Source organism: Gadus morhua, chromosome 6 (assembly GCF_902167405.1).
Source record: "Gadus morhua chromosome 6, gadMor3.0, whole genome shotgun sequence".
Taxonomy (NCBI): Eukaryota; Metazoa; Chordata; class Actinopteri; order Gadiformes; family Gadidae; genus Gadus; species Gadus morhua.
Window position 1 is genome coordinate 12,271,758 of NC_044053.1, and position 69,821 is coordinate 12,341,578.

Here is a 69,821-nt window from a genome sequence, read left to right on the forward strand (position 1 = left end):
TCAGTGAGGACCTCAGAAGCATTTGCCTTCATCCAAAAATATTGTTTAAGCGTACTTATAATCATAATGTAAAAATGTATCAACTCAATAAATAAGTATTAATTAATAAATGAATATACTGGAACATTCATGACGGCATAATAAACCAACAAGTAAACATCTCATAAAGCTTTAATAAATCAAACAATGTCAATAGGGGTTTGCTCACACCTGACAGAACAAACACAAGCTACCAAACCAATAATAATACACAATGCATCACCATGACTGAGGAGCTGTGTCTGATTGCTCAGTGCACCCTAACTTCCTCTGCTCTTCTGCTGCCCCCTCTTCCATTAGAGGCTGCGGTCAGCTGGGCCCCAGGAAGCCTGTGTGGGTCAACGGGGCTTTTCCGTGAGCAGACGTCCGCCTGGTTAACTGAGTGCAGTGTAGGTCTTTCTGCTTCATGTATCACTTATGTGTTTGATCACATATCGTTCACGCTGCCCCAGCCTGCTAGGCAACGGGCCGGGTTGTGTGTTTTGTGTGTATGGTGTTTGTGAGTGAGAAAATTATTAAATCGAATGGTTGTTATCTGTGTTATGGATGAGAGGCCCATGGGAGAAATCGCCTCAGCGTTCTGTCTTTTTTTAGTTAACTTATCTTTCATCACTTGTGATTTATCAATTGCTCATGGATGGCATGTGTGGCCATTAAATTAGATGTTAATACCGGTAGTGTGTCTGTATAAAATGATTCTTTCCTTTTGAGTTCAAAGTTTATTACTCCTTCAATTTAAAGTAAACTATCTATGCAACTTTTGTCTGTAAAACATACATCTAGAAACACAAGTTCTACTCAGGGACAAAAATCCATCAGTCTTATATGGAAACTTGCTCTATAAATATATCACCATGAGCCGTGCCATCCCACACACACACACACACACACACACACACACACACACACACACACACACACACACACACACACACACACACACACACACACACACACACACACACACACACACAGCAACAACGTCATCCATCCAAACAGTGGCTGGTGCTATAGCAACCATGCCATCCCAGTACAGATGGCCGGCCCTGATCATGTTTATTCTACTCAAATGTAATGCACTTAAGTCCCAATGCCTACCCATGCCTTCAAGATGATGCAACTGCAATCATGTGTAAGTGAGTTTGCCTAAGAATTTGATTGGTGGACGATTCTGTGATGGTAAAAATAAATGGTGCCAAGTGATTGTGTGTGTTATTTTTCACATGCATAGCCAGGTCTTTCAAGTCTGCTGAAGTTGGCTTGTGCATGTGAGGAGTAATATATATTTTTTGGAAGGCCTCTCTATCAATGTCATAAGCGAGCCAAATAAAGTATTACAGTTTTTCTCCATCGTTTACACACGTTTTCTGAAACTATAGCTCAATTTCTCAAAACTCTAAACACAAACCTGAGACGAGTTAATCATTTTGTCAAAACTTTACAAATTCTTCAGTAAACACAGCAACCAAATGAATATCTCTTAGAGATATATAATCTATAATATATTATATAATAGAGAGCATCAATTAAACACTGGTGTGATCAATTCAAAACACTTCCATCAGTATACTATTTACATATGTTTTGGCTTTATGAGGCCATGTTACATATTCCAATGTATAAAATTGTTTAGAAATAGCTTTCTTTTTTAAAGTTGCAATTAGGTGGTACATATAGTATAAAGACTGTTGCCATATTGTGATACAATACTGTGAATAATCATATAAATATTGCATTGGCACAATCGTATCAGAAAAGATACAATGCATATTTTACAGTACAGTAATTGCACTGAAGTAAAATGACAGGACAACACAAACACGACAGTAAGAAAATGTTTAGACTGTCTTTCGGGTATGCAATGATGAAATCGATACGATACGATACGATACGATGTGTTTTTATTCATATCGTACAATCTAGTTGTACAAATTGACATTTCATTTGAAATTAAGATATGAAATAGGAGAAAACCCAAAAAAGCTGCAAGGAGCTGCTTGTCGGCGGGGAAACCTGAGACAGGACAAGACATAGGTTAGACGGGAAACATGGACAAAAAATACATAAATAAAAAATACAGTACACAAACCCAAGGTATCGCCGCAGTATCCAAATGGATAGTGCCACGTCACCTCCCCCCCACCCCCCACCCCCCACCCCCCAAACCACAGTAGAGAAAGTACTAGAATTGCGTTATTTAGATATATTAAAAAGGTGTGATACGTGATCTTTAGACATATTTAGACAGGAATTGTTTTTTAAGCTTTGTCTTAAAGAGCTTGAACGATTTAGACATCTTTACATCTTTTTCCAGCTTATTCCATAACTGGAATCCCATTCTTATCTACTATTTGATCAATGGTGTAGGTTTCACAGCTTATGTGTTCACCCACGTCGGAGAGACTCTCATCATCTCTAGCTAGATCTTCAAAGCCCATAGCTCTGATTATGGGGTAATCCCAACAAACCCAACAAAAGTAAACAATAGTTTACTTTTCAAGCTTGCAATAACTTGTGCAGAAACTACGCCCACACAAATACAAATAACAACATAGCACACACTCATACCCCCACACTCAGATAATACATGCAGACACATGGATGTGGTACACAAGCACGTACAAAAGGTCATGAAAATCAGAACTCCTTCAAATAACTCTAGAGTGGTAAAGAGTGTCTTAAAGTTGTTTTCAAGAACTGTCAGTTAACCCTTTAAGATCAGGGGCAAGAACCCCCATGGTACTCTGTTTCTCAGGTGTTTTCTGGTAATTCTCATGCTGGGTGTCTTTAGCTTTCAGACTGTTTACTCCTGGTGGGCTGTTGGTCGTCCCCACTGTTGCACCTGCTCCAGTTGAGACTTGGAGGCCTTGTTGTTGACCTTTCCTCTGTTGAGAAGCCTCCTGGTTCTTAACATCCACTATGTCAGCAACAACTGTGTCAGCCCTCTTCTTTGCTGGTGAGCTAATGCTTGATTCAGAACTTAATGATCTGCTATCTCTTGATCTCTTTACCTGTAAGGCTTTTTCTGATTTGAGATAGAATCGAAATGAGGATATATCAACTTTGGTTGTACTTCCAAACGAGTTGGATCGTTGTCAGTTTGGCCTGGTGTCCCTCACAGTTTTGTTCCGTCTTCCCTCGTTTAGGGAATTACAAGTACAAAAAGGTAACAAAGCAAATATATTTATTTTTACTGTAATACAGTAAAATGTTCAGCTGAACTAGGCCAACAAAGAATAAAAAAAAGAATATAAATGAGGTGAAACAGATCTACATGTAAATCAGTATGTATCCCACCTCCAATCCTGATCAGGCCAAAGGACCATATCTACAACACAGTAGAGCTCACCAGGTCCTCTTTTATGCTCTGACACATGATTGAAGTGTTTTGCCAGTTGAGTTTGAACAGGTGAGAAGTGAGTTAGACTTATTGGTAATTAGTTGTTGCGTTTTGATGGCCAGTATGATCCAGGAGAACCAAGTGTGATAAATGATGAGATTTGGGCTTAGAGTTTAGCAACAATGTGAAAACAGTGGAACTCTGCTTAGAGTTTAGCAGTCTGGGGTCTTGTAGTTGATACATGAGCTTCAAGTTTTCAGAATTGTGTGTGCATAGTTCCATTTTTTGGGTTTATACAATCAAGGAAACTGTAAGAGTAGACAAACCATTGCTGTGATTCAGCTTACAATCCCAATAATCAGCATTGCAGTGATGGTGGTAATTCTCAGGCAATTCTTAGACTCAGTTTCCAATGAATAGCAATAATTCTTTTTTTTTATAACTATTTTTTCATGTCCAACACATATACCTGAACACACATGTATTACAAATGCAAAGGGGCGATTCACATTTGTTTGAGGCATCATGCAACAGGCTAGTACGATTTTTTCCAAAAATGTTATACATGGTATACATACCATAAGCATGTGAAAGGTTAGAGGTCAGGTTAAACTGGTTGGCTTGTTTGATGCCTCTATGTTTGAGACAAGGTTACATGTTTTTCATATTTTCCTGTTTGTCTGTCTCAATTTAACTCTTTTACTTTATACTTATTCTTACTATACAAGTGGTTGTCACGCTTGGATAGGTCTATAGTGCCACCTGACAGTATTTTAGTACTCACATGGGATTGAAAGATGAAGTTATTATCCTCCCTATAACAAATATGCATGATGCAATGAGTGGCAGCTTTTGAGTAGCCTATCACAGTGCTGCTACAGTGGACAGCTGTTTTGCCCAGTGAGTGGGCCCGGGGCTAGGGAGGCCGGGACATCACAGTGGATTATTGACCAATCACAAAAGCAAAACATTCTCATTTGTCCTCTCTGTACTTTATTTCATCTGCTTCACGTTTCAGCACAGTGAACTTCTGCTGACCTCGATCTGGATGTCAGCTGGATGTCAGCTGTCAGCTCTCGTTAAATCTCTTTAAATTGAGTCTGCCACCATTTCCATTTTCATTCCCCCCTTTTGTTTTTGTACGACTTCTTTCTATTTCAAGGTTCAATGGAGTTCATTACATAACAGTCATGTCCACACAAACACCACATATTGATAACATAGGCCCCTGATCTCTCCCTCTTCAGTCAGACATTGACAGAGTGTGTGTATGTGTCTGTCTGTCTGTCTGTGTATGGGCGCGTGCGTGCTTACATGCATGCGTGGGTGAGGGGGAGAGAGATAAGAGTTTAAAAAGTATAAAAATAGTACAAAATGTGTGCTTTGGTAAATAAACACTCATCATTTGACACGGTCAACAAACGGCCGTGTGACCCGTGAGTGTCTGTTGTCACGATAGGCGTCTGCCTTACATAACGTTCAGCTTTACATATATGGGTTCAAAAACAACCTTGTCAGCTGATGTTATGTGACCACTGTTGAATAACAGAACCAAAGGAGACCACTGATCTCACCCGACTCAGGCAGCGTATATTGTGAGAGACGGATGATGTTAACAAAAACTAACGGTGGAACGAATCAGCAAAGTCCCTTTGCTTTGATGTGTTGTTTATGTTTAAACTTGTCTGCGTACCCTATCTACCTTATTATGTAAAGGTCACAGGAGAAGCAAGGATCCACAATAATGAAAGATCACTTCACATTGTCAAAAAATCTAATTGAAAGTGATTTTATGTGTGTTTTTATATGTGACTGATGTGGTTGTTTTATATTATGTGACAGTCATGCTCTGACTCAGATACAATGTCAAGTTTTCGCTTCCTTTCCCAAGAGCCCCATCTATTGGCAAATACGTGATGTGCAATGAAAGTGCACATTCGTCGAATAAAACAAAACTAATACTCAACCAACTCCATCTACGATTAATTCAACGAGATGCTTCATAAATACGCTTTAATCTTGATTTATAGCCGTGTAGACAATCATACTGAATACACTGCTTACTTTATTCTAGAATAAACAAAGCACTTCACAAAATGCCCTTTTTTGCAAACAAAACTCAACTACCATCGACACAAAGTGCATTATGATATGATGAGGAGGTATGCTATAAAATAACACTGACTTTATTGTGAACATTCTGGATATTAATGAAATAAAATTTGTTTGGGGAATATCAACTTCACCATAACAAAAAAAACAAAAAAACAAACAAGAAACACCCACAACGTTTATACATACTCTGCGACTCCTTTTGATCAAGTCTCTGGCCTACGCCCTACCTGACCACCAACAGCTATTAAACATTCCTCGGGTCTTACTGGTCCACAGTACTCCCGGAGCAGAGTGCCTCCTGTGTCGACATCAGAGTACGATGTACCTGTTCTCGCCGCGACGCCCTATGACTGTGTGTAGCGGATGATCTCACTGAGGTCGTAGCCAGTGACCCCAAAGGCGTAGCCGTCGCCGTCACAGAACTTTGCGCCGCAAATCTGAGTGTCCGTCACACACTCATTGTACATATGGGAAATCTAGAACGAGATACAAACGCAGTGTTATTGAACCATGCCCTAAACTGTACACTGCTATACGTTGGCTTGTGTTCTCTAACCCTAACCCTGAGAACCACAATCAGGGGAGGAGGAATGTTACCTCCACGGTGTTGGACTCTGGCGTCATCGTCAGGTGCCACACTCTGACGAACGAATCTTCGGCTGCAGACAAAAGCTGAAGCACATGAACAGTGTTAAACGAATGTTAAGTTATTTTGTGATAAATAACATTCACAGTTACAGTGTCACGATGCCGGTCAAAAGTGGGAAATCAACTATTTGACCACTGAGGCCAGCCATGCTAAAACTTTCCGCACTCAAGGTATTGTAAGATGCTTAGAATAAAAGCATCCACTCGAGGGCAGTTAGGATTAGAGTTCGGTCTGTTGTGCTTACCAGCCCAGAGAAAGGGGCGATATCAAGCGAGTAGATCCAGCGAGCATGGGCGTTGACCTCTGCATGCAGGATCCCAGTCACAGCCTCGTACAGACGGATCTGACCGGTGCCGTAGCCCGCCACCACCGTGCCCTTCCACAGCTTGACTGAGGAGCAGCTCATGCTGGAGTGGACCGTAACCAAAGGAAGGGAGGGGACAGCCGGGGACAGAGGCCGACAGGGGAGTGGAAAATAAGAAGAGGTCAGGCATGGAAAGAAAAAATAGAGGACGAAGAGGGATATTTTACTGATGCAACTGATGCGATTATAACATAGACTAGTTGGGAATAAATAATAACGATGAAACTTAAACATAATAAGGGAAAATAAATATATATATATATATATATATATATATATATATACAAGAAAATAAACCTGTGATGAATAGTGTTGATAATAAATGGGACAGAAAGACACAATCTACAGACTCTAAAACCGAGCGGTGGTGAAACCGACTTACTCAAAGCCAGTGATCTTGTTGAGCAGCTGGAATTCCTCCCCAGACTTCCACACACAGAGCGTTCCAGTATCATCCGCACTGACCATGTCAGCAATGCACTCCTACATTTAAAAACAACAGAGTCATTGTGCAGGATAGCACAGTGGTAAGGGTACTAAATGATTTCATATTTTACAACATATCAAACAACATTCATATTGGATGGATACACATACAGTATATATATTTAGCATATTCAAAGGTAAATAAGAGGTTTTTTTTAGCTATGGTCTACCTGACTGCCAGAACACTCGGAAGCCATGTCTGTGATGGACTCCTTGTGTTCCTCCAACACCTCAGACAGGGTGATGTTCCCGCCTTTACTGGGGATGTCAAACACTAGGATCCCACCAGACGCTTCACCTGGATGGGGGATTTGAGACCCAGAAGGTAGAATGAGTAGGAAACATCATCCAAAGCTTTTCGACGTAAGGAAAGAAATAACACAGAAATGAGTACTCACCCACACATATGTAATTCTCTCGCACTGCTGCTATCCCTCTTGCAAACACTGCCTGAGCTGGGGCAGAAATAAGTAAATAATGATTTATAAAGCTAAAGCAGATTTGTAAAAATACAATGTTATAACATAAGCAAACTCTTGTTATAGGTAGCCAAATTAAAACAGACAGCTATTAGCACTAACTATTGAGTGTAATACAACATGACAATTATACAAACATGAAAAACAAGTTGGTTTTAATGATTTAACATCAATTGTTTGTCACTGAAACACTGGGCAAAATGTTAAAACTATTTGTATTTGTTTCATTTGAACACCTGTAGCGGTTTCCGGGGTATCCAGTGCATGCCAGTACACCATTATGGAGCCATCAGACTCATACATCTGAAACAACAACATGGAAAATGCCATTAGTTAGGGTTAGTGTACACACAGTCACACTCACACACAGACACACAGACACACAGAAGAGGAGAGAGAGAACCATAACAACCTGAATACCCTTCTGGGACGTGAGCACCAGTAGGTCACGAGAGGGAAGAACACACCAGGCTGCCTGTTAGAAACATGGATCATTGATGGTGGAAAACATTGGTTGCATGATTCTGGTAAAAAGTAAACAGAAGAGACACATATTTACACCATATGCAAAGCATACACACTGGGTCAGTGAAGACACGCACACACGTGCACCAATAAATTAACAAATTAAATAATGAATGCATGGATGACGGGCTGACCTGCATGATGAGAGAGTTGCTGGTGGCGACATTAGGCTCCTTGGACTGCAGCTGGCGGTGGGAGGTGTTCAGGCCGTCCCAGGACGCGCTTACTATGCTCACCGTGTTGGCATGCACCACCGTGAAGTAGGTGAGGCTCCGCGGGGCGATACGCAGCACGCTGAGGTTGTTGTAGAGCGCCGACGCGCTGTTCTTGATCTGTAAGCTCTTCTCTTTATGGTACATCTTGGAGAGCAGTTAGGTTGTTGATAAGGGGGTTTGGCGACCTGTTGTTCCTTTGATGAAGAACAATGATCTGGAGGACACAAAGTCAGACAGGCACAATTGGCTTCTTACTATGGGGATTTTATAAGGGATATTTTAATACATAAAAACACCACTTCTTGACCAAACGGTGAACAAGTTGAGGGTTGGGCAGTAAGCTAGTTAAAGTAAAATGTACAATTACAACTGCATGATGTATAAGGTAACGGAAGTTCTTAGATGATCGGATCTAACCGATATCTTAAGCAGAAGTTCACTGCACTATGGTCCAACCAATCGATAATGATCGGGTGTGTAAACCATGTTAGCTTACGATAGATAACCCGTTTAGGAAAAGCTGAGTATCTTCTTCGCGTCCTTTGCAGCCATAGACACAGATCTGCGTAACGCGTCACCAAACCACGTGTCACATCTACGTCGACTTGTTCAGTTGCTTGGCAACTCCACTAACAAAAGACCCACCGTGGATGAAAAGGGAAAAAATAACTCATAAAACATTTTAAAGCGCCTGGCATTCAGCGGGTAGGTATTTTCTTCTAACGTTTGCCACGATATCCACTTTTAAAAATTAGGTCCCGTTGCGTTAACTGTAGGCTACTGGTAATGTAATAACATGTGGTACTTTAGACCTCAGTGCAGTTAGTTTAGGTAACGTTAATGTGTAACTCGGGCCTATGTTTATCAAAGTATTTTTGGTGTGTTACTTATTAACAAAAAAAAGTCAAAATCAGCTTTGGAAGATCTCCCAAAGCTCTTGAAGAGAAGAAACGTTTTACATTACAGAAGGACACTGAATTTGCATTTTCATGTTTTATCAAACGTTGTTTCCCATTCTTAACGTCAAGCCTCTCTGAATTAAGATGTCGCGCTCTGCATCCAAGTCCCGCGCGGACACTCGGGGCCCTAAAGCCCCTGTCCAAGCGGCCTCTCCTCAGAGCAATGACCCCCCCGTGGAAGAAGACGTGGTCCCCGGTCACCTGACCCAGACACAGTGGGAGGACTTGCTGAAGCTGGAGGAGACGGGGGAAAACGTTGAGGAGATAGTGGAGGACCTCATGGGCAATGTCATGGAGAAATGTCTCAAGTCACACATTCACAAACAGGTGACCCGTGTACTTTAGTGCATTCTTCACATCCATACAGTGAATCATAAAAATGAATATTTCCTCATGTGACAACTTTGCCCCCAACTTGCCTCCATCGTAAAACGCTGCCTATCTTTCCCTTGTTTAGCTTGTGGCTTTCACCGTATGCTGGGCCAAAGACTTCCTAGTCGAGGCTATGGAACTGGCTCTCCTCTACCGTGACCCAGGAGACGGGCCGGAGGAGGCGTTCTCCACTGCTGAAGACTCACAGCCGGTGCCTTCACCTATAGACTCCTGGGCCCAAGGCTGTGTGCCTGTTGTATCCATCAGCAGTCCTCCTCCTCCTCCTCTTCCTCCTCACGCAACTCCTCACAAAGTATGCTCTGTCATTTCAAATGAAATGTACTGCAGCTTGGTTTATTACTGTCCCGTATCTGTGATACCAACATTTCCCATCTGCAATCAATAAAGAACATAATACTAGTATTTACTATTGTTAGAATCATATTATTAATATTGTTCATTGCATGTAGTGCTTTACAAGACAGCTAAAGTGCTTTACATATAGTGACTGTGTTTGTGTGTTTGTGTGTTTGTGTGTGTTATTACATGAACAGATAACGAGTAGAATTGCACTACTAACAGCTACCAGAATGAGTGGAATCTATGTTTGTGCGTGTGTTTTTTGTTTGTGTGTGTTTGTGTGTGTCTTGTCCTGTAGCTCATCTTATCTTTGTATTTAACAGGCAGCAGGGCTGGATAAAAAAGAGCCAGGATCTCCCCGGCCGCCCTGCCCAGAGGCCCAGCTGAACAGCTCTAGAGTACAACATGAGAAGCATAGAGAGAGGAGTGGCCCTGCAGATCACAGCCCTCACAGAATAGCCACCCCTACCCCACCAGGCAAAAGCGATAGAAAGAAAAAAATGAAGATTCTGCTAAATACTGCGGCCAAAGAATCAATCCAGTCCTCAACACAGTCCCTTTCCCGGTTGGTTACCCAAGGGGAGCAGGAGGAGGACAGGAAGAGGAGGGTTTGTTTGTCCACTGATGGGTTTGATTCGTTACCTGCGTCTGAGGGCAAGCAACCCGTGTCAAAGCGACATCATGTCCTCCAGCCCCTGCCTCTTGTCTCTCCTCAGTATGAGATCCTGGACACACTGCTCCCTAAAAGACAGACCATACATGGACTTCCTCTCTCAGGGCACAAATACACCAAACAGCGTGCGGCGTCAACCAGCATGAAGCTCAAGCCATTACCCAACTACACGGATCATAAGGCCAAGCTTCAACAAAGACCAAACGCCCAGCCCAGGACTGATTCCTGGCTTGAGCCCAGACACCATTCTACTCCCGTGGACGAGAGTGGTATAATTAGGTTTTCCGGAAGTTTGAGGCTAGACACCATGAATTTACTACCAGGGGTTTCCCTCAATGAGTCACAGGGTCTTCAGAACAGTCCACTAAACACTGGTACTCAGGTCTGTTTGGATAACATGGCTGAGCTGAGGCCCATACGAAGGTATCCAGCCTTGCCAAGCCTTACTACTGAGCAGCGTAGTACAGGTGTACCAGCTCAGGCAATGCCCCTCAAGTAACGCCAGAACGTGATCATGGGATGACTTTTGTTATATTTTTTCAAATAATAAAAGTACACTAAGAAGAATGTGATGCGAAGAGCTGTAGGTGGCGTTGTTGTAGGTCATGCACGTGTGTGTATATGTGAAAGGTGATCAATCAATTTGAATCTGATGTGAAAAAAGTACACTCGAAAATGTTATTTTTAAAAACAAAAATATATATATATATACATATTCTGCTAACCCAAATAATAATCATAAGCGTTGACAATATCTCAATTTCTTCTGAATGATTTGATTAAATCAGTTTATCTACTATTACATCAACAAAGGGTAAGAAAAGTATAGCAATTATGACCACAATTAAACTCACCCACATTCAACTTCAAACTAATTAAAAAGCTTGGTGGGCAATAAGAAAATTATAAAAATACATGTTTTTAATTTATAAATATATCATCACTTTTGCAACTGCCTTTCTTCAACATACGCTGTCGTAAATAAACATACTTATTATAAGTTAATACGATTATTCATTTGAGAAATAGAAAAATAAAGTCGTGGGCAACGTCATAGGGTAGTGCTCATGCAACCTACCTTGTGTAAGTATCCCGGAAGTATGTGGTAAAATCAGCCAATCACTATTCAGGAAAACGGCGTCTGCACCAATCGACAAATGTTTAGCACGCACGTTTGTATGACCCTCTGCTCTGCACATGTGAAACGCAATGTTCGGAAGTCCGAATTGTAACACAACTGGAGAATCCCAATAATTGAACAGAATTGAAATACATTAGCATTCACAAGCGATACTATCGCAGAAAGAGACATAGTCAAGGTAAGGATAAAACGCAGAATAAACTAAAATGTACATATACTTGATATTTTGATACCCAAACGCTCAACCAGGCTTGTGGTGAAACCTCCGAGGGGGACTCTAAACGCATGTAATGTTGGGAGTCAATCTCGTTATTATACGTGTATTATTAAATGTTATTCCTGTTTTTTTTACAGATGATTCCGTCAGACTTGTCCCAAGCCAAGGAGGACGGCAATGGTGTTCCTGCGAATGCCAAGCGTAGTAAACCCGAGGACCAGGGGGAGCAAGACGCCGTCCTCCGACCAGTGAAGCTCTCCCGTACTGAGCTGTACAAACCCCCGACAGTGGAAGAGCTCAACCAGCTGAAAGAGGCCGAAAGCCTCTTCCACTGCAGTCTGCTTAAAATGCAGGTATGCTGTCAACAATCACTCACCATGTATTTAAATGCATTATTGCATTCTATTTAGCCATTTTTACGCAATTAAATGTCTCTTGTCAAATATGCTACAGTGAATTTAAATATATACTACAATAAACATACTCTTAGTAACATTTCACTGAGATAAACCTTCACTGACAGTCAACATCCGTGTTTACTGAACGCAGATGGAAGAGCTGCTGAAAGAAGTGGCCCTGAGTGAACGTAGAAAAAAACAAATCGACTCCTTCGTCAAGACCGTTACAGAAGCTCTGCAGAGTGTGCCCTCTTTTCCAAAAGTTGAGGTATGTATTTCTTCAACGGCCTCTGATTGGGCTTATACTTTGTGTTTGCAGTTTTCATCATTAACCCTCTCTTAACATTCCTGCATACGCGTGATTGTGTGTCCAGCTCGGTGACCTGTCCTGGCTGGCGGGTTCAGTGAAGGTCCCATTCATCATGATGCCTGCAGAAAATGCCGGCAAGTTCCAAATGGCACCACCAGCATCTGTGGATCTTATAGGAAGTTACCCTTTGGGCACCTGCATCAAACCACGCATCACTGTGGACCTTGCAGTCACCATCCCGGCCGTAAGACATTTTTACTTCTACCACTTATTTGTGCCTTGAGTATTGGCAGACATGAGTTTTGATAGTCACAGATAGAGTGACACAATACAGTGACACGATACACTGATGAGCTAAATATGCGCCTTTTCTCTCAACCAGGAAGTCCTGCAAACCAAGGACGATATGAACCAGAGATACCCAAGGAAGAGGGCGCTTTACCTGGCAGGCCTGGCTCAGCATCTCTCCTCTTCAGCTGAAATCGGAAGCATGCGCTACTCCTGCCTCCACGGGAATCGCCTGAGGCCCCTTTTGCTGCTGACCCCTTCAGGTATTTCTGGAGTTTCATAATTATATTTTGCAGGAGTGCATTGTTGCTTTCTAAAGCAATTAATTTGACAAAGGAACATTTTTCGCATTTCTTCAGAACTATTTTACCGATGTTAGAAATGGCTTGCAATAACGGTTTCAGGGAATAAAGAGCCGTTCAGGTGTTTATAACTGTCTTGTACAATAAAATCTATTCAAACTATTAATATTGGCGAACCTGTGTGGTTGTGTCCTATTGTATTATATTTAATATGTGCGTGTCTGTAATGGTGTGCAATGCTGTGCTCTGTAATGGCTGTATTGAAGTGTTTGTGTTTGTTGTCCCTCTCCTCTTCAGGCAAAGAGTCAAGCAACTTCACGGTGCGTCTCCATGCGTGTCTCCCACCCGGATACTTCAAGCCCAGCCGCTTCCACCCGCAGAGAAACAACATCCGGACCAAGTGGTACACCGGCCTGGACTCCTCAGATCCAGGTTACTGCTTTCAAATGGTTAAGCTAGGGTCACCAAATGCTCATTATATATTTTTTAGTGATTCAACATTCTGAGGCTATACATTGCCGGGTTGTCATAAGTCATTCAATTTAAAAATTAACATTTATTTTGTGTAAAACAAGGCCTTGTCTCACTCCGTCTTGTCTCTCTTTCTATGGTCTCACTGCCTCCATGTGTAGAAAGCCCAGAACCTCCCACGCCACATTACAACAGCTCAGTTCTAGGGGACATGCTGCCCAGAGCCCACCTTCAGTTCCTCTCCGCGGTCAGCTCTCAGTGTCCAGCATTTGCCGAAGGAGTGGCCTTGATCAAAGTCTGGCTCCGGCAGAGGGAACTCGACCAGGTGTGCAGGAGAAACAAATATTGTTTACTTGATTTATTGTTTTTAATATTGAATGTATTGTAGCTCCAAAATGGGTATTTAGAGTAAATAAATTTAATTGGTTTGTATGAATCATGTTATCATTGGTGGTCTCACTGTTGCATTGATCCTACATGATTTCCCCACAGGGCGCGGGATGTTTCAATGGCTTCCTGGCTTCCATGACTTTGGCGTACCTTCTGAGTAAACACAGAGTCAACAACAACATGACGGCCTATCAGCTGCTCCGAAACACGCTGCACTTTCTTGGTGAGACAATGGGATTTCTGAAATCCCATTGGAGATATGGAATTATTTGTAATTGTTTTCAATAGTCTGCTGGTTCATGATCCATGCCTTTTTATGTTAATTTCTAGCTACCACAGACCTGACGGAGACTGCAATTACCCTAGCGAGGAAACCAGACTCAACTGCAGTGAGTGATGCAGTGAAGACACTTTGCTTGTTGTTCTCAATCTTCACCCCTGAAGATCCCCTTCACATAAAATAACCATATTGTGAAATCAAATAATTGTAGTGAACCAGAAAATATTTGTATTAATATCTATAGTATACTATATATGGGTATATGATATGTATGTCATAGGCTTTGCATGAACACATACATCGACACTGAAATCATGAGGCAAAAATGCAGTATCTAATGTTTTGAGTAGTGATCTCATTTCCAGGCACAGGTTGTTCCTTTGCGTTTGTTTTGATGTGATCCATTGCTGTGAATATTACACGCAGTAGCCCTATGTGTGACTCTCTTCTCCCCCGGCCCTCCCTGCAGCCATCCCTGCCTGAGTTCCAGGATGCCTTCCAGGTTGTGTTTGTCGACCCCTCTGGACACCTGAACCTGTGTGCTGAGATGACAGAGTGCACCTACAAACAGGTGGGCCTTTAGCTGTTGCTCTTTGATTGTCGGACACTTGGGTTTATTCGGGATGAATCCTCAAAGCGACGGGTCAAACCTCCGCTCCGTGTGTGTACCCAGGTGCAGCATGAGGCCTCCCTATCCATGCAGTTCTGGGACGACGCCACGGTGAACGGCTTCCATGCCCTCCTCATGACTCCGAAGCCCCTGGAGAGGACCAGCGACCACATCTTCCAGTAGGCTTTGTTATATTATTATTATTATTGTGCTTCAAGGCCTGTATTCAGATAGGATCAGAGGTTGAGGACCACATCTTCCAGTAGGCTTTTTAATATTATTCTGCTTCAAGGGATGTATTCAGATATGATCAGAGGTTTGTGACCACATTTCCAGTAGGCGTTTTTTTTTTTTTTATTGTTATTGTGGTTTAAGACAGTTATTCAGATATGATCGGAAGGAAAGTCACCACATCCCCTAGGCGGCCTTCTCCTGCTTTAACCACCAGGTTATTGTCTACAGTAACTGTTGTCATGGATATGCATTGGAAATACTGCAGGGAGGTATCTCTGACGTAGCGTCTACATAAATCTAGTTTGATCCAGCATAGTGAAATGCTACACAAAACTGTAAAACAGGATCTGTTGTACATCGCCAATAACGACGTCAACGTGTTTCGGGCGTGTTTCCAGCCTTCACATTGTGCACACATTTCTCCGGCCATCCCCTTTGTTTACATCCTGTTTGTTGCCTGTTTAGACTCCTGGAGCTGGTCAAGCTTCAAGCCAGCTGTAAGAAACTGAAACTGCTCAGTGAGCTGATGGACCACAGTGGGAACTATGTCCGCACGATGCTGCCCTACATCCTGTCCCTCCTCCAACAGGGACTAGGCCAGAGAATCCTCCTCCTGACCCACTCCCTTTCACCGGACCCAGAGGTCAGCAGTACTGTCGTTCTCGGGGTCAATGATAATGCACGCGTGACTCAGTCCGCTCCTTCCATAGTTCTCGTTTAAAAAGCACTGTTTAGTACTATCAGGTCACTGAATGGGTTATGGTTAGGGTTAATGCCTAATGTAAAGCTAAGCATGTGCTTGACCGACATCTCACTGACTTTGTTTTGGTTTTGTAGTGGACGGTGGAGGCTGAACCCCCAAAGCACAAAGCCCAGCCTCCGCTCTCCTTCGGCCTGATCTTACGGCCCGATTACGCAGCCTCGGTCCTGGAGAGGGGCCCGCCTGCAGACAGTCCCAAGGTGTGTGCGCGAGACTAGAAGTGTCTAATAATGTTTCCATTTCGGCACTCTGAGGCTCTCTTTTCTTTATGCACTCGTTGGCCATTGTTATGGTTGTCAATAATATATGGTTTACATTATTGTCCCAGGCGGCAGAGTTTCGTAAGCTGTGGGGCCCGCGCTCCGAGCTGCGCCGCTTTCAGGACGGCGCCATCACAGAGGCCGTGCTCTGGACCGGAGAGAGCGCCTGTGAGAAGCGGCTGGTTCCCAGGCAGATTGTCAATCACCTGCTACAGCTGTAACTTAATCCTTTTCTCCTATCCTATTATTAATTTAAGCCATTTAAACCACTGCTGTGAATAAAGCCTTTTGAATAATTGATTTATTCCCGTAACAGTCATGCAGATATTCCAGAATCCTGTGTGAGATACGTTGGGGCCATGATGGATGATGTCATCCAAATGAGCAACGATGTACGGTTACTGTTTTTGTACTTTCTGTGACTGACCAGAAGAGGGTGTCTGTCTTATGATTGTCTGCCAAGTACATGTTTTTGTGTTCACTGTTAAAACAAGCTGAACCTCCAATTACAAATTGTATGTATTTATTTTTTCGAAGGTGCCTAGTACTGGGGAAGAAGAGAGTTTAAAGGTGGTTCAGTCTTACGACGACTTGAGTAGGAAGCTGTGGAGGCTAGAAGGTCTACCCCTGTCTGTCACTGCTGTCCAGGGAGCACACCCTGCACTCAGATACACACAGGTAAGCCCAGCCATGGTTCTGATTGTTCCACAACACTGTGATTATGTCTCACAACATTAACATCTGATTATTCTGTTTTTGTTTTTTATTTTTTTAACAAAATATTATAAATCTAAACTTCTTTCAGTATACTAAAGCGTGTTTACAAGCAGGTGCTATTGTTGCTGTGTGTATGGATATATTTGTATATTATGAGTGTTATGCTCTATGGACTTGGTGTCATGAACTATGGCATTTCTAGGTCTTTCCCCCGAAACCCCTGAAGTTGGACTACTCTTTCTTTGGTAAAGAAAAGAGTTCCAGATCACTTTTGCCCAAAGAGGGTAAACCTTGCCCGGTCTATATCGAACCCATCACAGGTACGTTTGAGAAAGTAATCCAATGTCATACTAGCTCTTTGAGGTTGGAAGACAAAGCTTACCCAACATCTCACATATGCACGCCTTCTAAGATGCAATCCAATATTAAATAGTATTTTTTTAGAGCTGTCAGTTAAACGCGTTATTAACGGCGTTAACGCAAACCAAATTTAACGGCGTTAAAATTTTTAACGCGCGATTAACGCAATTATTTTATTAAAAAAAAAAAAAAAAACTTTTTTTTTTTTTTTTTTTCTTTGGCTCAAAACAAAGAAGCAGTAGCCTGACTGCTATGTTCAAATGACATTTGTTCAAAGCAGTCGTTTAATTGCACTATAGGCTCTTTTTTTGTATCGTCCTGTTTTGATCAGTGTATAAAAGTGTAAAAATCATTTGCACAAGGCAAGCCGATGCACTTCACCATGTTGATAAGAGAATTAAAATGAGAAGAATTATGGGACAAAAAAATCAAGGGATATTTAGCATAGAAAAATAATTTGTGATTAATCGCGATTAATTAGAGTTAACTATGACATTAATGCGATTAATCACGTTTAAATATTTTAATCGCTTGACAGCTCTAGTATTTTTGTGTTATTGTGATTTTGTGTCGTTTGAACTGCTCTTGCCTGACTTTATGAATACAGAAAAACGCTTTCATGTAAAGAGGGTTTAAGTGCGCCCAATTCACAAAGTTTTCTTTAACGGTCACCCTGGTTACCCTGTAGTGGTGTGTCACATGGAGGGCAGCGGGAAGTGGCCCCACGACCGCGTGGCGATCCGCCACCTCAAGGCGGCCTTTCACCTCAGTCTGGGGGAGCTGCTGACCAAGGAGCACAGCTACACCTGCAGGCCCTGCCCCACCCACCTGGACGTCTGGAAGGTACGCCCTGCGGCACGGCAAAAAAAACAAAAAAATATTTTTAGTTGTGAATTGTCTGTTTCATGGCCATGGGATACATTCGATTGTTTATTTTCTTTCACAATGCTTGAATGCTAAGCCTTCAACGCTACCGTTGGTTTATTAGAAACACATGCAGTGCAGCAAATGGCAAGTGACACCAGTACAGAGAGCGCAATTTTGATTATATTTTAGGTAGAACGTATTTTTTTTTAAATTATAAAATGGCGTTAAATGGAGCAAAGCAAATGTAGCAGGGCTGTATTCCTCCACTTTCTTTGGATAGGACTCGACTCTATTTTGGACGAGTCAAACATCTGTCCGTGTGCCAATAGGTTTAAGGCAATGATGATAATTGGAAGGGTAATTGTCATGTCAAACATAGGTAACCGCAGCTATTGTATCCTAGATGTTTGCAGCTTATTATGGAGTGTACATCCACTCTCCCCTGGACCCGATGTACGATTCATCCAAAATGTAGACTCCGACCTGACCCTGCTCTCCACGTGTTCCCCCAGGAAGGCTACGCCTTCCGCGTCCACGTGGCGTACCACCGCGAGCCCCAGGTGCTGCGGGAGAGCGTGGGCCCCGACGGGCTGCTGGTGGTCCGGGACAACGAGGCCGCCCAGGCCCTGGAGCTGGCCACCGTGCACCGGCCCCTGCTGACCAGCACCCTGCACGGGTAAGGCTCCTTCTGGGGCCCCGGGCCGCCCCAATGATGTTGATGATCCGAGTCTGATGCCTTTTTTTGTTAAACGGTTGTTTCAACAGCCACAGGTTTCAAGCAGAATTCAGCGTGCAATGCATTACTTTCAAGCAATTGCAGTGTTGGATCCTGCACAATAATTCTTCCGCTGCAGCTATTGCCTCCCATTGATGATCTTTGGCACTACAAGGCTTCTCAAGATGAAACCCAAGTCAATCCATCCATCCAGGCAGATTGTCCTCCCCGCCCGCCCACTATTAGAAGATCTCTCACAGAAGTCCCATGCTATAGCTATAAGGGCAGCTACAACTCAGACCACTAGAGGTCGTCAGTGAGAAACCTTTCATAATGGGCGCAGGTTTAGGCCCAGTCCCATTTCTCTCCAATTAACAAGAACATTTGTTTAGAGTGCCCCTAGCTACCGAGCTGGCTAGAGTTCATGGGATGATTGTATGGGGGAAAACAGCACTCCCTTTTTTTCCCTACCCCTCTGCCGGAACGCGCAAAATCTAGAGTTAGGGCTCAAATCTAGGGGGAGCATTTGGGACAGGGCCTTAAACTTGTTGTTTTCAAATGTACCCTAACCCGAGCGTGTCCACAGGCTCCAGCAGCAGCACCCCTGCTTCGGCGCCGTCTGCCGCCTCGCCAAGCGCTGGCTCGGAGCACAGCTGCTCAGCGACGACATCAGGGAGGACGCGGCCGACCTACTGGTGGCCTCGCTCTTCCTGCACCCCGCCCCCTTCACTGCCCCCAGGTACCCACTCCCTCTCTCTCTCTCTCCCTTGTCCCCGCCCGCCCGCCCCCGGTACGATCTCCCCTCCCTCCTCCTCCCTTTGTGGTTGCCTCGTTAGTAGGTCATGTGAACTGAGTTTTTATCGACCCTCTGCCCGCAGCTCTCCTCAGGTGGGATTCCTGCGCTTCCTCCGCCTGCTTTCATCCTTCGACTGGAGGAACAACCCCCTGGTGGTTAACCTCAACAGCAAGCTGACAGGCATGTACTCACACACACATGCACATACCTCAATGCTCTTTTTTAAGTCATTTCAGTTTTTTTTTTTTACCCGTGCCTCGTTATGAGGTTTGAGTGATTCGGGGTGGTTGGCCCCCCCAAGAGTCTAACACTGTGTCGTCGCCTCCTCCTCACCTGCAGCGGCCGACTACACGGACATCAAGAACGACTTTGTGGCAGGCAGAGACTCCCTGCCGGTCATGTTCATAGCCACGCCCAGCGACAAGAAGCTGTCCCTGTGGACCAAGCGGGAACCTAGCGTACAGGTCAGTCACAGGACAACCCCCAACAGTACAGCTTTTTTTACATGTTGGCGCACCGCCGTTTATGCACAGTTAAAATGACCTAAAACAGAGGGACCACATATTGGGACCACATATACAATTGATGCAGCAATATAACAATCTGTACATGAGATATACAACATGAAACCTCTTTTGGGATGATTCCACTTATGTTAAGCACACATCGACACAGATATGATGCATCCACGTGCTGACAACAGAAACGGCAAACCCTTCATATCAAAGGCACAGGCCATCCCATAACTTTGTGTTGAGGTCCCGTCATTGGGAAACATTCACTATTTGATCTGAAGCTTCTCGTAGAGGCTTCACATCAGACACAAATGAATGACTCTGGACTTCACAAACAGCGGTGTAAAAGAGTATTGCAGGTCCTCGGCAGAAAGCAGTCACACAGTTTTCCGATCCTTGAGCCTTTCCGCGTGGCACACAGTTCCCCCGGGGCACACTGCGGAGAGACGGCCACGTTGCCGGGAATTATTACCAGTGAATTATCCTCCCGACAGCTCCACATCTGTGTCCTTGGTGTGACGCATTCAAAAAGACTGTCTTACTTATTAAGGTCTAGTGCTGAAACGATTCGTCAAATTCAAAAGCATCATAGTCCTTAAAGTAAGCACGCGCCCAATTGCTATATTTAAAATGCAAACGTTGTCAACAAGAATACCTGAATTTTTCTTGGTTACACCATATAAACGTCAACATAAGATAAATTCTAAGTCCTAAGAATGGTTGCAGTCCTGCTTTGATTTTGAGTTGGGGTACATACCATAGGCACATAATTATGCTTCATTCCTTGAGTTGGGAACCGGTTGTCGTTCTTCAGTCGCTCCAGCACCCCATGTAAGTCAGTCATCTGCAAAGGCCAAAGCGTTCAACCCATCAAATACGTACAATGAAGAGCTCCTCATTGCTCACTATTTTAAACCTGTTTATAATGTTCCCAAGATAAACCTGATCTCAAAGCCAAACACGCCCAACAACGCCATAACAACCCACTCCGCTCACCAGTTGTCTTTCATCGAGGTCCAGCGCGGCGGGGAAATGAGCTGAATATCTGGTGCTGAGCTCCTCGGTATCAGCATGGCCGTGGCGGCCGGTGGCTAGAAGCACGCAGAGAAGGCCTAGTGGCCAGCGGCCCCCGCGGCTGCGGAGCTGACCCACATTCATTTCCTGCTCCAAGCCCCCCCTGGAAGCCACTGAGTCCCCTCCGTCCAGCGTCATTCTTTATAGCGGCAGGAAGTCTCTGGCCCTGCGTGACGTACGGACTGATGCGTCACACTGTGGTGGTTATTAAGAGTCCAATTAAAACCCCCTTTGTAACGAGGAGTTTCAGCCTCCTTGACTCACCTCTGAAAGCAGATGTAGCCACTTGAATGGCATGGGAGTCTGTAAAAGTTGCTCTGAATGCCTCTTGAAGGCTAATAAAATGGAGAACTTTAGACAGGAGGTCACCTGCCTGCACACGCTTTATGAGGATAAAGGATTTGACGACGAGATGAAAGATATTCTCAATAAAACAGTATATTTTTAAATGCATGTTGATATACTGCTGTCGTCCTATGTAGCACTCCGACAAAGACAGAGTTTGGCACGTGGTCATTACATCTCAGTTAATTGGTCATTTCTGGGAAAAGCACTTTAGGGAGAAATTGTCCATTCAAATCGTTCTCTTTTTTTTATAACAGACAGATCTTTAAGTGCTTCATTGACTTTTAAATTGGCACACTGTGGTGTCATACTGAGCCAATAGTGTCCATCTAAAATACAATAAAGGTACATAATGGTCTCTTTGAAACATTGATTTCAACTCAATGGTTTTCTGTCACATGCATGACACTCATGTGACTGCTACGGAGATGTTTGGAGATGATGTTGGCCCCTCGCTGCTTTGTCCTGCAGATGATGCAGCGGGCGGTGATGCTGGCGGCGGAGAGCCTCAAGGTTCTGGAGCCCCAGCTGAAGGACGGCACCCAGATACAGGACGTCAAGGTTGGTTCAAAACAGACACTGAAACAACTGCATCATGGAGTCGGACTCCGGTGTCAAAATTGGACAACTGGTGCGAAAGAAAGTTGACTGTGTCCGAGGTGCCCACTTACTTGGCTGATGTGAAGATGCCTTCGCACCAAACGGAGAAGTCGCCCTGCAGAAGTCGTAGCGCACAACACTAGCTCCATCTTGTGAAGGATGTCGCCTCATTAATGAAAGCTCTCGAATCGTTTTTCTCTTCTCCCATGTATCTATTGTGTGTTTTTCAAATGTAATCTATTAGGGTACCTAATTGTGTGTTGCTGTTGTGTGCAGGTGGCAATGCGTCCCCCCTTAGACGCCTACGATGTGTTGATCCACCTGCTGCCCAAGCAGGTCCCCCTGCTCAAGCAGGCGGTGGACCCTCCGCTGGTGGTCTTCAGCAGGGGGACCGAGGCAGGCAAGGCGGGCACTCCTGGAGGGGCCATGCCCGTCATAGACTACAACCCCGTCGCTCTCTACCTGTCAGAGCTCAGGGTTCGTCTTTTGCTTACTTTAACTAGTACTTGACTTCATTAATTAGTGTACGTAAATTTTATTCACACTTTTTTTTTACTTTTTTATTAATCAGCAGAAGCAGGCAAGCAAATGTTCCTTTATTCTTATTTTTTTTTATTTATTCTTTTAAATCTGACCTCCAGGATTCATTTGGAGACTTGGCCCTGTTCTTCTGTGACCCTTACGGTGGTACGGTGATCGCCGTGTTGTGGAAGCCCAAAGCCTTCAAACCAGTGCCCTTCAAGGTAAGTGCGGATGCTGGCCTCTACCCCCAATGTGTAGTAGAGGGAGCTGCACATTTCAACCATCGCTGATATGAGTTACTAAACTGTCATATGGTGCTGTAGGCACGGTTTCAGAGCTGCAATTTGAGTGTCAACGGTTTGGAATTGGCATAGTCATGCGCCAGCTATTCGGGAGCGACGTTCTCTGTGAGAAACTTCAACGTTCTGGGTGGCCTTTGGATGAGCCAATTAAGCAATAAGCCAACAGAATGCAGGGTTTGCATAACTCCCCCTCGCGGTTGAACAATCACTGTAAATCAAGGCCTGAAATGGCTTACTGCCTTTATGCAGTAGTTACTTAAATTGAACCTCTCTCCTTGCTCATATCTTCAATCTGGGCAATCCATCTTGCCTGTCAACGACACTCGTGCCCACATAGGGTTATCGTTTCAATTGCTGTAAAACATTGGGTGGGAGGGGGAGGAGAGGGAGTGCATGTTTTTGGGGTGGTTTAACTTAAAAATGTGCTCTTTCCCCACTCGCTCTCTATACAATTCCCAAATTCTCAAAACAGCCGCTTAAGACATACTATTATATTATAATGCCAACTACGGCTGAAGGCCAGTACTGACTGCTCTGTCTCGCCACGTAGACCTCGGAGATAAAGGCGCGGCGTGTGGAGGTGAAAGGGGAGCAGGCGCATAGTGTGCCCAACGTGGAGGCCATCGTGGAGGACTTCAGTGTGATGGGGAAGGATCTGGTCAGGTCGGTGGAGGCCAGGACGGAGAGGTGGAGCGTCTAGAAGACATGCAGCCATACCATCATGCCATTATGATCTCAAAGTATGTCGGGGAGAAGTCAGACGTTGGTTGTTATTTTCAGAACATTCTGTTAAATTTGTTATTCTTATTCAGCTTTCGTGTACATTACAATATATAATTCTTATTCGGTTTTAGTATACTTGTAGGATAAGACGTGACATGTTTGTTATTGGCGGACTGGTTTATTAAAAGATTCTTAAATACTTGTTTCCCTTATTTCCTTCATAGATACTAATCCTACAGCAGTTAACCGCACTATAATGTAAATGTGACAATGGCTATGAAGTTAATAAAAGTAAGTCGGTAAAACACATGCCTGTTCTCCAGGTTTTGTCTGACGCCTGGTAAGAGTTCCCTTTCTCAATTTACTGAAAAATAACACGCAAAATTAACTTATGTTTGAGATATCAAGATCAAGAGGTGGAATAAGGAACAGGGATTTCCATAATTGGGACATGAGAAAAAATGAATATGTTTACTGAAACAAACAGTTTAAAAGCCTACATACGGTCTCATGTTAATAAAACGTGTGTGTATGTGTGGGGTACAAACCATTATCAATAAACTTAACTTTAGTTCATGCAAGGCAAATGTTCAACTCAAATGGAAGCTTGTTTAAATTAAACGTCCAGCTCTTGCCCAGCATTTGATTACTTCTTTGTTCCCTCATACTCTGTACTATACTTTGTTCATATAACGTTTGCTTACCGTTTTATTTCAATTGCAAGGTTTTACATGTTCAACCTGAATCCTTGGCAAATGCCACCGCTTGCAACCAACTGGTATCGTCCCATCTCCCAGAGCTTGATTGGCAATGGACCACTTCTCTCCTCACATGAGATCCCTTCATCTTTCGATCGGAGGAACTCCTCTCTGGATGATAGTAACCCTTAACAACAAGCGCACACACAAACACTTACTTTCAGCTCATAGTCTACACATTCACAGAACGTAAACTGACCCCATTGACATTTCTAATGACGAAAACATTAGAAATGACAATGCCTGATGTGATAAGGACTTTTGAAGTGGATATTGGAATAATTTGCATAAAGGCCTCGCTGCAAGATATCTTGTCGTAACAATTGTTTGCTAGAATGTAGTGTTGGATTTGACCACAGGGGGGTGCATTTCACTGACGTTCAGCTGGAATGGGCGATACCAAACTTTTTTATTCGATATCATTTTCACTTAAGCCGATTTCGCCTCTGCCTGTCCGTCTCTCCTGCCAAAACGGCCTATCTACTGGAGCTGATGGTGCGTTCGAGTATTCTCTGCGAACCGACTCGGATCTCGGATCTGATGCCACGCCCACACTTCAAGCGTTTTATTATTTCGCTCGGTCGTTGGAGGAAAACATGGACGCCACCCGGAAAGCTGTTGTCGCGGTAGCATTGGCAGAGGACCAGGCGATCCAATATAAGTAGGCTATAGGCCATAGTCAAGTCAAGTTTATTTATATAGCACATATAAAACAACAGTAGTTGACCAAAGTGCTGGACACAAATACAATATATTTGTGTACATAGGCAGAGATACGGACGCAGTAAGGTATTGCAGTAATACGAGTTATTGAAATTACCATTTAAACCACCGCAGCCATCTTGAATTCTGTCTCAATTTCGCTCGGTCACCACTGAGAGATGTTGGCTCAGTATGACACCACCGAGATGGCGAGATCGCCGTCCGAGGAAAAGGGGCGTGTTTGTGCGTGTCGCTAGGCAACGTCCTCGGACCTCCGAGACGGATGGATATTAAAACGCACCATGATTGTGCAACAATTCCGAGGTATCTTTTTCTCGCTTATAACTCTCAGGGTGTGTTGTATTTAAAAGTTTGAATAATTTACTCGTAAGGCTGCTGTATGGCACACTCTTGTAACAAATAGCCTATCCTACGAGTGGTTTATCGACGGCTGAAGAGTACCACGGGCACCACACAAGTGTGATGCTGCAGAATGCGGGCCGTGCGGCAGCGTTGTGAGTGTGCGCGGGCGCGCTCTGTTGTCGTCACACAGGCTTCCACAGTCATGCACTTGAAAGTGCAGTCAAGAAAGCTAAGGGCCAGCGAGGCGTCAGGGCGGATAATTCGTTAATTCCCACCCATTTCTTTATAGATCCATGATTCCCGCCTCAAACATTGTACACAACTTAAGTCCTGAACAGTGAACACGATTGTAAGTGATGCAGCCCACTCTTTGTATTGATATAATTATATTATTGATATCTGATTTCAAGGAATCGATACCAAATGAGAAGCTTATGAGTATAAAGTATCAATCCTGCAGTATCGTTCTAGCCTGGCTCCGCCCGCCTAAGTACTTCCGCTCAATTTGAATTTCCCTTCAGTACTAGGTCTGGACCTGCTGTATGTAATTTGGTTCTCTGGTGCCGCCACAGCGGCCCCCAATCAGCGAAGAGAGGGCGTGTCTGAGAACAATGAATATAAAGTCGTACGCCAGTTTGAGTTGTTGTTGTAGGTCAGTAGTTGATTTACAATGTGCAATTTTTCCCTGATAAATTAAATTCGACCAACAAAACCTGCAGCTGTCGTTGACGGACATTTTCGTGCAGACGCGCAAGGTGTTTGGTTTGTGTACAACCTGCGCGTGATTCCCGGCGCATGACATACGTCACAACCAAACGTTAGCGATTGGTTATGGCAGATCCAGAGTGGCACTGGGCAGATCCAATCATTTTAAACTTCAACAGACAACCGCCTTCAAGTGAGTTAACGTTTGTCAATTGATTAGGTCCAGACTCTCTGTACAAATGAAATGAAGTGAAGTACGAGAGTCTGGTAGAACCAGGCTAGTATCGTTCCGCCAATCCCTACAATTTCTATGGAGGAAGAAAGGTTTGGTGCGGATCACGACACATGAATAGGAATTTCCATGCAATGAATTATGTAGGCTACTGTATGTAGAAGCATTATTATGTGCAAGAGTGTTGATGTGGTGAATGATGTGGTGGCGGAGAAGAACATTCCCTCTCCCGACGAACATGTGCTACGTCTGACCACGGCTGAGGTGAAAAAGTCACTGCGCAGAGTGAATCCGCGTAAGGCTGCTGGCCCAGACAACATTCCCGGGAGTGTGCTCAAAGGACATCAACATCTCCCTGAGCAGTGCCAACGTCCCATCGTGCTTCAAAACTACCACCATTGTCCCTGTGCCAAAGAAGTCACCTGTGTCCTGCCTCAACGACTACCGCCCCATAGCACTCACTTCTACCATCATGAAGTGCTTTGAGAGGCTGATCCTGAGGCACATAAAGAGCCTCCTGCCTCCCACCCTAGACCCCCTGCAGTTTGCGTATCGAGCAAACCGCTCTACCGATGACGCCATCTCATCCACCCTCCACCTAGCACTCACCCACCTGGAAAAAAAGGACACATATGTTAGAATGCTGTTCATAGACTTCAGTTCAGCATTCAACACAATCGTCCCCATGCACCTGATCACGAAGCTGGGCTTGCTGGGCCTGAACATCTCCCTCTGCAACTGGATCTTGGACTTTCTGACGGGGAGACCCCAGACAGTCCGGATCGGGAAAAACACCTCCAACACCACCACTCTGAGCACAGGGGCCCCTCAAGGCTGTGTGCTCAGTCCACTGCTGTTCACACTACTGACGCACGACTGCACGGCGCTACACGGCTCGAATCACATCATCAAGTTCGCCGACGATACGACCGTGGTGGGTCTGATAGAAAAGAACGACGAGTCAGCTTACAGAGAGGAGGTGAAACAACTGCTAACCTGGTGCAAAGTCAACAACCTGTCCCTGAACGTAGACAAAACCAAAGAGATTGTTGTTGACTTCAGAAGAGCACAGAGGGACCACGAGCCGCTGGACGTTGATGGCTCCCCGGTGGAGATCGTGAAGAACACCAAATTCCTTGGTGTCCACCTGGCCGAGAGCTTAACCTGGTCCCTCAACACCGGCTCCACGGTTAAGAAAGCCCAGCAGCGCCTCCACTTCCTGAGAAGGCTGAAGAGAGCCCACCTCCCACCCCCCATTCTCACCACTTTTTACAGAGGGACCATAGAGAGCATCCTGGGAGGCTGCATCACTGCCTGGTTCGGAAACTGCACCAAACTGGACCACAAGAACCTGCAGCGAGTAGTGAGGACAGCTGAGAAGATCATCGGCGTCTCTCTCCCCTCCATGTCAGACATTTACACCACTCGCTGCATCCGCAAGGCAACCAGCATTGTGGATGACCCCTCCCACCCCTCACACAAATTTTTCTCACCCCTTCCGTCTGGCAGAAGGTACCGGAGCCTCCGGTCCGCCACAACCAGACTACACTACAGCTTCTTCCCCCAGGCCATCCGACTCCTCAACTCTAAGGGACAGATCTGATCATCTCTGTTGCCCTTGGTTTATGCACTATTGCACTATTGCTTTATATTCATATTTATTATATTCATATTTATATTCCCGCACTACTCAGACACATAGTCATATTTATATTTATATTCCCGCACTACAAATTCCACACAGTCACTTTACTGGTTTGCAGTTATATGTAGCATGTTGTTGTTGTTGTTGTTGTTGTTGATTTTTTGTTATTATTGTCGCTCTATGTTGCACCTTATGTTCTTGGGAAACGCTATTTCATTTCACTGTATACTGTGTATATGGCTGAAATGACAATAAATTATCTTGAATCTTGAATCTTGAAGAGCCCTTGTAGGCCTACTTTTGACTGAAATTTGCATAGCGTGGTTAAAAAACAAACAAGTGCTAAACAAGTTAAAAGGAAAGCTGTTAGTCCCAGAGAGCTGGAAATAGTTAAGCTCCCGGAGTACACCGCCGGAGCTGCCGGACTGCAGCTGAACCTCGACGGCGGCCAGACTAGCGCCGAAGCTTTGGTGGCAGTCCAGAAGCTCCGGCACGGGGAGCTCGGCGGCAGCCCGGCAGCTCAGCTCCCGGACCACAATCCCTTTCTCCTCCATGTCGTGGTTCATGGACTTCAGAGAGTCAAGGCCAAAGTCCCTTTCCCCCAATTCTTCTCTACCATGGCCGAGATATCCCCCTTTACGAGTCTTTACTTGTGGAGGGGCCAGAGACGTCAGACGCAGTCTTTATGATTCATAATATCATCCTAGCTTTTGACCATGATATTAGATATAATATTATATAAATATCCATATATAGTATTATTATTATTATTCTGACCTTTATTATTATATTAGATAGATATAGAGCTCCAGGAGTCCGCAAACGGCAACAATCCCTTCTCCTCCATGCTGTGGTTCAGTCTGACAGCTCATTGGTCAATGGGCAGCAGCTCATTTGCATTAAAGCTACAGAAACGGCGCATTCTGAAGGCACTGAAACAGAAGGGAATAGCGGTAGGAAAGATATTTTTTCCTAAAAGCTATTTCCAGCAAACATCTTCAAAAACATGTTTTTTGGAACTCAAATAATGTGTTTACTTGTTGGGAATGCACCATAATATTTCTCCTTTAATTGATTACTGATATCAGCTTACCAAACTCATGTGAAGCCTATAGCATATGTTTCTTTACACCTACATCTACAGCTCTTAATTATATTCAAAATGACATCCCTTAAAGAGTTTTATTTTTTATTCTTAAATGAGCGATGAAAACTGCTTCTAGATTCCTTGGGTCTCTGGGTCCTTTAACAGTGCAATATAAAAGTAAAAAGTATAAGAGAAAAACAAGTAAAGAGAGCTGAGACCTAACTAAACAAATAAACTACACTACTGGATATGAAATAATTAGAATAAAATAAAAATATAATAATAAGTAATGTATAAATAGATGCAGCATAAACAGATGTGAAATGTATACAGACATTGTTAGACAGATGTCGACTGTTAGAAATAAGACAGGTTGTGAGGGTTGCAAACTTTAAACTTTGGTATTCATTCAAAGTGGGCTCACAGCCAGCCCTACTAACTGCTGTACATTCTGCATACATACATTATTTATTAATACCTTTGAGTTTTTTATTTAATGGCCTATTTGTCAAATTAAGTGGCACTCATTAGGTAGTGAACACATGGTTATGAATCCAGCCTAAAGACTTAATTCCCGTTATTAGCATTCATCAAAATTCTACCCCCAAAAGTAGCAAGCTGTTCGATTATGAGATTTATGGGTGCTCTTCTATGTATTCTTCTGTAACGGCACAAGTAAAAAGTGTTCACCTCTAACTCTTTTTGCCATAGCAGGCTTAGTGGTTGATGAAGACCCACATTTGAAGTTGCCAAATAGTGCAAAAGCCTGTTTTATACATGATATACTGCCGTAAAACGGGGTGTGTGGAAAGACTGATACGAAACAAAAATCATTTCAACACATGCAAGTCGGGATTGTGTCTCAGCCTGAATGCCGTCCTTTATTTTGGCTTCCTATTCCCAGGGTATATAGCCAACATTTGATTGTGCAAGAAAATGTTGACGGGACAGTACTTAAGCCAATGCATGACATACCATGTGTCACTTAACCTGTGAATGGGTTCTCACCCATACATTAACACCATGCGAAACCTGTTCAAAACGTAGTATGCATGAGCTGATCAATATTGCCATAAATAAAAATGCGGTCAATGTGTCAATGCGGACCCGACCAGGACAAACTGATATAAGGGGGTCCAAATCGTCTCTCAAATATCCACACACACACACACACACACACACACACACACACACACACACACACACACACACACACACACACACAGTTAAGGGTCGTGTCTGCCGCCTATCAATCACTCCCCACCCCTCCTCACCTTGTCGTCTATTCCAGCACTGCCAGTTCGTCAGTGCGCCAGTGTGAAAAATCTGGCACATAGATGGATAGATTATTAGGTACTTGTATTATCCCCATGGGGAAAATTACTGTTTTGCTGCACAGCAAGAATTGACAAGACCAAACAAATAACTCTGTGATTGAGTAACAGAAGCCGGGGTCACGTAGTCCACAAATCCATGTGATGTTATCGGTGCTTTTCCAACGTCTTACCGAGCAGGAAGGCACTTTGATGGGGTGGAGGGATGACTCAAGCCGAATTATTCAAATTAAGTTCACAGGAAAACAAGACATAACAAGAACAAACAATAGTACAGTAACAGGGAACCAAGTGCACATATATCGACAGAATTTTATCGTTCCTTTCCAACTTATTCTTGAATAGGAAGGCACTGACAGGGGATGACAGGAGTGAAGGGATGCCTCCCACGGAATTGAATTGAAATGCATTGCACATGAAGAATAACAAGGCAGAAGCTGGTCATTTGGACGAAAGATGAGCCACGTTGTTGAAATATGTGCCAGGAGAGAGAGAAAAACTATTGACCTGCCTCCATAGACACTCGGACACATGTAGGCCTAGTACTCATTCAATTAAATGTGCTATCTTTTGGAAGTTTTCGATCATCTTAGTAGTTGACCTGGATTTGATTTTCCACTCCACTGTAGAAAACTTCAAAACATGTGCTTGAAAAATGCAGCTGTCTTGTTACGCAATTCCTATAAGATGCCACGTATAGTTTGCACGATCTGCATAGTGTGATTGAACACATACAAAAAACAAAAATGTATATTACTTCTGCTGGTTTTAGTCCCTTCATCCGTCCCTGGGATAACATTATTTTGGCTGCACACCATTTACTGAACTTTATTTCCCATTCTTTCTTGCCATTGCATTGCATTGCATTGCATTGCATTGCACACTATCAATCCTCCTCCAGGAGCAGTGTGCAGCCAGGGTGCAGCCTGGGTGCAGTGCCCAGGGACCGACTCGAGGCATACTGGCAGGGGCATAAAACCGGTATGGCTTCTGGTTAAGAAACGGGAGCACCCCGTGTATACCAATGTCTACCCAGGGAGAACATTGAAACTTCCCACATAAGCGTCCCAGATGGGTTTTAACCCAGGACGTTGTTGCGGTGGGGCAGCTGCGCTCACCACTTGTTTGTTAATCACCATTTGGGGGGAGGGGTGGATTTACGAGGGTTAGTTGTTGTTGCGATGTTCTTGTTGTATTCCCGAGTAATAACATCTGCACCTATTGAGTGCCAAGTGCACCATTCTATAGCTTCATTTCATTATGCTTTATTTGACCTTTTGTACTGTATCAGTTGGTCTTTACTTTTTCCTGTCACTGAGATGGCTCCAAGATGTGTTTTCAGAAAGAATAACCACTAATCCTCGATAAGTGCTCTTCAAAAAAAACACCTTAACCTTTAAGTGATGAACTAAACAGGGCTGTAATATGTATTTTACACTAAAGTCAATACAGTAGGATAAAGCAGATATGTTTCCTTCAATCCTTATCATTTTTTTCTCAGAGAGCGAGAGAGTCAGTGCGAAACTCTATTTAAATGTATTGTTCAACTTAAACTATTTGAACAATTCCTTTCATTGTTCATAGTTCTTTTGTTATGTTGTTCTTTACTGAACAAATTGCACCCTGGTTCAAATGGAACTCTGAGCTTATAGGAGTTTTTTAAGGAAAAGGGTTCTCACACCTCTATTAAAGCTATACAAAGCAGGAATAATATGGAGAGATAAAGTTTCGGACCGGACAAAGACAGGATCAGCAAAAGAGCCACACAGGGTTGTTTGGAAAAGAAAATGGGAGTGTGAACCAGAAAAGTAGGTGCTAGGACAAGGTGTGTATTACAGCTGTTTGTGTGTGTGTGTGTGTTTGTGTGTCTGGACATGTGTGTGTCTGTGCGTGTGCATTAGTGAAAGGGCGGCAGTGAATGATCGAAAGGGAGACAGCAAGTGAGCATGCCTGTTGGAATGGCAGGAGAGAAAGAGGCGTGTCCGAAGAGGGTGGGGCGGAGGACTTGGCATGTGTCCAGCCAGGACCCATATCAAAATTATAAGAAGAGGAGACTCGTGTTCTGAACATCACATCACAGAAGGACGTATCAGCTGACGACCATCACCCACCGAACCACTCTCAGAACACAACATGGGAAGACAGAAGGTATATTTGGACAAGCTGTCCAGAACCTGCCAGATCCGCAACCTGTTGCTTCGCCAGGCCCTGGCAGAATGTCTTGGCACACTCATCCTTGTGGTAAGTTCATCATGCTTAATGTGTGTGTGACTGTGCGTTGGTTGTCAATGTCTTTGTGAGTGAGTGTGTGTGTGTGTGTGTGTGTTAATATAGTATTTCTCACATTTTCTTCGGAAGTAAAGTTCTGTTCATTGTTATTCTTAATGAAAGCTTTATGCTCCAAGCATACAATGGAGAACGCCTATGGCAAATAACCCATAAGGAATCTTGCTCACCACCCTTACTTCTCACAGGTGACGTCAGCAGATTTGATCAGTCTTTATGTTTTCCCTCTGACACACTTATGTAGTATTTGCTGTAGTTGATTTGTACAATTTATTTTGAGATGTAAATTTAGAGACCAAGAAATTATACTGGTTTATGTTTGATAAGCCATTACATTGTAAAATTTATGTTTAATAAACCAGTATCCTTTATGTTTCTTAACCCCTCATCATGTTTAATATGTAAACATGAATTGCTGAATAAAATTTTAGTTGTAAGCAGGGAGATCAAAGTATCTGGAGATGCACAGAGAGCAAGACATTAAAACATTCACATGAGCACCCAAGCCCGTATATAGATGGCAGGGAAATTTGGGATGGATGGGATATCATGCATGGTCAACTAATCCAAACTTGTTAATGCTTTGACGACTTGCTGGATGAAAAGCACTATAATTAGGCCAATTATATGTTTTCCGATTAGTAGACAAGCTTTAGCTAGTTTTAGATTTTCAGTTTTCTTCCGGATTTATTTTTACTAATAGGGTGAACACGTAAAAAGTATCGAAAGTAAATATTTCACCAAACATTTGTTTTTATTCCAATAGCAAATTTGAACTAAGAGGACAATTAAGGCTTCAATTCTATGGAAATCTCATCCGACCTAAGTTTGCTGGCCCATGTTGAGCCGTCTGCAATCGGATGCCTCTGACATTTGGAGAAAATGGTCTGAAAGTATTCTGGTCTTAAAGAATTTGGACTTCAGATGTCCTTTACTTAGCTGCGGACAGCGGCGATCATCAAAGGGACTTTATACGTTATATTTACGGGGCTTTAGCCGAGACCCAGTGATGGAGAGCGTCCCTTAGGCGCCAGGACGATTGAATGTGGTTCCCCGAGGCTAACCTCATTGTAAGAGTCCTGTGGTCTGGGTGGAATGCGTCCCATTCAGAGGGTTTATATTGGTAGCCTCAGCCAGAACCTAATGCACGTCCTTTCATCGAAAACAGATGCATGAAGCACTTGTAGTGCTTACAGGCAGGCAGGCACGTGCATGCAAAGACATAGACACATGCACTTGCAAGATCACACACATGCAAATTAGAATGTTTAACGAAGTATGCAGTGAAAAACTGTGGAGACCTTATCTCACTTATTCAGATTTTTCTATCAATATACACAATGTAATAATACCAGCAAATATTATTTCTGAACCAGTCAAAAAGTAACCTCTACAGTGGATGGTGGTGAGATGTGTGACCGTCTACACACCCCTCAGTTTAGACACGAGTCCAGTCCACAAAAACTGGCTTTCAATTTCACTGATAACAATCACATCCGCCCTTCACCCAATAAGGTGACCTCTATGTGGGACAAATATCCAGTCATTCAGTGAGTGCATTTTTCTGGAGAGCCAGTGAGAGAGTGATATTGGACGCCGCCCACAGACCAAACTGTTGTGTTCTGCTGACATTGACCTATATGTTTCTCTCCCCAGATGTTTGGCTGCGGCGCTGTAGCTCAACTAGTGCTCAGCGGAGGATCCCATGGCATGTTTCTAACTGTCAACTTTTCCTTCGGCTTTGCGGCCACCCTGGGCATTCTAGTCTGTGGCCAAGTGTCGGGTAAGCCAAGGAACTGTCAAGCACAAACAATTTCAGATACTTATTTGTATTTGACAAAGCAATGCTAGTCACTAGAAGCAGGTGGGGGTGGGACTCTAATGATCATCATTTTTAATATGATCCTGTTGTACATGTTTTTCCGACAGGAGGCCATCTGAATCCGGCTGTGACCTTTGCCCTTTGCCTACTCGGAAGAGAACCGTGGAGAAAGTTCCCAGTATACTTTGCCTTTCAGACACTGGGAGCATTCCTGGGTTCTGCAATAATCTTTGGCATGTACTATGGTAAGGGATCAAGTCAAATTTTATTTTATTTTATCACGTTGCTATTATGTTATTGTATCAAAACCCAAAGGATCTCTGCTGTAGATTTTGACATCATTGTAATATTGACTGGGATAACAAAAAGTATTAAACGATTATTTTGTTTATCTAAAGATGCCCTGTGGGACCATCCTGACAACTTTAATGTGACAGGAAATCGGTCTACTGCCGGCATCTTCGCTACCTATCCTGGAAAACATCTCACGATTCTCAATGGCTTCTTTGATCAGGTATCCACCTTGACTGTGCCCAATTTCTAGTTTAATCATCTTTATACATTCTGTTACACGATAGCTTGGCTTGTACTGAATAAACATATCAACAGGGTTATGGTTAGACCGTCAGTATTCTCTTCCAATATTGCTTCATGTGTGCCCATCCATCCACCATAGCTCATTGGAACGGCAGCCCTGATCGTATGCATCCTGGCCATTGTGGATCCATACAACAACCCCATACCCCAGGGGCTTGAGGCCTTCACTGTGGGCTTTGTGGTTCTGGTCATTGGACTGGCGATGGGCTTTAACTCTGGCTACGCCGTCAACCCAGCCAGGGATCTGGGGCCACGTATCTTCACTTCGATGGCTGGCTGGGGCATGGAGGTCTTCACGTGAGTCTGGTTTCCATATCATCTCCCTCTCCCGCTAGGAAGACATCACTGACACACGGCGTTCCTCTCATCTGACACTATTGCCTGAGTTGGGTATATTTGTTGTGTCCTACACCTCTATTGATTGTGAGGATTTCTGTTCCTCAGGGCTCGAAAATGCTGGTTCCTGGTGCCCATCTTTGCCCCGTTTCTTGGGGCTATCATCGGGGTGGTGGTCTACCAGATGATGGTGGGTTACCATTTTGAGGGCGAAGTACGCGACCGGCGTGAGGCGCAGCAACAGAACGAAAGAGAGCGACTCAACAGCATCAGCACTAACGACCACAACAAAGAGAAGGAGGTGTCATAAAGAGCCTGACGTCTGCAGGGGGGGATACACAGCAACAGGGTTAGGGTTAGAAATAGCAACAGATGGAGTTCTCCACAATCTGTACACACACACAAACACACACACTCACACACCACACGCTCACACATACGCACACACACACACACACACACACACACACACACACACACACACACACACACACACACACACACACACACACACACACACAAAGCGCAGAATTACATTAATTCGTTGATGAACAATACATTTTGTTGTATTTAATCATAGTTTTCTATTACTACGACTATAGTTTCCTATAGGATTTTGTAGAATATAATGTTATAGATATATCTAGTGTCTCCACAACAATTGTTTGCATATGTGTTTATTCTTACCAAACAAATATTGGCAACATATATTGACCACTGTTTTATTGTTACATTACTGTCCCAACATTCCATCCTATTTTTTTTTTTGCATTATCCTGTTTTGTTTGTTTGTATTATTATTGATGTTTCTACGATATAAAGTATGTATTGACATGTTTTTCAAAAAACTAAAAGGCCTTGGTAATCCATTATTTCAGTGACGGAATGTGACAATTTCCTTTACTCTAAATCGAAACAGGATAATGTTTTTCATCTGCTTCAACTTTGTAAATACCTAGACGTAGCTGCCCACACTATTTGGAGTCTAACCAAGATATGGACATACCATACCAACATTTGAATATTTCTTATTTTTACAAACATTAACATCTTTAATTAACATCTCATGTAGTGAAAACTAGCGCCTTTGGTAAACTTATTCTAACATTCTATTAATGGGACTGGAATTGCTCGCATAGAGAGGATTTTCCGCTTCGACAAGAACCTTACCGGGCCAATCACAACCGTTTATCTAAAAGTAGGTGGGATAAAAAACGGCCAAGGGTAGGGCGATTGTTTTGATAACAACTAAGATGGATACCGCGGATGTAGATCCATCTGTTGATTCCGCTATCGACACAGTATTAAACGAACCGGAAGGTTTTCACCAAAATAAGCACAAACGACTGCACTTAAGGCTTTGTTTGCAAAGGAAGACGCCATACTTCAAACGTTTAATTTAGCAACGGGCCCTGCTGGTCGCCCCAAAAGGGTCAGGGGGCATTGAAAACCCTGTCCGTTAGTCTGTCTGTTAGTCTGTCTCAAGGAGGACAGACCAGGGATGTGGTCTGTCCGTTAGTTTGTCTCTTTGAGACCAGGGATGTAGTCTGTCCGTTGGTCTGTCTCATGGAGGACGGATCAGGGATGTAGTCTGTCCATTGGTCTGTCTCATGGAGAACAGGGATGTAGTCTGTCCGTTGGTCTGTCTCATGGAGGACGGATCAGGGATGTAGTCTGTCCGTAAGTCTGTCTCAAGGATCACAGACCAGGGATGTAGTCTGTCCGTTGGTCTGTCTCAAGGAGGACAGACCAGGGATGTAGTCTGTCCGTTGATCTGTCTCAAGGAGGGCAGACCAGGGATGTAGTCTGTCCGTTGGTCTGTCTCATGGAGAACAGGGTTATAGTCTGTCCGTTAGTCTGTCTCATTGAGGACAGACCAGGGATCTAGTCTGTCCTTTAGTTTGTCTCAAGGAGGACAGACCAGGGATGTAGTCTGTCAGTTGGTCTGTCTCATGGAGACCAGGGATATAGTGTGTCCGTTAGTCTGTCTCATGGAGGACCGACCAGGGATGTATCACCTCAAGCTGGTGTGTGGTGAGCATTCTGGTGCAGATTGACTGCCGTGCATCACCCAAGTGGGTGCTACACACTGGTGGTGGTTAGTGAGGTTCCCCCTTCCCTGTAAAAGCATCTTTGAGTGTCTAGAAAAGCGCTATATAAATTCAATCCATTATTATTATTATTATTATTATTATTATTATTATGTAATCTGTCAGTTGGTCTGTCTCAAGGAGGACAGACCAGGGATGTAGTCTGTCAGTTGGTCTGTCTCATGGAGACCAGACATATAGTGTGTCCGTTAGCCTGTCTCATGGAGGACAGACCAGGGATGTAGTCTGGCCATCGGTCTGTCTCATGGAGACCAGGGCAACAACCCAAAACCAGGATGAGGCAGACACCCGACTGGTGTTTTTTCCCCGGAGTCCTGGCTACTGATCAGCTAGAGGAGGGACACGATATCCAGAAACCTGATGGGTCTGCGGTGGTTGGAGTATGCCTTGTCCACAAATGGTAAGGGTTGTTTTCTAGATCATGTCACAACAAATGACTGTATTATGTTGAATTAGAAGCCATTTGAATATGGAGGTTGGAACTAGCAGCCTAGCTTAGCCAGATTGCTCGGTAGTAGTTATTATAACAGCCACACAGCTGCTCTTTGAATGTCACTTGGTCATGCTTGGCTGGCTTCATAAACTAAGATTCAGCTGGAGCTCGTAAGCTGACATTTCATCTGTGGTGTCACGCTAACCTTCTGCATGTCCTAGCTATCAAAATATCTATTGAGGCGCTTGCTTTATATGACTTTTTAATCGGCTGAACAATTAGCAAATGAGCTTGCCGATTTTGTCGGTTTGCTAGGCGTGGCGTCTTACTGGGGCATTGTTTTATTTACTTGTATTTACTTGTCTTTCAGGTACACCTGTGTTGGAATTAACCATATCTGCCGATCTGGATTCCAGAGCCAGGGTGAAGGCAAATGCATTGTGACGATGAGCCCAAATAGGACAAACCTCTGAGTAAAGTCTCTACTCGGATGCTGGATTGTGAGAGAGGTTAAAGACCCACAAATCATAATTAACTGCCAAACATTAAAGCCAGTTTGCAGAGTATTGAATTATCTGAAAACAGAACTAGGTGAAGATGCCTGGGTTAACAGAGACCAGATCACCTGATTGAGAACCTACTTATAGGCATGTTTCACAGCCATACACTGCCTGTTAACAAAAGTGGAGAGCTGTCATCCTACAGTGGAGAGGGTAGCTGCAGAGTTGTTGCAACAACAGCCATTGTGATGGGCTTAAACTTTCACATGCGGTCATCTATGGGCTACCAGAGGATGATGAAGCTATTTTTTGGCAGGCCAGGCAGAGACGGGTCTCAGTCACATGCTGTTGTTTGCTTTCCATCTTTTTAAAATGGTTTGCGGGGTAGTTAAAGGAGGGCTTGACACAGGCAGAATTAGCTGCTTTTGGAAGTGTCGAACCAGGACATCTGTGCTGCACTTATTGCCATTGTGTATGATTTTGCACATTTTAAGGTTGTAGATGGCTAACCCCGAGGTACAACTTGCTGCAAGAAGAGGTTACTCGAGTCCTGTCAAATGTAGAGAGGTACATTTTGTGATCAGGGATATGATGGAGGACTTCCAGGGCTGTTTGGTTCAGGAAAAAACACATCTATACACACACCGCCAAGACAGCTTGTAGGCCTACTAGGTTTGGCACTGAACTTATTGATTCTTTCATCAAACACGGCACAAATATTTGACTTGGCTGACTTTACTCAGAGCCTCCCTGTAATCAAATTAAAACATGCAAAACAAACTAATAATGAACCACTCTAATAATGTGCTAGGTATTTCATAGCAGTGAGTCTAATTCAGTTCCCAATAGCTTTTCTCTGCCAGATATGGATAGCAAATGTTACGGTGAGGAGGAGGAGGTTGTTGACCAGATACAAACACAGCAGCTCAGAATCTGGCTTGTCAGTACTGATGTCCTGACTAAATAAATCTAAATATACACACATTTAGGACATGGAGCTTGAGTAAAGCAAATGTATTCGTCCTTATTGTGCATGTTATCAGACGATCTGTGTAGAGGTGGGGGATTATGGCATGGTTGTGCATGTTATAAGACGATCTGTGTGGGGATGAGCAATCAGTTTCAGCTGTATTCTTGTGAATGTTATCAGACGATCTGTGTGGAAGTGGGGGAGGGCATGGTTGTGCATGTTATAAGACGATCTGTGTGGGGAATGAGGATACAGTTTCAGCTGTGGCTGTTTCTATTTTATTTTCCTATATAAATGACTGATTACATTTGACTGTTTTATCACCTGTCTGAATGTATCTGAATAAGGCTGGCTTAATAGATGCTTAACAAGGTTGTTAGTCAATACTTTTTACAATTGATTTGCACCTCAGGTACCAAAACCGTATGGGACAGATAGGGTAGGTAAATTATTCCTCCGTGAATTAAAGATGACCTTTTAATCAAGACCGATCTGAAAAAGATTAACAATATGGTTATCACAAAATATACTTTTATAATTAAACAAATTAAAGTTGAACTTTCACTGAAAACAGACCCTAGCTGCAAAAACATGTTTAAACGTATAAATGAACACCGAGCAGCATAATGCATTGCACTTGTTTTAAACAAGGTTTTACATATAAGAGAGAATAAGTGAACATACAAAATAAATAATTAAGATATTTACAGGATTGATTGCCAGGGATATTTTTCCAGTCCTCGAGCTTGGAATCATCCACTGGCACAACTCACTGTACTTTAACCCCCCACACGTTATTTCTTGTAAGCAGGGTGGTACAGTGTTAACACATTAGTAGGATTGAAGTTTTTGTCAAAGTCAATCCTTCCATAAACAAGTGGATCAAACACATGAAGTACTTTTACTTTCATATTCTTGTGGCAACAATGGTTCACATGTTTCGTTGGTACCCAATCACAACTCTTCTCTTTCGTCGCACAGTGCTACATCATGGTGATGTGGGATTCATGAACGATTCGTTCAAGAAGAACAAACTTTTCTGCGATCCAGTACTCTAAATTACTCTGTAGCCCCAAACGGCTTCACTGTGTATCCTTATGTCACCCAGTATAGGCGCAAGAGCATTAGGTATATGATGCGTGATATTTATAATTGCAAATCAACGATCCGACTCGAAAAGATATGTTCATTTGAATGCTGGAACATACTCAAGTTGAGGATGTGTAACTGCCTCAGAGATCTACTCTCATTCATGGAAGAACTTAGAGGAGCAGAAAAGGCAGTAAACACATCCCCTGACCAAAGCCACTTACCTGACATCAAGAACCAATTTGTTCAATCATAATTCCCAATAAGAATGACTAAGAGATCCGCAGGAAAATATGAGCACCTGTTAACCACCGCAACCCTCAGCTTAGACATGTAAGCCTACCTGACCCACCAGTGCCAGAGGTAACTCTCCGGAGCGAATTTAGAATTAATGTAAAGATCCGTGCACAAGGACAAAGGGACAAGTTGTCCAACACAAGCCTCATTCATCAGATGGAGGCCGGGCTGCGGAACTGACACTCAGACCCAGAGGTGGTGAAAGCAGTCATCAGAGCAGTAAATCCTGGATTACATCTAAAATACAGAGATTAAGAGTAACCTGACACTATCCAGCGTAAAAAATATCTTAAAAGGCCACTTTGAAGGAAGATGGTGCATCTGACGTCGACCACTAACTCCTGAACATAAAATAGAATCCCGTCATCCCGGAGAATGACCTACGACCTTCCTGTTTCCTTTCATTGAACTGAAGGAGAAGCTGTGGCCTTCAAGTGATGCAGAACAAGTAATGCAGATGCTGAGGAATACCCCTACCATTACCTTATACATCAAATGTATCCTGTCCTTGACAGCATCACATTTCATTTCAGTCCCCCGGGGGTGACATCAAAGTCTGATGAGATCCGGGTTGAAAGGATTAGTGAAGCTGTAAGCCTGGAAAATGAACAGCAACAAAAAAAAGTCCCAGTGTGTGTCTGTGAGCTTCAAACTGACCTCACACACAACGATATTCCTGGAAGCAATGAAGACCACCGGGCTACAACATCCCGGGAGAAGGGAGGTCATCTCACAGTCTACATCCTGAGTGAGATACAGTGGGCAGACATCAAGATGACCAGTGCAATCACTGTTTTCCTTTGGAGAAATGGGTCTTTTTTTGCAAGATTGCAAAAGGCCAAGCCAGATTATATCACACGCACGCACGCACGCACGCACGCACGCACGCACGCACGCACGCACGCTAATCATTAGCCTCATTGGTTCACAATGTTAACATTGGTTAACAATGTCTTGCAAGTACTTTGTTGGACAGAGTCACAGTACAATTACAAAATAATTGCGTGACACTGGAACCAAGGTCAGCATCATAGCTCGGAGGAGGCGATATCTCCCGCACACCACCACATCCGTCCAATTAATGATGTTTTTGAGAAGTGGACCACTAATTAGACTTTCCTCAAACTAAACAAAAATTCCATACACCAGCTTGATATTAGTTTTTTTTCAGAGCAGCAGGCGAACCACCACTGAAGCTCTCACCATCCCAATTCTTGTGTCAGTAGACTCCGGTCTCAAGTGACCCATCATGGGCTTTAATAATCGCTTTCTAAGACAGAATAGGTCTTAATGCCACCCTTCCTTCTACTGATGTTGTACACCACATGTTCAGCTGTCAACCGCACCAACATTTGGAAACTGAACAGAGATTCATCTCTTTGTGCAAACAAACTCACTGGAACAGAAATTATCAATTTGGCATCCTCCTGTCTACCCTATTCATCTCCCAGAGCAGAACTTATCCCAGTTACCCCTTACCCCAGTTGGGATGTCGGTCAGTACCTGACTGACATCCCATCTCCAGATACAGGCTCGACTCTCAGGTGGTGGTTTTCTGTACTAGATCAGTGGAAGGCTTATCATCAGAAATTTCTTGATCCAGAGAGCTGACCCGTTATCTGCGTTCATCACACCATGGGGGGGTATAAGTGTGTTCGTATCCCCTTTGGTCTCACCTCTGCTCCTGCTGAGTTTCAGATAGGGATGGAAGACTGCATGTCAGAACTGAGACTGAGAAACCATCAACCATACTTGAACGAAAACCTGGTCTATAGTCCAAGTTTTGAAGCGCAGCTGGAACATGTGGGAACAGGTATGCAACTTTTCCAGCAGCAGTGTATAGCTCACACACAGAAAGTTTGATATTTTTAAGAGCCAGGTCAAGTTTCTGGCAAGATGATGAGCAAAGAGACTACAGTATGGATCCCAGAGAGATTGCTCCAGTGCAAGAACCAAACCCCTCTATTTCTAATGTTGTCTTCTTCAATGCCACAGTGAGACACACCAGGAGTTGTATCTGCCATTCAATGAAAAGTAAGGGTTTAAAAAGCACACAAAAGTCATCTTAAACTACCATCACATGGGATGAGAAACATAAAGACTTAAAAAGAAATGGATTGACTGTATATCATCATATTACTACACCATATGGACTTGAACCAGCCATTCATGATGCACTCTGATCAATTTCAGGAGTGTCTTGGAGCTGTACTCTATCAGCGACAGAAAGGCAAAATGCCATTGCTCATGGGTTTCTCACTCTGACATAACTACCTTGTGCATTCAGGCAGGCCGGCATTGTTAGCACTCAAATCATGCCCTTTTTTGTCCTCCATTCAGACAATAACCCACTCACATACATGTATGTACTCACCACCGCAAAGTAAAATGCTACAGTTCACAGTGATGGGCTTCAGAGCTAGTCGATTTTAACTTCATCCTCAAATACCGGCCAGGGATGTTCAATGTTGTCACTGGTCGGTATCGAATGCTTCCTGCATTTTAACTACATTAAACAGTACACTGCGGAGGTGTGTTCCAATGTCAAATGTACAATAGTAAAATGCACCACACAGGTATGTGTGGGTCTGAACCCACACATACCTGTGTGGTGCATTAGGCAATCAATGCACATAGGATAAACCAGCCATCCCCACACACACTCTGTGGTGTGGGGGGAGTGCTCTGACATGTCAGTATTCACCACCTGCGTGGCGTACAGCCAACCTTCAACGTATTCAGTAAACTGGTTTTCGACAACATCCATCTATACTGGTGTTGGAGGTGCCTATTGTAGGTGGAGTCTTGTGGGGGATGTCCTGCTACACTTGTGCACATGCCTATCTGACATGGCAGGGCCACCAAAGGGCTGCCTGGGAACACACCGGAGGGCAGCAGCATCAATACAGCCAACTCCCAGCACCGGCCTTTTTCGATGACAGTGACAGTCGGGACGGAATCCAGTGGAGGACATGGGAGGCAGCGCAACAACAGCCAAGAGCAGCCCCTCGATCCAGCCGACAGTAACCCAAGCTGCACCTCTGCCAGACAGCACAGCGGCCCAAGGCCCCATGCTCCGAGGCAGAAGATGGGGAAAATGCCATCGCGGAGGGTGGCCCTACCATTCCAGATCTAGCTAGCCCTGGCTACCACCACTGTTACACATTCATTGATTTTGTCACAAAGAAATGTGTGTGCTTGAAAAAACCGAGACATTGTTTTTTCTTCCGATGGGCTGTGCGACACAGGTAGATTTGAGAATTACAAAACATAGTATGGTGTAACTGCTTGTAAAATATTTGTTTTTGGAATTCAAATTTTCTACCTAAGTTATTCCAGATGTACACATTTCTTTAATGTATGCATTATCTTTGTATAGAGGGTGCATTAAGGTTAGTTGTGGAGCTAAACTTTTGGCACCAGGTATTTTACAAGAAAGTAGTCTTACTGCTCTGACCTTCGGATGGATCATAAAGGCGATAAAGCCCTATTCCTGAACCAAGCCTGTAAGGGATGAATCACGAGCAGTGTTTTAAAGTCTAATCCATTAATCAAGCAGATACAAATGAAAAGGTAGAGAGATTATGAACCTCTAAACTGCACAACTAATTGAATCCTGAATATATAGTTTGTGATTCAAACTTAAGCTTGGGTGGGACCAACGATTCTTATTCCTTTCCCTTTTTTTTACTGGACTTGCCCTAGCATGAACTTTGTGCGTCTTTTCATTATTACATTTGTACGTGCTCCTGCACGCGACAGCTTGATGCCAAACAGCCACCTTCCTTTTCCAGAAATTGAACAAAGCTGTGTTAAAATGCTCCATATCATATCTGTACAACAGTAATATACATTCACTATTATGTGATTTTTTTTGTGACTTTATTCATCAGCTCATATCATCACTAGGTAGCTAGCTAAGGACCAAAACATTTTTTACACATGAGGGTTATAATACCACTCTGCCACTTACAACTATTAGGTAATTTTGTCGTTAAGTGGCAGATAAATAGAAGTTAGTAATTTCACATCGTCACCAGCTATTCATAAGGTGCGGTGTGTCTGCGTGCAAATTCTCTTTTGTTATCAGACCAAGGAAATGCCAGAGTAGCCACGCGATGAGAGATCTTCCATGCATAGAGCCTATGCAACCAAAGTCATTATATTTCAGTAAACTTTTCACTGTATGCATCCCTGTCAGGACAGGGATGCAGTTGGATGCAACAGTGATGCAAACTCATGCATATAACAGTACATTATACATGGAAACATTGTATTGAATAGGTTATGCAATGGGGAAAATCCCCAGGAAAGGAAAAATCATCAAACCCAGATCCAAAAGTCAAAGAAGGGACCTTTTAACTGGGCCCACACTTCCCTAAGGACATAGTAAGCCACAGATGATGCACATTAAAACATGCTAAAACAACACACCAGTGGGATTTGGCCTATTTGAACTCCTGTAGACTTATGGTATCGGGACAAACACCTAATGGGCCTGGCGCTCTTAAGACAGAACCAGACTTATTAGTCACACTGAATCACCATAGCAAACAAACACACTGATCTGTTAACATTGGTGTGCAGGAGAAAGCCACTAGAGCTAAAGCCGGACAAAGCACACATTGGCTGCTTTTAGCCTTGTGGTGGAGGGTGAGAAACACAAGAACTGAGGTAGTAATTTAGGTCTGGGGCTACCCCTGGACCGAGGAGCGGCTGTCTCTTTGAATGAGTTTGGTTTAGCCTGACAATGGAGAGATGGAAACCACTACTAGTCTTGTGTGTCCGAATGGCAACATGCCTCCCCAGTACTGTTGGATGAAGGGTTCAGCAGGACACGAAACAATGGCACGATTTTGAGGTGTGGTCCAGGCAGTTGTAAAAACATCTGTTTGGGAAAGTGTGCTGATCTTGCCATTGTGGTCGAGCAATCAAGTGAAAAAGTTGAGGAGTATATAGGAGTATATACGACGTCCGACAACTGTACGTTGTGCATGCCTCAGTCCTAGACTGTCCTGGTGTGCTGCATAGGAAACACCTCAGGGGTAACATGTGCAGACCATATGTACCAACGGAAAACCTCAGCAACCCTCTCTGTGGTCTTTTTGTACGTATCTTCAAACCAGAGCATTATCGACACTAAGAGCCGACCCATTGCACGCTGTTCTCCGCCTTCGCCAGTATAGAACAATAAGATGTATATTAAAATATTAGATGTATATGAAATGCATGAGTACATGGCAATCAGTGGATTGTGAATTTTGAAATGAGGGGGGGGGGGGGGGGGGTTGCTGGTAGTAATACTGGGCCCGGCAACATTCAACTTTTAGTGGCGTTAAATGTGTGGGCCTGTTACCATTATGTGGCTCAATGTGGGGTAATTACAACGTCTGTCGTACTTAGCAACTCATTATTTTACACATTCCACATGGACATTTCCTGTCCACAGCAGTCATCGGGCCAGACATAATCGACAGAGGCACCAGATCCCCACAGATCAACATCAAATCAACACAATGATGTTGTCTTTTCTTTATTAGAAGACATTTATTTTTAATGAATTTGACATGAAAAGTTAATGCAGGTAATGCAATAATAATATGCCTGCAATATGCTTAAGTATATTCTCATCAAGCCATTACGGTACCAGTTTTGAGCATTGAAATGTAAATATGCACCATTACTCCAGTCATGTGGTAGTCATGACTCCTGAATACTACAAATAGTGACAATGCAACTGAAGGCACAATGATACAAGCAACTGGAAATGCAGAATGGCAGGCGTTGAATGTAATGCAGGTCAGTGACTCATAACATACACGTTTCAGCCCTTTGTCGTTCCCATGCCCATGTTCCTGCCCTGAAAGGAATTGATCTACAGAGATATACACACCTTCTCTTCTACGTCCTGAACTTCTAAAACAGGCCTTCATTAACTTAATCATTCAGCAACACAATTGCTGACTGATGAGCATCAAAATGTTTGCTATGTGCGTGAGACACAAGTATAAGGTTTGACAGTGCCGTAATAACCTCCTCCAACCCTCCCTTTTTGACAATATCTGGAAGCAGATTGGGATTCAAGAAATTACGAAGGAAAGATTTATTTCTTCTAAATGGAACAATTTTGTATATTCGACAATGCAAATGTTGTTCATGTTCCTTCAAGCATTGGATCTGTCAAAGGCAGCTGCCAAATTAGCTTGCTCTGCAACAATCCCGGCTGCCCCTAAACATAAAAACACCTTCATCTCTTCATCTCTCCTGCTGGGAAATTTCCATGCCACTGGGGAGTGCCAGGACTTTCAGAATCCTCATCAGGCTATAGTTAACTCGCCCACTCCTACAACAACATTCACAGAAAGTTGTAATAGAGTGGCCACAAATCACCCCTTTCTTGATAACCTTCTCATTCCTTTTTTGCAGGACAGATATGTATTAAACCAAAACATGAGCAATGTGAGCAATGCTACAAAAGACACAAGCTAAAGTTAAAACGTTTATTTAGAATAAGTATATTTTATTATGCCATGAAACATCTGGCATACATGTTTAGAAATGATGCAAGAACTGACATCATCAATGTACTAAGGTGCAGCAAGTCAGAGTACATAGAGTCAGTATCACAAAAGTGCATTAGTCATTAAAACAAGTTTAAACTAGTGCCGTCAGTTAAACGCGTCAGTTAGCGGCGCTAACGCAAACCAATTTTAACAGCGTTCATTTTGTTATCGCGCGATTAACGCAATTTTTTTTTTTGGCTCGAAACAAAGAAGCAGTAGCGTGACTTCTATTTTCAAGGCAGTATGTTTGTATGTTCATCGTTCAATTGCACTATAGGCTTTTTTTTTGTATCGTCCTGCTTTGATCAGTATATGCCAATGTTGTTATCAATAAAAAAAAATTGCACAAGGCAAGCCGATGCACTTTTCCATGTTGATAAGAGCAATAAAATGAGAAAAATTAATGGGAGAAAGAAATCAAGGGATATTTAAAATAGAAAAGTTTTTGCGAAATCTTGAGTTAACTATGACATTAATGCAATTAATCGCGATTAAATATTTTAATCACTTGACAGCACTAGTTTAAACACATTCTTCAAGCAACCAAAAATAAATCTGTTAAAAATCTGTTACAGATTACTTAAATATCTATACAGCTAGAGTTTATGTAGAATAGAATGTGGAATTCATGAAAAAATACACACACTTTTAATTACATTACATACAGTCGGTTAATTCTGTAAAAAGAGGAGCAATTAAATCTTAAATATTCACCTTGTGTGCAAGTGTTGATGTTGGAAAGAAAACCTGCACACCACATCTGCTGAGCATAAATCTTGTCAGGCAGCAGGCAGTTTATCCATACCCTTTCATGTATCCCACGCACACACACAGACACACACATGCGGGTGAGCATAACACACACTATGGTCCACATTTACCTTAGTCTCAGATGCCCTGCAGATCATACACAAGCCATTCAGCCTTCTTAAAGAGGAGTAACAGTTCCATCTTTCCACTCAATCAGGATCTCTCCTCGTAGAGAGGGTGAGGTGTGCGGGAGGCACGCGGCGTGGCTGGTGAGTGGGGCCCTTTCACTCTGCACCGGAGACCCAGGAATGCTCACCTCTTCCCTCGGAGAGAAGGACTTCAGCACACACACCACCTTCTTCCTCCTCCTGGAATGGCAATGACAAGTAACCAAAAAGATAGTTCTCCCCATGTTCAACAATTACATGTACATTCTGCTGATTGGAAAACATTGATTTTGAAAGCACAGATTCAGGGTTTGTCATCAGCCATGAGTGTATACAGCGAGTCCTTGGTCTAACTTTGATCACATCAAAATGTATTATGCATGAATGCTTATAAAGACATCTTGGGAAAGACTATCCAGAGTGGGTCTTACCTGTTGGAGTACACATTGAGGATTAGAATAACAGTCCCCAGCACTAAAGCCAAAGAGCTGAGGACCAACATAGTTATCTTCCAGCTCAGCCCTACAATAAACAAAAAACCTTGATTAACAAACAATAGGATTATTTCAACACGAGCAAAAAGCTCACCACCAATGGCAAATCCCTTTGATATAATAAACCTCTCTGGGGCTTTAAAGCCACACATGTAGGCTGCCTCTCACCATGCACCAACCAAAGAACATAAATTCAATGTATTTAGCTTGACACCTCCAATGGTATCCAATGGGATTAATAAAGTCCTCTGAATCTAAAGTTTAAAGCTGTAATTAATAATAAGTTGTTTTCTTGTATAGACAAAACAAATAATATTCTATACAACTTTGCTTCACTCTATTATTTTCTTAACATGTAATTTCTGATTGAGACTCAAATGCATACTAAAAACCACAATAGTCGAAAATCACTTTACTGCAGTTGTGCACACTTGAAAATTCACATCGAGTCAGTCCTTAAATAGTTACACTTTTTATATCCAAACAGAAAATACCAACCAAAGCAATTCACTCACCATAGTCCATGGTGAAGAACACCATGGTGGGATTCCCGGGTGCTTTTGTGCTTATGAACAAAGGGACTGGTTCAGACACTTGGTCCTTTTGATAATCATCAAAGCCCAATACATCTCCAACTGAAAGTGCAAAGATGTGGAGATTGTCATTGCTTTATATGAACAAAATCAACCAAACTCCACTATTGCGATATAAAGCCTTAATGGTTGAATTTCATGAGTGACATATTTAATACATTTGAGAAGATATCTTCAGTTAAACACTACTTACACATCTGTATCATGACATTTATTTGTTTTGTGTGGACAACAAATGTTTCATAACTCTTAAAGTATACACTTTAACTCTACCTCGAAGGAAGAAGCAAATATCAAAGCATTTGACTCTTCTACCCCAAACTGTGAGAATTAATGAAAAAAGATACCTGTAGAGAGAGAGAGAGAGAGAGAGAGAGAGAGAGAGAGAGAGAGAGAGAGAGAGAGAGAGAGAGAGAGAGTGAGAGTGTGAGTGTGTGTGTTACTTGGTTGAGGCTTTGTACTGGAAATGACACTTGGAGAGACCACAAGATGCAATGGATCCCCCTGATTCTGAAAGTGGCGTTGGCTGTCGTCCATCTCCCTGCACAACGTCTGGTTGTCAAGTGTCAGCCACCTGTTTCCATGCTATTAGAGTATATACATTATATAGTTATTCTATGGTAAATTATCAACAGTGAGCATGGAAGAAATCTTTATAAATGTTCCAACTGTATCAATTATCCACCATTCAACCGCCTCTATGTAGTCCATATGTTTATAAACATCTTTCAACTTACTTGGTATTAAGTTGGTTTTATATGTTTATAAATGTCTTTTTTTGTGTGTATCTTCAAAAGCGGCTTCAAATAAAATGTATTCCTATTATTAATAGCTAAGCGGGCGTTACCTGCTTCTGCTCCTTGGACAGAAATACCAGAGCGGAGTCTTTGGTGGCGATGAGGTGAACACCCCTGCCTTGCAGTGTCAGGTGGCCTCTTTTGGAGCAGGACCATGCTTGTTTACGACGTCCGTTCTTCCCCCCGTCCCCCTCTGTCCTGTCAGCGCAGGGTTGTAGATGGACTCCCTCGTATTGCTCCGCGGGGGCGGTCACACACTGCCCCGTGTGGCCGTTCACCAGGGCCGCACTCCCAGTCTGCCAGTGCCACTCTTGCAGGGGGTTGGTGGGACTACAGTCCACTGTGGACACCCTGCCCTGGGGTCGTCCTACCTGGGCCTGCAGACATTTCCCCAGCAGCTTGTTCCGGATCATGAAGCTGGAAGCCTCTATTATCGGAGAATATAAAAGTTAGAACCATGTGGCAAACACAAATAGCAAACGATGTGATGAATCCCCAGTGGGATTCGAACCACTAACCTCTTCACTATTTGTGCCATCCGTGCTTTACTCATTTCTAGAACCCGAGGGGTTCTTACATCTATAAAAACAACTGGGAGCAACGTTTATTCGAAACTCCCATTAATGCGCAGCCAGCCATATAATCTGGGGTTGTTTAGTTGTTGAATGTTTGGTAGATCAAGCGTGAACATGGAAAGGGTTATCGCTATTAGTTTGGTCCTACGTCCCATCCCCAGTAAGCGACGTCCAGCACAATGACAATACATTAATAAGCAGCTTATCGAATAACTCAACGAAAGATAAACTCCTACCATTGCAGATGAGTGCAGCAAGAACCCAGAGCAGGACGAGACTTGTGCCCATTGCGTAGAATATAATAAAGTTGAGCAGAAGGTGAGCTGCTCCGGCAGTAGTACAGCCTGCAGCACGCAGCACGCAGAATTCAGGGGGCGTGTGTGAATTTGCATGGAAATGCTCTTCAATCCCCCAATCAGATGTTTGCTTGCATTCAAAGGCTTCTGTGATGAGCATGTGGGTAAAGACATAAGCAAACGAATTAATACACAGAGATACTTCCCTGCAGTTATTAAAGTGAGCCCGCTCTTAGTTGCATCCATGGGTGAGCAAATTATGTAATCTGATGAACAAACATAGATCAACAATTTAGGGAACCCTTTTTGTTTTGTGGCAGGTGTATATGCCTGCACAATTTAACGTTAAACGGAATTTGCCTGCGATCATAAGCAATCTATGTTGTGTCTTCTGTCGGAAGCCCATGGACTACTAATTAGAACCGAAGTGCATAAATCTGTTTTACAGGGAAAACACCATGGTCTGAATAGTATCGTCCTCGTTAAAATTGAGATATGGGACGGCTTTGTACCTGGATAGTCACGTGTTGTTTTCACCAACTTTGTGGAAATACGTAGTAAAGACTAATCAAAACAAAAAAGGCAATTGCTCAAGGGGTAGTAGCTATAAGAGTTGCGTTGTGCCGTGCTGCCCTGTTGCACATTCCGTGTGTCATTATTAGGCCTGATGGTATTTGCTCATGTTTTTTTTAACTCCTTATTGGTCAAACTTAATGTCATATTTGTATGTGATTTGACACATGATATAGGCCTATGTACAGTTGAAACATGTTATATTCATTCTGGAATTAAATATCATTGAACAGGTCAAACTGGACGTGGCACTTCGCAGGACCCCAGAGGCTGAAAGAGACCTATAGGCCCCAACACAGCCCTGCTGCTCTCCTTATGCCTCCTAAAGCCCACTTCCAGCTTGGCTGAGGACGTCAAGGCAGGAGAAGACCCCATCTGCAGTGTGAACCTCACTGTGAGTCAGTTTGGATGAAAGTGGCAACTTACCTTACATATGATATATGGGTCAAAACTATGTTGTTAATCAAAAGAACCAAATTAGCCAACCAACTTGTCAAATAACTAGTGAAGTTAGCGTAAAGATACTTGGTCTACGCAATGGTTTATCCGTGCGTAGGAATTCAGCTGGTGGATAAGACTTTGATCACGACTCACTATTTCCACAAGTTTGAAAGACAACCTAATATGCATACTCAAAGTATTTTGATTATGTAAATAACAAATTGTTCTCTATTTTCACAACAACATAGCCAGGGAAATTATGAAATATAAAACAAACGAAGTTAAAGGGTTGCCTAAATATGTGGTGGTCAGCCATTAGTGTGAAAAAAGTGATGTGGTAGTCCTACCAGGAGAAATAGAGGCTACATGATATTTATTTACTGATTTTTCGTGAAAAGAAATCAGACTTTATATCATTGTCTAGTTAAGGCAGAAAATACAAGCACACTCTGGAAATGGATATCCTTATTAATATCAATAGATATACCAGATAAAGGCCTAATTGGAAACCATCAAATAATAAATTAATATAAAATGCAATCCATCCATTTAATAGTTGCATATACCCCCACAATATATGATATTTATATTGTGTATTAAAAACATAGCTCTAGTTAATTTTAAGATGCATGGCTAATTGGTTATAGCTTGTGACTGATCACACGTGCCAGTAAAGGTTAAACAAATATTTGTCGACACTCTGGCGCCACCTGGCTGCTTCAGGGTGTAGGTGGGACATCCAGAGCTGCTTCCCTTCTGTAGTAGCACTGTTCCCCTTCTTGTTCCTTACCGTACTCTATTAAAAATGAGCCATTTGTTAACCTTTATTACTGTGACTTGAAAAACACACATTAGCGACATAAAAAACAAAAGTAGCAAAGCTAAGTCTGAATAAAATAAAGTATATGATGTGTTTAAATGTAGAACACATTTACAGATGGGACCAGTTTATAGTGAGGTGACTGAAGGGTTCAAGTCGCATGGTCAGGTGGGAGAATCCAAGTGTACGGTGGGGGACGCTCCATGAAATGTGGGCTGTTCATGGACACAGCCTGAGCGAGGGCGTAGGGGTATGCCACTGGAAATGGTTGGATTTGCTGTGGCATTGGATAAGCCGCTTGTCCAGGAAGGGAAACCTGTACAGCGAAATTTCTCTGGGTAGATGAGATGGACCAACAGGATAAGGAGTGGGAAATGTGGAAGGGGAAGGATAGAGGTGTCCAACAGTTGTCCCTGTGGGGTAGAGGTCTGATGCACTAGCACTCTGACTCTGTCCATCAGTTGTCCCTGTGGGGTATGTGACGGAAGAAACAGAATATGACGTCTGAATGAAATAACGTTATCAAAATACCATAACAGCAGGATTGCAGAGAGTATTAAAAAACAATAGATCTAAGAAATTAGATATTTTTTGCAAAACAATGTCATTATAAGAAAATAGTTAGATTACAGTTAAAAAATAAATGGGTGCAGGCTTATGATTATTATGGTCTTGTTAAGAATAGCTTTCGCCAAATGTCATGCAGTACCTTTTCCTCCGGTCCCCCACAGTGTTCATCATCTATTTCCTTTTTCACCTCCATTATCCCAGGAGGCTGCGGCCCTCTGGTATGAAAGACAGATTTAACTGAAAAACTTTGTCGTAGTTGATTTCATACTAAACAACTGCAAACTTGCACAATATACTTTCAACAAGTACATTATTTTGCGATCGTGTTATTCTTATTTGAGGAGGCTTAAGTCTGAATATTTTTTGGCGCACGCAAAACTTGGCTTTTGGGCGTACGTACACTTTTAGTAACGATCCCACGCACAGTTTTATAAATGAGACCCCAGAAGTTTGTTGGGTTTGCAAAAAAGATCTGGTGGTGTATTTTGTACAAAAATCAAAGAAAACTGACTTAGAATACTTAAAACAAACTAAAGTGCAGGATGTGGGCTTAGCCATTGTAGAAAAAACTTTTTGCTGTGTAGTCAGCCACACCTGGCACTCTGTCCATCGCCTATTATATGCACACAGGCACTCAATACCTGTAGAGGTCGCCAAAAGCAAGCATTGCGCACAAATAATACCAGACAGAATCTCTCTCTCTCTCTCTCTCGCTCGCTCGCTCGCTCGCTCTCTCTTCCCCCCCCCCCCTGGTGGTAGATAAACTACCTGTAACACTTTAACTAAATAAGTGCGTTCAAGGAGTCTGGCTCATGAAAGACAAAGACTTTTTTTATTACTCTCAAACAAGTAAGAAAACAAAGACGAATTGGTTTGACAAAGAACACACACCCACGCACTGTTTAACCAATCACAGAGCCCCCACAACTTCCGGTCTGGGACCAGATGCAGTAGCGATTCCACCAAGTTCACAACCAGCTTAAACCACACACACACACACACACACACACACACAAACACACACACACACACACACACACACACACACACACACACACACACACACACACACACACACACACACACACACACACACACACACACACACACACAGTTTAACCACTCACAGAGACCCCCACAACTTCCTGGCCATTGCCTGTCCTGGTGGTAGATAACCCGCCTTTAACACTTTAACTAAACAGGAAATGTGGTGAGTGCTGTAGTGCAAAGTGAGGTTGAAAATATGTTTTCATAAAGACACAGTTTCCGATGTAAAGAAATGTTAAATGGCAAGTGAAGGGATCATATAAGGGATTTGATCTTCAATTTGAATTTGAGCCTAATGGACTAAACAACGTAAACATGCACAACATTTCAATTTTTTTAAATGGTTGGAAACAAATAAGTGAAGAGTTGGTGATCAAGTTTGAATACATTTGAGATAGACATCAATCATGTGTCCAATAGAATCATTTTAGCACCTTTGAAACAAGAAATACTGTAACATCTATGGAAGTCAATGTGACCAACTGAACATATAAAATATAATATAAAAACTACAACTGTTGATACAATAAGTGTAATGATGTATAAGAAGTAAAAAAAAAAGATTGAATAGCTGAACTAAATGTGAGATAATAAATATGTACTTGCCTATTGCTCATTTTTCCAGCGTAACATTGTTAAAAGTAGTCAAATTGGGCGGGAAATACGCCCAATCTGGCATCACTGCCTGCACTGCCTCGCGGCCTAACCTCAGCGCAAATCATTGAGACCGACTGAAAACAAGCCGACATAAACTGTGATTTTTAAAAAAGTATGAAGGTAATCGAAATTCTGTTTTCAGATTATTAAAGATACCAGTGTGTTGATTTGTTAAACCTTTGAACTAGGGTTAGCGATAAAATATTGACCAAGTTATGAAGTATGAAGTTGTAAGTGTCAGAGAATGGGCGGACGAGAGGCTGCATTGGCTAAAGTGGTTTGGATGCAGGTTGTTTTATAACAAGGAAAGGCAAAGTTGTACATTACAATGCAAACACGACAACAATTGGCACCAATCTGGCGCACATAGAAGAGCAATTGACTGAATAAATGCCCGGTATAGCCTATCGGACGCGCAATCAGTGCACTTGCAAATGATTGCCTGCAGTATGACCGATCGTGGTGGTCTGACATTATGTAACCATCCATCTACAGCAAATACGTTCAGACAGATTCATCATTGAACGTGTACGAAAAGCAGGTTTGTCTAACCCGGCGGATTCTGACAGACAGCCCACAACAAGCCAAACATCACCACGGCGGGAGTGCTCTCTCTCTCTTGAACGCAAGTACGCAACCACTCTGACTCCAAGGCTAGGCTTCTTCACTAAGGCAACAACCAACCACAAGGCCTTCATAACCATACAATATGCCGAAGCCGGAAAGGACACACGCACAGTCGCAGACACTCATCTTATGCACAACAATCAGTTCTATCATCAATATTCAGTCGCTGCAAAGATTTAAAAAATAGCCACATGCTACTTCCTGTTGGGGCCGGACGTACGCACAATCTAAAGTACCCCTATCTGGGGAATGTGATTTACTACTCTTTCTACTCTTTCTTATGCTTATATTAGCATTAGGCTATTTGTTATGCTTAAGTACTGAGTCAAAGTGTGAGTACTCTGGCAAGAAATCTTTAAGGTACAACCACAAATTATTTTAAGTGCTATTATTCTCAGTACCCAGAGTGCTCAGTGTCTCATGTGCCAGTGGATCCATAGTACATCTGGATATGTAAGTTACAGAAGTCGTTTTTTATTGTATTTTTTATTGGTACAATTATTCTAAAAATACACTTAATTGATTAGCAGCAAAGAGCAAGCAAAAGGGTACAGACATCTAGCTACATTTGGCAAGGTTATTTTAAATGCACGTCAGAGAAACATACAAAGAATAACAATATATTTAAGCAGGCTCATACGAAAGGTAGAGAAGAGAACAGGAAATGTAGACGATACAGGATTATTTAAAACAAACGATTAATTTTAGTACGTCCAACTGTTTTTCCACCCTTTCATGTAGCTTGTAGGCATGATACTGATCATACTTTATTTATACGTATAGTGTATAATAATTAAAATTCTTATATTTTCAAATGTGTCACACATTTCTGCCATACATGCATGGCTGAATAAAGTCTTCAATATAAAATGGTCCATTGAAGGGATATTGTGGTCACACTACTGCAGTTGTAGACCACATGCAACCAGGTGTGTTTGAATGACATCACTGGCCATGGTTGAGCCCTGAGAGGAAACCACAAAATACCAAAGGCCTTTAAACTTCCCCATTTAAGACATTGAATAAAGCTCTTCATAGCATATGTGTACATATGCTTAAAATTAATGAACCGTAGGTTGCATATTGAGGTGTATATACTGTATATACATATACATTTATCCCATTGCGCGTTTCCATGTTTCGAAAACCACGACAATGAATCATCAGCGCTTTCTGTTCAATTATTTTGGCGGTTTATCGTTGGTTGCCAGGGGGAACATAGACAGATACGAAGGAGGTTCTTCATATTGCGGGGATAGAAAATCGGTGCCCATCCCGGGATTGGCGGCGAAATGCTAAACGTGGGGCCGTTGTAGCAGGAGGCCAACGACGGCGGGGCGTACTGGTCGGGGTCGAACGTCGGCGCAGAGGGCAGAGCCCCCGGAGCCGCCGGCGGAGGTGGAGGGTGGAGCACTGGGGGGTGCGCTGAGGGCTGGACCGGGGGTCCATACGGACACTTGTTGTGTGGCATGGGCTGGTAGTAAGCTGCTCCCATGGCACCTGGCGCAGCGGGGCCCGGGCCCCAGGCTGCTGGGGGCCCGGAGTCTGCTGGGGGCCTGGAGGCTGCTTGGGGCCAGAAGGCTGCTAGGGGCCCGAAGGCTGCTGAGCGGCCAAAGTCCCCCAAGAAGGGACCATAGGCTGAGGGGCTTATGGTCCCTCAGCCTATGGTCCCTCAGCAGGCCTATGGTCCCTGCTGAGGGACCCTAGGCCTGCTGATGCAGAGCTGGCTGAAAGCAGGCGGCGGGGGGAGGGAAGTCGCTGTTGCTTGGGCCCCCGTATGCTACAGCGGGGTACGGCTGGTTCATTCCCCCGGGCCCTGGGTTTAACATGAAGCTGGAAGGGACAATGACCAGTGGAAAATTGATCTCTGGGTCTGTGGCAAAGCTGATGTCCAAGTACACCTAGGGAAACGAGTACACAGTGAGATGTAAACCCAATACCCATTCATCATTTGCATGACTTTTAAATGTAAAATATATATTTGGGTAGGCCTAAATTGGGGACCATCCTACTTCCTAATGGTCAGCACTTAATTTACACAACCTTTTATGAATTTTGGCATATACTATAACCATTTGTCATCACATTGAGCTCCTACCTTAAAATTGTATTCAACTGAAAGGATTTCACAGTTCTGGATGGATAGGATCGTGTCAGGAGGGATCTTGAATGCACAAGTGACTGTTTTTTCACTTTTCTTCTCAATAACCTCCCCAACTAACTTACAGATTTCATGACAATCGAACTTTGCAAAGCCTTGCGGACCGTACCTAACATACTGATTCAAAGAGAACTTGGGGGTCATGTCTTTTGAGGATGTGTTTTTGACTTTAACAATAACTGCCACAGTTTGACCTATGGAAAAAATATATATTCAATTAACAGATTAGTCCACACATATTCACATGAAACAACTATGTTGAATTGTTTGTTGTAGTTTGTGTAGAGTAGCTGCAAACAGGGTGGTGCGGTTGGTGCAAAGCGGAAGACATGACCGCCTGTTTGAGAAGCAACATCGTGTCGTTTGTCTAACGGCCTATAGGTGGCTCGTGGTGGTTGGGTGCAAAAAGAGCCGCCACCATTGTTGGTCAATGTAAAAATGTGGTGTCATACTCTTAAATATCAAGCAAGCATACTTATATTCTTCAATCGACTAAGATCTAAGTGGTACGGTCAACTTCATGTGTATTTCCCATTTTTGTATGTGACACATAAGCTCTTCAGTTGTGTGTGTGTGTGTGTGTGTGTGTGTGTGTGTGTGTGTGTGTGTGTGTGTGTGTGTGTGTGTGTGTGTGTGTGTGTGTGTGTGTGTGTGTGTGTGTGTGTGTGTGTGTGTGTGACATTACCCGGGGCATAGACTCCGCTCTCCACAAACACCTCCATGTGTACGGATCTTTTGGAGAAGATTCCTATGTCTTTATCCACTTGGCCAACCTGGCGGGTCTATAGTAGAACATGGTGAGCAGGGACAATGTTCGTAAATGTTGACTTAACTGATCAGCTACAGGTAGGTGAACCGGTCTGATACATGACAAGCCCAAAGAATTTAAATATAGATTGGATATGTCCATAAATATCTGACCTCTGGCAATTTTTGACTCCTCCACAAACAGTTACTTTTTTAAATACTACTCCTTCTTTCCACAAACTACAACCTCAGTTTTTTGTTGAGCTGTAAAAAGTTCTGTGACATCCATTTATCTATTTCATAAATACAATGACAGAGACTTTCAACGGGGTTGTAGTCATTAGGCATTAGCGGTAGATAAATTTGAGTGTCATCAGCGTAACTGTGGTAGGCAATTGAGTGCTTCTTTATAAGTTGACCAAGCGGCAGCATGTAAAGGTTAAATAATGGTGGACCCAAGATTGAGCCCTGGGGAACTCCACAGATCAAAGATGTAGAGGAAAACCTGACTGAAAGTTGTCAAGGCAGTTGTTGAGCGTTAAAAGAGGTTTGTTGATTAAAATCAATTTTTTCAATAATTTTGCCAATGAACGGTAAGTTGGATATGGGCCTGTATATAGAAGCAGTGGGCAGCCACACAGTGCAGGGGGACCAACTCCAGGGCTCCAAGGGCACCGGCAGGAGTATTCACCTAACCCCATGGATGGTTTTCGATTTGTTAATGGAAACTAGAGCACCCAGAGGAAACCTAACTGAACACGAAAAGAACATACTGACTCCATTCAGAAAGCTACCCTCCCATTGAACCAATGACATTCTTACTGTGCCACCCAACCTGTTACCAGGTCAAATACGCCAGCCCTACATACCATCAGGAGGCTTGAAATGGCCTTCGATGCAAAGTTGATCTCCTGTTTTACATTGCTGTCCAACCTCCAGCTCCTTGAAAGCTTGGCTTCCAGTCTGTAGACGATGCTACCATGAGCCCCGTGGAAGGATGAGGGCAAACTCCTATTAAAGCACACAGAGCAGAACAAATAAAATAATCAGAACTGTCCATGTGTGAGAAAAAAGTAACGTAAGTGGCTGGTCTGTTTCAACTAATGTTAAATATAGGATGTATTGTACTGTGGAAACCAGATGAAGTTGCATTCTGGGTCTGCCCCTGTTGATAAAGCCCCATGCATGGAAATCGAAAATGAACTGAGAAGTCCCAGTCTCACATGCATTAGTGAATTTGCCAAGGGATTTAAGGCTTGGTGTATTCCGTTACCTTAATATGAATTGGATTGAGAATTAAATTACCTACCCGGATGGAATGTTGATGCTGAATTTATACGAGTGATTTCCCTTGGAGATTCGAGTGTCTGCATGAGAAATGTCATTGTGTTAAATATTTAGTTATCATGATAAGCGTATGAAAAAGGAATGCGATCATACTTGATTTTAAAATAACAGTGCACTTGAGCGTTATAGAAAGTCTTGCAACGTGTAAGCTCATTCTTAAGCTCACATGTTGAAAGGTGGAAGTCTGTGTTGCAGTTGCTTGTTGTTAATAAAAACTTAAACTGTTATCAATTGTATTAGATGTTGTTGGGTAGCACAAAATGGAATGTAAGACGAAAAAGAGGTACTATTTTAGCGGTTTGCGGTTGATTCTCATGTCCCCCACAATGCATTGCACGACGTCACGCTGGGGAGACGACAGACCACAGCCGCATTGAGACCCTTTAGAGTAGAGACTAGTAAGAGAGTGTTCAGCAGATTACACAGATAAATAGATCAATGCATAGATATTAAACAATTATTTGCCGAAGGCGAAATGAGGTGATCAATTATTCACCTCAGGCTCTGTGAATAGTGGGGAATAGCCCCCCTCTAACTAGGTAAGACTAGGCAAGAGGCTACTTTAAATATTTGCAGCGACTGAATGTTGCTGATAGAACTGTTTGTTGTGCATAAGATGAGTGTGTGCGACTGTGCATGTGTCCTTTCCGGCTTCGGCATACTACATGGTTATGAAGGCCTTATGGTTGGTTGTGGTCTTAGTAAAGCAACCTGGAGTTGGGGAGAGAGAGAGAGAGAGAGAGAGAGAGAGAGAGAGAGAGAGAGAGAGAGAGAGAGAGAGAGAGAGAGAGAGAGAGAGAGAGAGAGAGAGAGAGAGAGAGAGAGAGAGAGCGAGAGCGCTCTTGCGAGCGAGCGCACAAGCACTCTCCGCGGTGGTGATGTTTGGCTTGTTGTGGGCTGTATGTCAGCATCCGCCGGGTTAGACGAATGTGCTTTGTTTACGTGTTCAATGATGTATCTGTCTGATCGTATTTGCTGTAGGTTGATGGTTAAATAAAGTCACACCACCACAATCGGTCATACTGCAGGCACTCATTTGCAAGTGCACTGATTGCGTGTCCGTTAGGCTTTACCTGGCATTTATTCAGTCAATTGCTCTTCTAAGTGAGCCAGATTGGTGCCAATTATTGTCGTGTTTGCATTGTGATGCACAACTTTTCCTCTGCTTGTTATAAAACAACGTGCATCCAAACAACTTAGTCCGACTATGATTGGATTATTAAAATGCATGTATACACCAAGCCCCAACCACATCGAGTTCTACCAGCATCCAATGCGGAAGGGACAAACATTGCAGTAGCACCGGGTGGCCACTACGAGGTGGTACCAAAAGTGAACAATTCTTCGTTGACTCACTTGTTAAACAGCTCGCTTTTACAAACCTATTTACAGCCTGGTCCAAAAAAACTTTCTAGTCAGTATGTTTAGTTCATATCTCCATGACAACACTGAGGGGGGTTAATTGTTTTTAGCAGGCTATTTTTTATTATATGGGAGGTTAAAATGTATGAATATGGCGGAAATGGTGCGGAGTCAAACTATGACACGTTGGCGACGCTCATAAGCCAAGAGAATTGGATGCAGTTGGAATAACTGAGGTCTGCCCGGATGCTACATCCACTTTATATACTATCTATGGTATACACCTTGGTCTGAATAAAGTCTAATCGAGTTACTCAGAGTCGAATTAAGACCCCTAGATTACTCGTTTGTTGGTTGAATTAAGCGTGCATGTGAATTAAGCGTCAAACGATTGGAATCGGATCATGCGTTCTGCGCATTCTCGAGATTTCTCCCAGGGGCCGTGAGCCGGAAGTATAAGGAAACGATAGTCGTATTGTTGTCGCCGTCGGAAGCCGAGAAACTGCAATTTTTGTAAAAAGCTGTGTACAAAGGTACTGTTAAGTCAGTGGAACTAAGATTAAAGTACCAAGCCTGTCAATAATCGGTGGCCGCTTCTTTCCGACCTATAAGCAGACCCACTGCCGGTCAAAGAGAAGGGTGCTACCCCCGAGAGAACATCGGCCCTGGAGGGAACATCTCTCCTGTGCTCCTCGACTACGGTCTGGGAGCCGACATCAGAAAAGGTGTAACACTTTGATTTCACCCAAAGCTGAAATAAAATTACATGTCTTTCTAATTGTTGGTCATCAACGAGGTTGTAAAGTAGTAACTTCAGGCACATCTGTCAAAATAAACGTTTTTTTACGATCTTTATTCATTAATTGCGGCGCGGCAGATAAATATATGATATTATGAATCTTAAAGACTGCGTCAGGTTCTCAGACTCTCATTCTGAGAACCCTCTCATTCTGAGTTCTCATTCTCAAACCATTGTGGAAGTTGGTCATCAATTAACACAACATTACAACTTTATCCAAATGCAGCGGGATGGGGCTTGTATGCTAGTTGATTATTGGATGTTTAACATATCAGCAAGATAATAGACTTGATTTAGCAATGATGATGGGGGTCCCGGGTGCAGAACAAACCATGAAAGAACGAGGCAGATTGACGAGACATTCAAATATTTGATTATCTGCATTACACAGAAAGTACAAAGACAGCATGCATTTGCCATTTGACTGATATTTAATCGTACGCTCGCTTACTAAGCCTCTTCCCTCTGCACCACTCACAGTCAGTGAACAAACAGCGAGTCAGCGACTAGTGGGTCTGGGAGGAGTCGAGTCTGAGAACGAACGAGACAAACGAGAGAGAAGAATCAGTTCGGTTCGTTCTTGTTAAAGATTCGTTCATTCGAACTGATTCGGTCGCAAACGACCCATCACTAAAGGAGAAAGATTTCACAAACTGCTACGTGCGTTTACAATGAGCAAGCGAACTATTGACTCGTTCTTCCGACGTTCGGCTAGTGTGCAATAGGCCTACTTCAAACCGCATCCGACCAGTGTTCCGACAATCGCGCGAATTACATCCCGCTATCGACCAGACCCGCTATGTCGACGCCCGACCCGGACCCGATGGAAAATTAGAATTATTAGATGGAACACCGGGGAATTACACTAGGGCTATCTGGTGTTTGGCGTGGTGCTTTAGATTGTTGTGCAAAAAAAGCACATCATCCACTGTTTTAGTTGACACCTCCGCTCCTGATTAATATAGCCTATCCTATCCAGCACCGGAGAAGTCTCGCTCACAATCGCAAAACCCGCGACCGACCCGCGCTCTTCAGGCGTCCGACCTGACTCATTTCATCCAAATTGTGCGGGTCACCCGAAACAGTGCAGGACTCTGCTTCAGGTGCCATAAAGGGCTTTTCACACGGGAGGTGTTTGTCGTGCCTGATTATGCATCAATGGAGACTCGAGCGAGCGGGCAGAGGATCGAGGCTCGTCCTGTCAAGCAGCACGACAAGCGCGCACTCCCGTGAAACTGTCGCTTCCGTGCTTGTCGAACGCATGCACGCGCACACCTGGAAACCGTTGGGATAGATTAGGATCACAATAAAATGTGACGCTGAATTTGATACTGCACATTGTAATTTCTGCATCTATCAAAATATTTATCAGTGACAATTTCTGGTTGCGCCCCTAAAATTCAGTTAGGGGCCACAGTGCTCCTATGAAGTAGCCTAAGTCTGGAGCCTTAGATATATGGCATAACAAAGAATAGATTAATAATAGCTGGGTTTTTTTTACCAATATAAATGGCACAGTACCAGAGGTAGCCAGTATATGTCATTAAGAAAACTATGTTCGAAAAAACTCAAACACTGGCTGCGAATAGGAAGCGGACATCAGCTTGGTTTCACATGTCCCATCTGGTAATGCTCCTCACAGAAGACATTTGTATTCCATGAGATATTTGGAATGATTTAAAGTCCATATGGGCAAATTCATTGTTGTTTTTCTGACATGAACCTCTTGCAACTTTCTCACCACCATTCATTATTTCGAGTGGATGGTGGGAACATGTAGCCTATCGGATGCTTTGATGTTTGCAAAGACATAGACCGTCGTTTCACTTACCTTTAGTGTTTTCAGGAATCAAAAATTGTTTAAGTTTGAAGTACCTCCTGTGTGCAATATGAATGAGTTGGTATTCACCAATCTCTTGGCTCCAACGCACATTTGCGTCGGCTTTAAGTTTGACGAAAAGGGATTTAACTTTCGTATCTTTTTTCAAACACATCGTCACTGTGCCCGTTAAAGTGTCTCCCTCGGAAAACGTCCTTTCCTCGTTTAGTGCATCGTAAGTCAACGTTAAATCAGGCATTGTCGTAGTAGCGGTAACACCTTATTAAAGAACTACCCAACGCGTAAATAGCGGTTTTTTTTAGTCTATCGTCTATCGTTTGCCAGGCCCATACTAGACCTGATATCTGATTGGCATGAGCGCCTGCTTTATAGGTCCATGTCTGGTCCCCAGTACTGCAGGCTATTCACACGTCAAAAGTAAACCTCTAGCGCCGTCGGCTGTTTGATTTTGACAAGTGCTTGAAAATGCCTGGGCCCAGTTTCCCGACAACGATGGATCCACGCTCGTACGATCATTCCCACGAAGGATCTTAGACTTAGGAACCATCGTACATTTCTTTGGAGCGTTTCCCGAAACTCCTCTTAACATGAACGCGCGTGCACTGCACTAACGACGTTCGAATGTGTTGCTGTCCACTGACACGGTGCTGAAATGGGCTCTGTAGAGCGGGGGGGGGGACGCAGGAATGTCGCAGGAAAATGGGGTTAAAAAGCCGAGCTCTCTGAGTGGCCAACGACGTTCGTCGCGACGTAGGTCGCATTGGTCTCGACGCCACTTGCCCTTGGCCACCGGCTCTGGCAGGCTGACCGACTAGGTCGCGACCTTAAAAGCGTCGCGACCCTTTTTGCGGCAGATCGGTTGCCACCAACCAGAGGTATGGCTGAATGAGCGACCTGTGGCAGCCAGCCATTGTCACCATGGCTGCTACCACAACCAAAAGCCTACGTTATCAGTTAACATCTCATTGAACAGAATAAATATACGTGCGTCAGTGTAATACAAACGTAGGCCTACATAGCCTACAATAATATATAGCTTAGATATTGATAGACCAATAGGCCTTTTTATAATAAATATGGCTATTGGTCTATCCATCTATATTTAATTATTTTTAAATTGACTTTTTAATACAGTGATGTGTACAAATTTATATTGATTATATTGTCTATCAATATCTAAGCTATATATTATTGTATGTACGTTTGTATTACACTGACGCACGTATATTTATTTTGTTCAATGAGATGTTAACTGAAAATATAGGCTTTTGGTTGTGGTAGCAGCCATGGTGACTGGCTCGCTGCCACAGGTCGCTCATTCAGCCATACCTCTGGTTGGTTGCGACCGATTTGCCGCAAAAAGGGTCGCGACGCTTTTATGGTCACAACCTAGTCGGTCAGCCTGCCAGAGCCGTGGCCAGCGGCAGCCAGCGGCAGCCAGCGGCTGGCCTGTCGTCGCAGCCAGCCAACACACTAGCAAAACAAACTTTAAAAAAATGCTAACAAAGTAATTGTTGCACCTGTAGGCCTATGAGAAGCTACAGATTGTGACTTTCTATGCAGTGGTTGTCAGTTTCAGGGACGATTCTGCTTCAGCTTGTGCGTTAATCCATCGTACATCTGGGTTGTGCCAACAAGGTCATCTTTGCAGTTTACTCGTACGACTTGAGAGTCTTTTCTGACATTTCTTTGTTGATGGCTTTAACTTGGTTATCTTTGCATCATGCACAACATGGAGGCGGCCCCCTTCTCTTGTAACTACACCTATGGAGTTACAGATTTTTCTTGAAAAGAAATCAGACTTTATATCATTGGCTAGTTAAGGCGAGAAACGCAAGCACACGCTGGAAATAGATATCCTTATTAATACCAAATACATAGCAGGTAAAGGCCTGATTAGAAACCATCAAATAATAAATTAATATAACATGCAATCCATCCTTTTAATAGTTGCATATACTATATACCCCCACAATATATAATATTTATATTGTGTATTAAAAACATAGCTCTAGTTCATTTTAAGATTCATGGCTAATTGGCTATAGCTTGTGTGTGACTGAGTAATCACACACGTGCCAGTAAAGTTTAAACAAATAAATAAGTTTGTCTCCAGTATTTGTCGACCTTCTTGCGCCACCTGGCTGCTTAAGGGTGTTGGTGGGCCATCCAGCGTTGCTTCTCTTCTGTAGTAGCAGTGTTCCCCTACTTGTTCCTTAAGTACTCTATTTAAAATAAGCCACATTAGCGACAAAAAAAAAACAAAAGTAGCAAAGCTAAGTCTGAACAAAATAAAGTATATGATGTGTTTGAATGTAGAACACATTTACAGTTACAAGATGGGATCGGTGTATAGTGAGGTGACTGAAGGGTTCAAGTCCCGTGGTCAGGTGGGAGAATCCTAGCGTATGGTGGGGGACGCTCCATGAAATGTTGGCTGTTCATGGACGCAGCCTGAGCGAGGGCGTAGGGGTATGCCACTGGAAATGGTTGGATTTGTTGTGGCATTGGATAAGCCGCTTGTCCAGGAAGGGAAACCTGTACGGCGAAATTTCTCTGGGTAGATGAGATGGACCAACAGGATAAGGAGTGGGAAATGTGGAAGGGGAAGGATAGAGGTGTCCAACAGTTGTCCCTGTGGGGTATGTGACGGAAGAAACAGAATATGACGTCTGAATGAAATAACATTATCAAAATACCATAACAGCAGGATTGCAGAGAGTATTAAAAAACAATAGATCTAAGAAATTAGATATTTTTTGAAAAACAATGTCATTATAAGAAATAGTTAGATTACAGTTAAAAAATAAATGGGTGCAGGCTTATGATTATTATGGTCATGTTAAGAATAGCTTTCGCCAAATGTCATGCAGTACCTTTTCCTGCATGACATTTGGATGATGAACACTGTCCCCCACAGTGTTCATCATCCATTTCCTTTTTCACATCCATTATCCCAGGAGGCTGCGGCCCTCTGGTATGAAAGACAGATTCTTATTATTATTATTATTAGAGTACATGTAATTTAATTTTGCGCGCACACACTCACACAATAGATCCCATATCGCATCTTTTAAATATTCAAGGCCTAATAATCTTGTTCTCTATTCCTTACTCCCATACATATGCAACTTGTCATGATCATTGCACCCCACAACATAAACTGTAGACATACATTACAGAAAAATTGACATATGTGGTACAGTGTGGTACAGTGGCTCTTTAGCATTATTCGCAAACATAGTTGTCCCAAAGAATCCCGTCCGATTTTCTATGTAGTGATAGTGATTGTCATGTAGGTACAGCCATATTATTTTTGGTTGTTGTTTAGGATGCGTCTGAAACAATTCTAACTTCTTGAAGTGGAGATGAGACACAAAGAATAGATATACATATATTCTTTATACATGTTTTTGGTATCATACCACGGATGGTCCCGGCCCCAACGTTGTTCAGATCACCAAGAGCTGGTCTTGGCTTAATCCTTGGAGACAAAGTATAAAACAGACCTACCACATAACAAGGATTTGTTTTATCCCCATTGAAACACAAAACTACTAATAATAATAATAGTGATATATATATATATATATATATATATATATATATATATATATATATATATATATATATATATATATAGTGACATTTCTCAAGTTTTCCTGGTTCCAATAAACATCACTGGTGACTGACTGCAGACTAGATTCTAACAATGCTTGAGTCCAAAGAATATAATGTCCAGAAGTTTGTTGGGTTTGCAAAAAAGGTCTTGTGGTTTATTTTGTACAAAAATTAAAAAAAAACTGACTTAGAATACCTGAAAAAAAAAAAAAGGCAGGATGTGGGCTAAGCCATTGTATAACAAACTTTTTAATGTGTAATCAGCCAAACCTGGCACTCCTGTCCATCTCCTATTATATGCACACAGGCACTCAATACCTATAGAGGTCGCCAAAAACAAGCATTGCGCACAAATAATACCCAACAGAATCTCTATATCTCTCTATCTCTCTATCTCTCTCTCTATCTCTCTCTCTATCTCTCTATCTCTCTCTCTATCTCTCTATCTATCTATCTATCGATCGATGTGTGAGTTCTGTTCTGTTAAGAAAAACAGAACAGAACTCACACATCACTACATGAACACGGGTCAGAGGAACCGAGACCAACCTAGAAGGACTGCTATAAACACAGAGCTTTACCTACGGTAACGAGCTGTGTGGGTTTAATTAAGGTAACGATCTATCGATCTATAGATCTATAGATCTATAGATAGATAGATCGATCGATCGATCGGGCCAGTGGATCAGCCTTGGGGATTGACCCTACCCTTTACCACAGACCACCTCGGGCCTGTCAGACATCCTGTTGGCAATTGCCTGTCCTGGTGGTAGATAAACTACCTGTAACACTTTAACTAAATAAGTGCGTTCAAGGAGTCTGGCTCATGAAAGACATAGACTTTTTTATTACTCTCAAACAAGTTAGGAAACTAATACAAATTGGTTTGACAAAGAACACACACCCACGCACTGTTTAACCAATCACAGAGCCCCCACAACTTCCGGTCTGGGACCGGATGCACTAGCGATTCCACCAAGTTCGCAACCAGCTTAACCACACACACACACACACACACACACACACACACACACACACACACACACACACACACACACACACACACACACACACACACACACACACACACACACACACACACACACACACACACACACACACACAGTTTAGCCACTCACAGAGACCCCCAAAACTTCCTGGCCATTGCCTGTCCTGGTGGTAGATAACCCGCCTTTAACACTTTAACTAAACAGAAAATGTGGTTAGTGCAAAGTGAGGTTGAAATTATGTTTTCATAAAGACACAGTTTCAGATGTAAAGAAATGTTAAATGGCAAGTGAAGGGATCATATAAGGGATTTGATTTTTGAATAAGCAAAGAGTGGGTGATCAACCATATCATAATGCCCCAAGTTCAGTAGGACCTTGTTTCCTGGAAAGTGAAAGAAAAGAGAACAGGAAATGTCGACGATACAGGATTATTTAAAACGAACGATTAATATTAGTAAGTCCAACAGTTTTTCCACCCTTTCATGTAGCATGTAGGCATGATACTGATCATACTTTATTTATACGTATAGTGTATAATAATTAAAATTCTTATATTTTCAAATGTGTCACACATTTCTGCCATACATGCATGGCTGAATAGTCTTCAATATAAACTGGTCCATTGTAGGGATATTGAATCATCAGCGCTTTCTGTTCAATTATTTTGGCGGTTTATCGTTGGTTACCGGGGGGAATATAGACAGATATGAAGGAGGTTCTTCATTTTGTCGGGATAGAAAATCGGTGCCCATCCCCGGCATTTGCGGTGGCATGCTATACGTGGGGCCGTTGTAGCAGGAGGCCAACGACGGCGGGGCGTACTGGCCGGGGCCGAACGTCGGCGCAGAGGGCAGAGCCCCCGGAGCCGCCGGTGGAGGAGGGCCCTGGAGAACTGGGGGTTGCGCTGAGGGCTGGGCCGGGGGT

General features: G+C 43.1%; 8 protein-coding genes across 13 annotated transcripts in view; 3 read left to right on the forward strand and 5 right to left on the reverse strand.

Moving 5' to 3' along the window:
• Positions 1-5,375: 5,375 nt before the first annotated feature.
• On the reverse strand, positions 5,376-8,833 carry wdr54 (WD repeat domain 54). Its single transcript, XM_030358323.1, has 10 exons — positions 8,709-8,833; positions 8,132-8,426; positions 7,885-7,947; positions 7,709-7,775; positions 7,392-7,448; positions 7,164-7,291; positions 6,890-6,990; positions 6,388-6,550; positions 6,092-6,166; positions 5,376-5,970 (listed from the first exon to the last, which is right to left on the reverse strand). Exons 2-10 carry the CDS (start codon positions 8,354-8,356, stop codon positions 5,839-5,841), a joined length of 1,011 nt encoding a protein of 336 aa, XP_030214183.1. The 5' UTR covers positions 8,357-8,426; positions 8,709-8,833; the 3' UTR covers positions 5,376-5,838.
• c20h2orf81 (chromosome 20 C2orf81 homolog) lies at positions 8,147-11,581 on the forward strand. 5 transcript variants are annotated; one of them, XM_030358317.1, is made up of 4 exons: positions 8,147-8,261; positions 9,256-9,498; positions 9,629-9,856; positions 10,227-11,581. In XM_030358317.1, exons 2-4 carry the CDS (start codon positions 9,256-9,258, stop codon positions 11,073-11,075), a joined length of 1,320 nt encoding a protein of 439 aa, XP_030214177.1. In that variant the 5' UTR covers positions 8,147-8,261; the 3' UTR covers positions 11,076-11,581. The 5 variants fall into 5 exon arrangements, with proteins under 5 accessions (XP_030214177.1, XP_030214176.1, XP_030214180.1 ...); XM_030358316.1 differs by having other exon boundaries at positions 8,178-8,257; XM_030358320.1 differs by having other exon boundaries at positions 8,195-8,261; positions 9,241-9,498.
• A 143-nt stretch (positions 11,582-11,724) lies between these two features.
• nol6 (nucleolar protein 6 (RNA-associated)) lies at positions 11,725-24,082 on the forward strand. Its single transcript, XM_030358315.1, has 26 exons — positions 11,725-11,895; positions 12,072-12,287; positions 12,484-12,600; positions 12,707-12,886; positions 13,025-13,193; positions 13,530-13,664; positions 13,865-14,028; positions 14,196-14,316; positions 14,424-14,482; positions 14,843-14,944; positions 15,047-15,162; positions 15,683-15,860; positions 16,055-16,177; positions 16,306-16,454; positions 16,554-16,629; positions 16,775-16,915; positions 17,157-17,274; positions 18,003-18,157; positions 18,694-18,857; positions 19,483-19,635; positions 19,775-19,872; positions 20,032-20,156; positions 22,098-22,187; positions 22,503-22,703; positions 22,868-22,969; positions 23,601-24,082. The coding sequence occupies exons 2-26, from the start codon at positions 12,072-12,074 to the stop codon at positions 23,748-23,750; spliced, it is 3,402 nt and encodes a 1,133-aa protein (XP_030214175.1). The 5' UTR covers positions 11,725-11,895; the 3' UTR covers positions 23,751-24,082.
• On the reverse strand, positions 20,226-21,526 carry LOC115545308 (cocaine- and amphetamine-regulated transcript protein-like). Its single transcript, XM_030358324.1, has 3 exons — positions 21,204-21,526; positions 20,965-21,051; positions 20,226-20,643 (listed from the first exon to the last, which is right to left on the reverse strand). Exons 1-3 carry the CDS (start codon positions 21,417-21,419, stop codon positions 20,536-20,538), a joined length of 411 nt encoding a protein of 136 aa, XP_030214184.1. The 5' UTR covers positions 21,420-21,526; the 3' UTR covers positions 20,226-20,535.
• An 8,545-nt stretch (positions 24,083-32,627) lies between the features above and the next one.
• On the forward strand, positions 32,628-36,494 carry aqp3a (aquaporin 3a). The gene is made up of 6 exons (XM_030359820.1): positions 32,628-32,840; positions 34,542-34,668; positions 34,815-34,952; positions 35,106-35,221; positions 35,384-35,601; positions 35,749-36,494. The coding sequence occupies exons 1-6, from the start codon at positions 32,733-32,735 to the stop codon at positions 35,948-35,950; spliced, it is 909 nt and encodes a 302-aa protein (XP_030215680.1). The 5' UTR covers positions 32,628-32,732; the 3' UTR covers positions 35,951-36,494.
• An 11,032-nt stretch (positions 36,495-47,526) lies between these two features.
• On the reverse strand, positions 47,527-51,337 carry LOC115546086 (uncharacterized). 2 transcript variants are annotated; one of them, XM_030359730.1, is made up of 6 exons: positions 51,216-51,337; positions 50,455-50,831; positions 50,069-50,192; positions 49,530-49,649; positions 48,952-49,042; positions 47,527-48,721 (listed from the first exon to the last, which is right to left on the reverse strand). In XM_030359730.1, exons 1-6 carry the CDS (start codon positions 51,265-51,267, stop codon positions 48,532-48,534), a joined length of 954 nt encoding a protein of 317 aa, XP_030215590.1. In that variant the 5' UTR covers positions 51,268-51,337; the 3' UTR covers positions 47,527-48,531. The 2 variants fall into 2 exon arrangements, with proteins under 2 accessions (XP_030215590.1, XP_030215589.1); XM_030359729.1 differs by having other exon boundaries at positions 50,051-50,192.
• Positions 51,338-56,480: 5,143 nt separating this feature from the next.
• Positions 56,481-64,609, reverse strand: LOC115546118 (arrestin domain-containing protein 3-like). The gene is made up of 6 exons (XM_030359791.1): positions 64,258-64,609; positions 60,228-60,285; positions 59,788-59,929; positions 58,857-58,953; positions 58,109-58,365; positions 56,481-57,911 (listed from the first exon to the last, which is right to left on the reverse strand). The coding sequence occupies exons 1-6, from the start codon at positions 64,502-64,504 to the stop codon at positions 57,714-57,716; spliced, it is 999 nt and encodes a 332-aa protein (XP_030215651.1). The 5' UTR covers positions 64,505-64,609; the 3' UTR covers positions 56,481-57,713.
• A 4,107-nt stretch (positions 64,610-68,716) lies between these two features.
• LOC115546177 (arrestin domain-containing protein 3-like) overlaps positions 68,717-69,821 on the reverse strand; it is a 5,146-nt gene continuing 4,041 nt past the window's right edge. The window contains exon 6 of the mRNA XM_030359876.1: positions 68,717-69,821. This exon is cut by the window's right edge and continues 563 nt beyond it. Coding sequence (XP_030215736.1) covers positions 69,557-69,821 — 265 coding nt within the window. The 3' untranslated portion in view covers positions 68,717-69,556.

Coding starts and splice junctions, on each gene's coding strand:
- c20h2orf81 (XM_030358316.1), top strand. Junction 9,499..9,628: donor AGTCACACATTCACAAACAG/GTGACCCGTGTA, acceptor TCCCTTGTTTAG/CTTGTGGCTTTCACCGTATG. Junction 9,857..10,226: donor CTCACGCAACTCCTCACAAA/GTATGCTCTGTC, acceptor TGTATTTAACAG/GCAGCAGGGCTGGATAAAAA.
- wdr54 (XM_030358323.1), bottom strand. CDS start 8,356: ATGTACCATAAAGAGAAGAGCTTACAGATCAAGAACAGCGCGTCGGCG. Junction 6,551..6,889: donor AACAAGATCACTGGCTTTGA/GTAAGTCGGTTT, acceptor GGTCCACTCCAG/CATGAGCTGCTCCTCAGTCA. Junction 6,167..6,387: donor TCGCCCCTTTCTCTGGGCTG/GTAAGCACAACA, acceptor CATGTGCTTCAG/CTTTTGTCTGCAGCCGAAGA.
- nol6 (XM_030358315.1), top strand. CDS start 12,072: ATGATTCCGTCAGACTTGTCCCAAGCCAAGGAGGACGGCAATGGTGTT. Junction 13,194..13,529: donor TTTGCTGCTGACCCCTTCAG/GTATTTCTGGAG, acceptor TCTCCTCTTCAG/GCAAAGAGTCAAGCAACTTC. Junction 19,636..19,774: donor GCCCCCTTCACTGCCCCCAG/GTACCCACTCCC, acceptor CTCTGCCCGCAG/CTCTCCTCAGGTGGGATTCC.
- LOC115545308 (XM_030358324.1), bottom strand. CDS start 21,419: ATGACGCTGGACGGAGGGGACTCAGTGGCTTCCAGGGGGGGCTTGGAG. Junction 21,052..21,203: donor ACCTCGATGAAAGACAACTG/GTGAGCGGAGTG, acceptor TGGCCTTTGCAG/ATGACTGACTTACATGGGGT. Junction 20,644..20,964: donor AGCATAATTATGTGCCTATG/GTATGTACCCCA, acceptor GTCTCTCCGCAG/TGTGCCCCGGGGGAACTGTG.
- aqp3a (XM_030359820.1), top strand. CDS start 32,733: ATGGGAAGACAGAAGGTATATTTGGACAAGCTGTCCAGAACCTGCCAG. Junction 34,669..34,814: donor AGTCTGTGGCCAAGTGTCGG/GTAAGCCAAGGA, acceptor TTTTTCCGACAG/GAGGCCATCTGAATCCGGCT. Junction 35,222..35,383: donor TCAATGGCTTCTTTGATCAG/GTATCCACCTTG, acceptor CATCCACCATAG/CTCATTGGAACGGCAGCCCT.
- LOC115546086 (XM_030359729.1), bottom strand. CDS start 51,267: ATGGGCACAAGTCTCGTCCTGCTCTGGGTTCTTGCTGCACTCATCTGC. Junction 49,650..50,050: donor CAGTACAAAGCCTCAACCAA/GTAACACACACA, acceptor TTGCACTTTCAG/TTGGAGATGTATTGGGCTTT. Junction 48,722..48,951: donor CTCAATGTGTACTCCAACAG/GTAAGACCCACT, acceptor TTGCCATTCCAG/GAGGAGGAAGAAGGTGGTGT.
- LOC115546118 (XM_030359791.1), bottom strand. CDS start 64,504: ATGCCTGATTTAACGTTGACTTACGATGCACTAAACGAGGAAAGGACG. Junction 60,286..64,257: donor GATTCCTGAAAACACTAAAG/GTAAGTGAAACG, acceptor TTTCTCATGCAG/ACACTCGAATCTCCAAGGGA. Junction 57,912..58,108: donor CAGTTGAATACAATTTTAAG/GTAGGAGCTCAA, acceptor TCGTTTCCCTAG/GTGTACTTGGACATCAGCTT.